We start from the raw sequence: 60,948 nt of genomic DNA, 5'->3' as shown, positions 1-60,948 counted from the left end.
CTTCTAATGCCGTCCCTCCTCCAAGGTCCACCCCTAAATCCCACACAGCCCACCACCAGGTACAGATGCTTGGTAGATACTTGGTTAAGTACTGTACATGTTGATACAATTTAGAAAGGGGAAAGAGAGTTTTCTGGAGTGGTTTTCACATCCTCTGAGCTTGTGGAAGTCTATCCTCATTCGAGTTGCTTACAAAATTCAAGCAATTGGGAACCACTTACAAATTTATTCTCCTGATACCTCTACACATTTTTAAAAATAATCTGGTGCTCTGGAGTATTCTTGCATATTAAAACCAAATGCCTAGTTATACTTGTCACAGTTCTCTAAATTTAAGTTGCCCTGTCTGTTGAATGGGAACATGATGATGTACAGGAAAGCATTTGAAAAGTGTGAAGGGCCATGTAAATACAAAGTACTGCTGTAATCATCAACAAAGCTAATATTATATGATGGTATAAAGATTTCCAGTTATTAAAGTAAAAACTTTGACATCTCAAAGGCACAAATTTCAAACAATGATCACGTTAGCGATGTATGCAGAATAACCAAATAATGGTGATTTTGGTACAAAGGAAGAAAGGTCACAACAGTGATTACTTGTGTTTAACTTTACCCCCTTTACAAGAAACTAGTTCTTTAAAACATAAATTAAAATGTCATATCAAGTAATAAATGCAATATGAAGTTTTTAAAAAATTACCTTTTTACTATCAAGTTGGAAAAATAATTAAGATCTGACTGGTAGGCAGGATAGAAAAGGACCGGAAATACCTCTTCTCAAACTCCTGGTGGAGATGCAATTAAGAGCAACATTCTGGGGGCAGCTAATGAATTTCAAAAGTAAAGCTATGCATGTACATCCACTTCTCTGAACGTATAGTAGGGAAGTAAGGGTGGGAACAGAAATAGAGCTATGAAGATGCTCACTACTACGGTGTATTCAAAATAGCAAAGCAGTGTAAGAGTAAAGCATTAAGAATGTGGTGTCTGGAGTGCAAACCCTGGCTTTGTTACTTGTCACTGTGTATCTGGAAAACTTTAACCTTTCAATTTCCACATTTGTAAAATGGAGGATATAAGAATAAAACCTATTTCATGATATTGATGAATTTGGCAAAATACATCTAAAGCAATCAGAACAGGACATACTGACAGTGGTCATGATGTCAGTATCTGCTCACTACAGTGAAAAACTGGACACAAACATCTAACAAATTGTTTCATCCAAGGAATGTAATATTATTTATAAATTAAAATAATATTGTAGATGAATATTTGACTTGGACCAATATTTATTATATTTATCATATGATTGAATCCTAGCAGATATTTATTAGAAGTAATCCAGTGTACCTGAACTTGTTTCAGATTGAATCCATTTCTCTATCTGAAAACTTATTTGTATTTCAAAAGTCCAAAAATAAAATAGCACTAATTTCAATTCCTTTACTTCCTGCAGTGGGGGCAATTGAGAACTTTTTCTGGGTTAATATACTTTTCATGCTTAGTGTATTGTAATGCAAATGACTTGTTATAAATAGTAAAATACAAGCATTTCTTTTACTAAAAGGTACAGTGTTCCATGTCATAATAAAAGCTCAAGATCCCACCAAGTTTTGTAATGCTACTAGAGTAATTATACACATATTTTACGAAGTCAAGAAATACTACAGCTATCAACTTTCAAATGCCTGCAACGATTTTTAAAAGCATTAACTGCGATCCTATCTAACAATGTTTATTATGGTATATTCAAAGCAGATGTATATATAATATACAGTAAGTAATGTGGAATTTTAAAGAATGACATTTGTAATATGCAAAATTATTGCTACTTTGTCCTACTATCAAGGATTCCTTAAGGAGTACTGACTTAGCATGACATCTGCATGAGAAAAGTTTCAGCATTTGAATAGGATTCTCGATTTGTGTTGCAAAAAAGTTGCCTTTACACTCTCATAGCATATAGTTCTCTTAACACAGAAGAGATGACTGCTTGTTGCCCAGGTTTTTGCTATTCCAACAATAAAAATGTTTCTTCTTCCAATCCTTAAAAATGTTGTTTGATCACCCCCAGTTTCAAATAAGTTTTGTATCTACATGTTCATACTCAATATTACTAGCGTGGAAATGCATCACTTCTTTTTTGAATTATAAATTTAGGACCTCTGATTTCCACCAACAGAAATGAGAACACAGCTCTATGTTGGTATTATATGTAACTTTTTTTTGGTACCTTCATATCTAATTTCACTATTGATTTTAACAATTTTATATACAGGGTGTATAAATCTCACCAACTTTGACAGCTCTGAACCTCTTTGTTATGAAAGTTCTACTTCAACTTTGGGCATTCTTTTTTGGAACTAAAAAGGGTAGTAGTAAATGTGGTTTATAAAAACACTCCATACAGTCACAGGATGTTAAGTGCAGGAAAAAGACAACAGAGAGAGGAGAATAAATCTTATAATCAGGTACCTCCTGAGCTAAAGGACCCGGATTATATACAGCTGGGAAATGCTATAAACTGCTAACAGTGCAGAGCTTTGCTAGACTACAAGAACTTTCCTCAACATCTGGTAAAGGTAAAGCTGACCTCACCACTTCATGCCTGGAACAGGTAGAAAAAAACCCAAGATGATTAGCATCAGTCTCACAAGATCAGATAAAGTGATTGTTGGCAAAGTCTTTTGTTTTTGGTCAAAGGGAACCAAAAAAAATTCCCTCTTTCCTCCCATAGTGAAACTTAGATGTGTTGCTTCTGATTTGAGGCAGGTAGTAAGTTACTTATGTCCACATGATTGCTTTCTGGTTGCATTTATGATTACTAGGACAGAACTACAAATACTCCACTATTACTTCCAGTCTTCAGCCATATGTGAATCTGCTAAGTTAACCAAAAACTTAAGATACTCAATTTTTTTTTCATTCCCTTTTACATACCTGACTGGCATATGAGAGACAAGAACTGAATGCTGATTAAGTTCCTTAAATTCAAAAATTGGTGAGGGTGCTGTTACTTGCTTTTGTAATACCGAGTCAGGAGTCCACTGCTACATAAGTTAAAATCCTGAGGTTTAGGTTTCAGCTCTCAGAAGCACAATTACTAAAGAGAAAAAGTGAAGAGTCCCTGCTCTAGGAGCATCACTCATAAACTCCAATATATTTCTAAGCTCTCCATTTTCACTCCTGAAGAAATATATTCTTATGGCCCGGAGTTCATTTCTGGTTTCGGAAGCCCCACAGGTCATTTTGGAAGGTGTTCTGCCTTTTCCTCAATTTTAATACCTAGGCTAAAGAGGCTATTTGCCAAATCAGACATTTTCACATGTGCTTTTCTAGAGTAAATGCAATCATCTACAAATACAGTTCCTATTAAAATGTAGTACAACACAGTTCAAAAGTGAAATGACTTTTTTTTTTTCTAAGAGTTGTTATTTATATAGAGACTAACTTGCTGCTGAAAACCCCAAAAAGGACAAACTGGTTGAAATTTTCACAAGAATGGAAAATATTTAATAAACTTAGAATGGCAGGTTTATTAAGCTGTAGTGTTATTTACAACCATAACATATCAACCACAAACACAAAAACGTGTTTGCACGGCATGCTACAACAGAAGCTTTATTCAGTTCATTCAGAAAACGTTGACAAAATAAATTTCAGTTGCAAATTCACAGATACAAGCTTCAAAGTATAAAGTTGTATATAACAAAAAATACAGGTAATATTTTATAACAATAACTTACAGATACAAACTAATGATAAACTACAATTTCACAAAGGATTGTAAACATTTTGCACACTTGTCAGTCCTTTCTTTTAGGCAAAGTGCTCTTTTGATGACAAATAAATTAACAGATACACACTAGAGTGAACTATTTCCAGACAATACAAAAAAAAAGTTTTGATTTTTCTTTTTCTTGTAAACATAAATTTTACAAAAAAAAAATGAAGAATCAATAAAAGTGTCTTGCAGGCCAACTACAGATACATACCTGGGCAGCAAAATGATGTTGGAAATACTTTGCGTGTTAAATAAAAAATTAACATTAATAACTTTTCAATGATATTTTATACATAATAAATGACAAGTTTATATCCTTAATCATTTCTATCCCTGAATAAAGGAATAAAGGAATTAGGTATGACTTATTGGCAGTTGTGTCATTGAATGGGGTAACAAGGGCTGGAGTCCAAGAGTTGTTGGTGAGTGAGCTATAAAATAGAAAGAAATTTGTGGATCAGCTTTGGAGAGTGAACAAAACAGAATTTAAAACAAACAAAAACAAACCAAGGCAATGTGCTTTCATTACTCGTTATAGCTGAGGGCACCAAGCTGCACTCATTCCACTGATCTCAGCAAGAGCATTAACTTATTCAGTATAGTGAAAATAGGATTAAACAAGAATCTAGGAATGGTTTTACCCACAAATCTTTATTTGGGGCCACAAGTTTTACCACTTTAATGTCCTCCATCCATACCCCATTCACTGCACTTTACCCTGCAGCGAAAAACACGTGAGCTCTATCTGTAGAGATGTTCTTAGCTTTAACGTGAAGGTGTATGTACAGGATGAGCCCCCAAATTCCCATTCATTAATGCTTAACTGCCTCCTCCCTCAACATACTATTAAAATACACTTGACCCAGACAACACTACTGTCTTTCATGTGAACACACAATTTTAATGCCAGCATAAATAAACAGTGACAATGGTACAGTCTCTGGTTTTTTATGTAACCAAAACTTAAGTATCCACTTTCATTAAAGGCTATGTACTTTAAACCAACGCTCATTCTCAGAAGAACTAAAAAAACTGGACAAAATTTTTAAAAATCTATTTGAAAGCATCAAAAAGTAGTGAGAACTTGCAAAATCAAGTCCCAGAAGAGGGAAAGAAAATGAGTCTTTTCTCCCAATGGTGAGTACCAGTTTCAAAAGAAAAAGGAATGCCTGAGAAACTGAGAAGTTTAGCAGAGTTTTAGGAGTTAGGCCCTGGGTGGGTGATGGGGAGAAAAATCAAAGAACAAACCTCAATGAAAAAGAGAAGCCCCAGTAAAACATCCCAGGCTTTCATTTGGGATTCCAAAGGACTAAATCCAAGTAGTAGCGAATGAGAAATATACCAGTCCTCGTGAGGACTGATGTCTGATTAGATTAAGCTGATCTCCCCCTAGGCCTAAATCCTTGCCACAGAAAAACTAAATCCTCTCTGATGGAAGATATCATCCAAAGCCTCAAATTATTTCTACAGGTTTTCATACACAACATCAGCAATACAAAAAAAAAAAAATTACAAGGCAAAGAAAAGACACGACTTGACTGAAAACAGAGAAGAAAAAACTATCAGGCCCAAAAGAGATCCAAATATTGGAGTCATCAGGCATGAACTTTAGTGAAACTATAATTAATAGAACAACAATTTAGTTAAGGAAAAAAATGACAAGACAGATAATTTCAATATAGGACTGGAAACTACACAAAATAAAATGGAAATTCTAAAATTGAAAAATGCAATAACTAAAATTAAAAACTCAGTGGATGAGTCTAACAGATTATATGTAGCAAGAATTAGTGAACTAGAAGATAGATCAAAAGATAGTAGACAAAGCATGGAAGGTCATAAGGCTGGAAAATGTGGAAAAGAGTTTGATGCCTGGGAAAAGGTAACAAAATCTAACATATGTAATCAGAGTCTGAGAAGACAAGAAGACATAATATTTAAAGAGACAAAGCTGAGACTTTTCCATAATAAAAGATATTAAACTACATATTCAAGAAGCATGTGTAAGTGCATTATAATAAAAGTTCTAAGAACCAAATACAAAGAGAAAAGTTGGGGCAGGGCGGGGGGGCTGGGAGTCATGGTGGTGGAAAGACATTTACTTTCAAAGGAGCAAGAGTAAGACCAGCACTAAATGATGTCAAGTCAGTTAGTGATTCAGACACAAAACAACAAAAACGATGGAAGCCAGGGAAAATGTAATCACATTGAAAACGCTGAAAGAAAATAACTGCCAACGTAGATGTCTACATCCAAAGAAACTACTATATACAATTGCATCAAAACACTTAGAATAAGCCTAACAAAAGATGTGCAAGATCACTACACAAAAAACTCCAAAATATAAGACAGAATTTAAAGATGACCTAAATAAATGGAAAGATATACTCTGTGCATGATATGGAAGGCAATATTAAGATGACCCAAGATGACAGTTCCCTATAAATTGATCTATAGATTGAATGTAACAGATTGCATCAAAATTTCAACAGTTTTTCTTTTTTTCTTCTTTGGTGGAAATTGGCAAGCTGGTAACATTTATGTAAATGCAAATGGCCAAGAATAGGCAATACAATCTGGAATAAAAGGAAAGTAGGTAGACCTGTACTACTGGACATCAAGAATTAAAGATCTAGTGTAATTAAAATGGTTAGGTATTAGTACAAGGATAAATAAACAGACCAATAGAATAGAGGGTACAGAAATTGACACATATAATATATGGACACGATTTATGACAACTGTGGCACTACAGAAAAGCTTGGAAACTGGTATTCCATCAATATATCAAAAAACCTTGCCCCCATCTCATACCACATACAAAATTGAATTCCAGAAGAATTTTAAATCTAAACTTCAAAGGTAAAACAAAGTTTCTAAAAGATAACACATATAACCAGTAAAATGCTTATTTATACACAGAATATATCAAAAACTAAAACAAAGCTACAGGGAAGGAAAAAAAAAAACAGATATGCCAATAGACCAACAAGCTACAGATATGAACAGGCCCTTCACGAGAGGATGTACAAATGCCTAATGAATAAATGCTCAACATCTCATCAGTCATCAGGGAAAAACAAATTAAAATAATTAAGATACCATTACACACCCAAACAAATTGGCTAAAATCAAAAAGTCAGATCATACCAAGTGTGGCGAGTATGTGGAACACCTTGAACTCTCATATTCTGCTGGTCAAGGTATAAACTGATTCAATCACTATGGAAAACTCGTTTACAGTATCTACTAAAGTTGAGCTATGTGCATCATATGACCGATATTCTGTTTCCAGGTACATACGGAACAGAAGTGTAAGTTAATGTGCACTGAGAGGCACGTACAATAATGTTCACAGCAGCACATTCATAAAAGCCAAAAGCAGAAATAATGCAAATGTCTATCAAACATAAGATGAAAAATTGTGGTATACTGCTACAGAATTCTATTTAATGAAAACAAACTACTGATCCTTGCAACAATACAGATGAATCCCAAAAGAAGATAAACTTAAGCTGAAAGAAGTGAAACATACAAGAACATATTCTGTATGGTTCAATTTATATAAAGCTAGAAACAGACTAAAACATAGTTTTAGAAGTGAGAGCAGTGTTACTTTGGAGGAAGAGGTAAATGCTTAAAATAATGAGATACCACTACACACCATCTAATCGGCTAAAATTAAAAAGTCAGACCACACTAAACGTTGGCGAGTATGTGGAACACCTTTTGTTCAGGGCTGGTAGGCAGTTACTTGATGACACAAGGGATAAAGGGCATAAAGGAGGATTCTCAGGTGCTAATGATGTTCTACTTCTTCACTGGGGTAGTATTTACACGGGTATGTTCACTTTATTAATTCATCAAGCTCTCTATATATTTACGTGTGCATTTTTCTGTATGGATGTTTTGCTTCGATAAAGTTAAACAAAACTAGGTAAACCCCAATCTAAAAATCTGAGTGTGAAGTGACTACTGTCTCTGATCATAAGAAAATAAATTATTTAAATATTTATCAGATGAAAAGCAAAAAAAAAAAGTACAAGTGGAAGCACTAAGAGTCACCATTGTAATTTTAGCTGCAAAGTGGGTGTTTAACTTCTTTCTTAAAATGTAGTCACAGAAATAAGAATCTTTAGGTAGTTCCCTATTACACCCTCCCACAATATTTTTCAGCTATTACTGAGGTAATATTCTTGAAATGTAAATCCTATTAATAATCCAATATTAGAAGTTATCAGTTATTGTTTGCTGGGAGACAGCTGTTAAATGTTGGGATACCTACCATCCATGTAACTATGCAGCGCAGTTAGCATCGTCCCGTCTTGGGGCACGTAGGCAGAATAAGCCATTTCTTCTAACATGGGTGGAGACAGCCTGGAGGGTGGGACTGCTGTGACTGGGGCAGAGGAGGAGTGATTAGGACTGACGTGTTTCTTGTGGCGTGCTCTACAATTTTGAAACCATACCTGAGGTGGGAGAAAAGCAATGCAGCTATGTCACATATCAGCTACTGAGCACATACCAACTCAGTTTAAAAAGGACATGCAACCTCATTACTCCACAGCATAAGTGCAGTATAAATCTAACTAAGCTTTTTAAAAGTTTCACAGACAGGAAAAAAAAAAAAAAAAAAACTCAGCCCAAATGACAACGGTCATTTTCTTTGCTCGAATAATAACTCTCTGGTGATTTACTTAAAAGCTGAGTCTATACTAAAAACCGCAGCCCTGGTGGTACAACAATTAAGAGCTGCTAACTTTTTTTTTTTTAACCAAAAGGTGGGCAGTTCAAATCTACCACCCACTCCTTAGAAACCCTGTGGGGCAGTTCTACTCTATCCTATAGGGTTGCTATCATTTGGAGCCGATTCAACAACACATTACAACAACAACATACTAAAAACCAGCTTCTTCAAAAAAAAAAAAAGGCTTGAGAAATCCAGGTTTTACTATCGGAATTTGGGACAAAAAGAAAAACAAAAAAAAACCTTTTAATCAGAACTTAAAAAAAACAACTACTAAATGTATTCTTAGACACCTGCTGGAGTTATTTCAGTTCCTTGTTCAAATGACTAAAACCCCTACTGAGAACCTAAGCTTTCTACAAACCCCTTGATACAGTTATTCCAGTCACATTTTTAACCTGCTGAGCTCAATTTCTCTTAGTGAATACATAGGCTATTCCTTAAGACGCATGTTAAAGTCAGGCCTATAATAAGAAAAAAAAAAAAACAGTAATGCTAAAGTAGAACAAAATCCAAACACAACCACTGATGAAACAGTTCACAAAATGTAAAGAGCTAAACAACCAGCTGTCTACTCTATTGCAAAAATAAAGTAAGCAGATTTAGGGCAAATAAGATTTTACATCCAGGTCAGGGGAAGGCTAGCCTGCCCACAATGCTTCCAATAACTAATCTGCCTGTGTTTGAATTCCCTGCTACTAGGTAAACCTCTGGAGTCCCTGAGTAGTGCAAATGGTTAAGCACTTGACTACTACCCAAAAGGTTGGTGGTTCAAACCCACCCAAAGGTGCCTCGGAAGACAGGCCTGGTGATCTGCTTCCAAAAGATTAAAAAACAGCCTTGAAAACTCTATGGAGCAGCTCTACTCTGCACACACAGAGTCGACTCAACAGCAACTAACAACAACGGATAAACACTGACTGTGGACTGTTTCTCTATTAAAATATTACTATATCATTTATTTGCTATCACTCCAAACAACTTGTCATGAGAAGAAAGAGAGGTGGAGGGATAAAAATTTTGAAGGAATTAGGACAAGAACATTTTGCACTCAGGGGAGAAGGCCAAGCAAAGGTCAGGGGCATAAGTCTCTGTCCAGGGCTTGATGGCACAAGGGAACATGGGCTGATTAAAGTGGAACAGAAGGAAGCAAGAAAGAATTCATAAGAAAAAAACCGACCTTATTTCAAAAGCACACCCTGCCTCTCAGGCTCAAGAACAGAATGCTGGCAAAATATAAACTCACAGGATTAAAATTAAAGGAATAAAAACAGTGACCGCTTATGATTTAAAGGCAGTACGCAATCCTGAGCAGGTAGCTGAAAGATGGCAAGCAAAGAGTGCTACAGGGGCACGACTTAAGCAAATATCAAGAAAAACAAGTGGCAGCCACAGCCGTCTCCCCCCCATCCTCTGGGGAGTTAAGACTCTTACGTATCTATACAGTGACCACTACCCAAAGTCTCCACCATACTTGTGTCCACAGACTCTCTGAACAACGGGCGCCACTGCTGTCATCAGACCCACCCACCCAAGCTCACATACGCACACTTTCTCCAGTTTGTAAGGGGGAACTGCAGCCACCTGCCTTTCCCCTGACGGTGCTCAGAAGACTCATGAACTACAGGGCCACAGAACTACATGTAGCCTAATACACATGGCACTGTGCTTCCCGGAGTTTCTTCAAAGAACCCTTTCGCTTCCGATAAATGACATATTGGATGGAACGTACCCATTGGTTAAAAAAAAAACTCATCTTTTGACTGAAACAAAAAAGAATGCCAGACTTTGGAAACAAATATAAAGAAGGTGTGACATAAACAGCAGAATAACTACCTTAATACTAATTAAATAGCTCTTTGGAAAGATTATTTATAAGTAATCAAGCAGAGAGAGGTTTACAAACACAGCGTCATGTATCCTGACAGCAAAAAATAGCTGAGGATTCCAGGTATCAGTGGAAAAAAAATGTTTGATGTTGAGTGCTACCAGCTTCAGAATTCAAATACATGTCCATTTGACTTTTCTCAATGACTTAAAATCTCCTCCTTCTATACTGAAAATCTCCAACAAGAGTTAAAGTTTCCTCTGAACAACTTCAAAAATTTTGAGTTCTAAATCATAAACTACATATGTTGAAAACAGACCATGTAGATATTCTGCCAAGAGAAAGAATAATTTATAAAACGAATCCCTTAGCAAGCTCAGACAAAGAACCGAACATATGAATTTAGTGTATGAAAAAGATGGCATTTTAAATTGCTGGGAAGTCATGACTTAACACATGATTTAGGGAAAACTGGCTAATCAGCAGGGAGAAAAAACAAAGCCCTACACCTCATGTGTAACCAAATATCAATTGCACATAAAGTTTTGGTGTAAATAATTAGAACCATAAATATTTAAGAAAACATTGGTATAGTTCCTAGATGGAGAAGTACAACAAAGGCCAAACTATTAAAGAAAATACTGAGAAATTTGAATACATAAAAATATACAAGTTTTATACAGAAAAAAGTAAATGAAAAGGAAATCAATAACCATGAAAACTTAACATGATAGGATTAAACACCCATAATAAGAGATGGTGAGAAAGAAATAACCCAACAGAAAAATGGTATAGAGACACACACCTTATGTCTCTGTACAGAGACATACAATTTTAAAAATTACAAAATGCAAACAGACACTTGTACACCAATTTCACTGCAGCATTATTCATAATAGCCAAAAGGTGGAAACAGCTTAAATGTCTGTCAACAGACAAATGGACAAACAAAACTGAAAAGGATGTAAAAGAACAACAATATCTAAGATCTGTGTAGGCTGAGGAAAAAGGAACTCCCATATGCAACTACTGGCAGAGTAAATCCGTATGAACTTTCCGGAGGGCAATTTTTATACTATTACTTAAAAGTTCTAAAAATGTTTTATCTTTTGACTCAACAATTCCACTTTTACAAATTTATCCTAAGGAAACAATTCAACAAGTGTGCAAAATGTATGTGAGAGTATATGTGTGTGTATGTGCGTATATATACACACACACACGTATAGATATTGGTGTTGTGTGCCATCGAGTCAATTCCAACTGATAGTGACCTATGGGACAGAGTAGGTATTTTTTACAGGAGCAGATCACCAGGTTTTTTCTCCTGCGGAGCCACTGGTGGTTTCAAACCTCTGACTTTTTGGTTAGCAGCCAAATGCTTAACCATTGTGCTACCGGGGCTCTATATATGTACACACACACAAAATGTTGCTCACGGCAGTATTGTTTATAATAGCAAAAAATTAGAAACAAACTAAATTGTGCTATGCCAGATGTATGCAACCATAAAAATGATGCATATATATGAAAAGGCATTCCCAGTACAACTGAAAGAAACAGCAATACCTTTATTCTATTTCTGTAAGATACATAATTCATAACTCCCATATCTGAAAGGGTATGTGACCAGTGATCGTATCTGGATATGGGGTGTTAAAGAAAAGTAAAATTGCCCATCTTTTATACTTTGATTTCAGAACACTGACAATCTGCCGGGCTACTCAGGTCTCACTAATAGACATATTAGCTAGTAAAAGTGAGCCTGTCTCCATGTATCAGACCATTGTTTCCCCCTCATCTTTGGGTAATTTAGTTTACATATTAAAATCAATTTCTAGTAATCAAAGCTCTTGTCTTTGACTTTTCTAAAGTGTTGTGCCAAACTCTAAGAAGGAGTTTGTAGCAGAGAGCTTATGATTACTATTTGGAGATCACAGTAGCTAATTCTTCAAAATATTGCAAAAGGCTATATACTTGTATACATATATGTGTATATACGTATGTAGGGGCCAGAGCCCTGGTGGCACAGTGGTTAAAAGCTCATCTACTAACCAAAAGGCTGGCAGTTTGAATCCATCAGTCGCTCCTCGGAAACCCTATGGGGCAGTTCTACTCTGTCCTGTAGGGTCACTGTGAGTCTGAATTGACCCAACCACAACAGGTATATGTATATAAGCAATATGTATATTTGATGCTAACGCTCCTTCCTTTGCCATCTTATCAAAAATATTTAACATTCAATTCTCACATATTAAAAGCCAGCATCCAAAAATACATTCTCCTAGTGTTAAGGCTTGAAATCAATCTGCTGTTGTTAGCTGCCATCCAGTTATGAAGCACAATGGAACTTAACAAAATGCTGCCCAATCCAATACCATTCCCATCATCAGTTGCAAATCAGACCTTTGTGATCCACAGGGCTTTCACTGGCTGATTTTTGGAAGCAGACCACCAGGCCTTTCTTCCTAGTCTGGAAACTACTGAAACCTGCTCAGCATCACAGCAACACACCAGCCTCCACTGACAGACGAGTGGTAGCTTAGCATGAGGTGCACTGGCTGGAAATTGAACCTGGGTCTGCTGACATAGAAGCTGAGAATTCTACCACTGAACTACTACTGCCCCCAGAATCAAGTTAACTTCCTCTAAGTACCCATTAAAACCCACTGCTGTCAAGTTGATTCTGACTCACAGTGATCCTACAGGACGGAGAAGAACTGCCCCATAGGTTTCCAAGGAACAGCTGATGGATTTGAACTACCATCCTTTTGGTTTGCAGCCAAGTTCTTAACCACTGCACCACCAGGCTTCCTCCTCAAAGTTCTGGCGAACTAAATACCTAGAGAGGAGCCCTGGTGACATCGTGGTTAAGCATTTGGTTGCTAACTGAAAGGCTGGCAGTTCAAACTCACCAGCTGATCTTCGGGAGAAAGATGCAGCAATCTGCTTCCATAAAGATTTACAGCCTTGGAAAGCCTATGGGGCAATTCTACCCTGTCATATAGGATTGCTTTGAGTCAGAATTGACTCATTGGCAATGCGTTTTTAAATACCTAGAAATTACATGACAGATGCAGTAGGTTCATACACCTTTCAATAAGAAAAGCCCTCAGTAAGCCCTCTATTCTTCTTGGCTTCTGACCATACAAGAACAATTCAGGAACTTCAAAATAATTTAAAACATAAAAGTCATGAATTTGACTTACCTGCAGCAGTTATTGCCACTGAATGTACAAAATCTGAGAAGAAGGAATTCTCAGCCCATTATATCTAAAGTACCTCAACAAAGGAATATTTACAGCTCCAGGTAGAGGAAGCTTCACTTACAGGCACAAGAAACTCACTACCTCCAATGTAACCCATGCCATTTTTGTAGCCTTTTGTACTCAAAAAACTTTTCAACCTTAGTGAAATCTGCCTTTTCTCTACATTGTTTTCCAGAGTCTTAATGCTGCTCTTGCAAGACAGCCTTTCTCGTATCTTAAAGACACCCACTCTCTATATGTAGAAGCCCAGGGGTGCAAATGGTTAAGTGCACAGGTGCTAACCTACAGATTGGCAGTGTGAGCCCACCCAGCAACTTTGCAGAAGAAAGACCTCCAGATCTGCTTCCTGAAAGATTACAGCCAAAAAAAAAAAAAAAAAAAACCCTATGGGATGGTTCTACTCTGTCACATGGGGTCACTATGAGTCAGAATCGATGCAACAGCACCTAAGAAAGATTCCGTATACCAGCCCTTCCCTTACCATCTCCTAATCTTCTTTTCTCTAGATAATATTTCCTGGTCCCTTTAATACACAATTTCTAGATCTTTCACAATGCTGGTAGTCTTTCTTTAAAGGTTTCTCAGCCTTTTCAGAGTGGTTTCTTGTCAGCCTCTTTTTAAAATCTGACAGTCTGAAATAAACACAAAACCTTACATATATGAGGTGCTGAGTGGTGGGGCTCACCTCCTCAGAGAGCCTCCTCACGCTGCAGTCAACCCAAACCCCTGGTATTCTAGGTTTTTACAGGAGCTAAAGTACCATCGGGTCTTTATCATCTGTTACTTCACACCAATGATTTGTGAACTATGTCAGGCTTACTGAAAATAAACACCTGTTTATCCACTATCAGAGACCCTGGGTGGCAAAAATGGTTAACAGGCTCAGCTGTTAACCAAAAGGTTGGAAGTTTGAGTCCACCCAGAGGTGCCTTGGAAGAAAAGCCTGGTGATCTACGTCCCAAAAAATGAGCTATTGAAAACCCATGAAGCACAGTTCTACTCTGATACACATGGGGTCTCCCTGAGTTGGAATCAACTCTATAGCAATTATCTGGTACCTGCCATCAACTTAAGAACTAAAACATTATATATACAATGCAGGACTTTACCTTTTTCCCTCCACCGGGTTTTATCTTGCTGGTTATGGTTACTCGCTTCTACTCCTTCAACTTTTTTGAATCTTGAGTATCACTTAAAAATTACTTTCCATTTTCCTGATCTCTAACATCTTGACCCAATTGCCACCTTTCTGTAGCTAACCCTGCCCCCCTTTGGATCATGATGCTTCTGTACCGGACTCGTTCTTTGGATCTAGCTGTTACTATGTCCATTCCAACAGTATCTCTTACCCTGCTCTCTTCCTAGAGTTCATTCTTTACGTTTTGCTATGATCTTTCTAAAGGATCTTATCCAATTTCACAGCTTTAGCCTTCTTTGCCTGAGTCCTGTTTATCCTTGCAAATATCTGTTTACATGCCCAGCTGCCATTGTCACTACATGATTAGCATAGCTAAAAGAAAATTCATCTCCCTTCTCAACTTCTGAACCAGCTTTTCCATTTTGACTTTAGTATTCCTGTTAATGGCACTATTCCCAAAGAGTCATCTTTGACTCTCTCTGCTTCCCAATTTTAGTTTCCAAGTTGCCTCCACCACCCCGCCCCATTTCGTTTTTTGTTTTTTGCTTTAGCATCCAGCACCTGTCATCAGGGTGGAGTCAATAAAATGCTTCTTGAATTAATTCCAGGACCACTATCCCACCTAAGGCTCTTTTTAAATATCACTACTTGCCTGGGAGCCTAATTGTTCTGTCTGCCTCTATCTGGCCTCTCCCACTTCTAGACCTTTCTTCTAAAATCATTTATCATGGCTTTCCCTTGCTCAAGACTGAATCTGCATTCATAGGCCTTTCCAAGTTCAGCTGTAACCATTTTACCTCCCATCACTTCCAAACATAAACCCTACATAACAATAAATCTGCTCTAACTCATCCCTCCCCAGCTTACTTCCCACCACTCCCTCTACCTGGATCTTTTATGATCACCATTAACACCTTCTACATTCATGTGCGCGCACACACACACACACACACACACTCACTGACTCAATCATAGAAAAGTAGAAACAGCACTGGCTCAGAACCACACCTGGTTTGGAAATACGGTTGTCTTTTTCAGCCTGAGGATCTTGGGGTTTCTCACTAGAATGAAATAACATGTACAAGAGTCTTTTGGCAGAATCATGACAGCCCAGCCCAAGCAGGCTAGTTACAACGTTTTTACAAATTGATTTAGGCTGTGAGGAAACCTAAAATGGAAAGCTACATTTTTAATATTTCTTCACAAAGAAAAACAATGCATACTCATAAAGACCTAGCATTAGAACTTTTAGTACCCCTGTCGGTTAACCTTTAAAATAATCACCTGTATCACACGTCTGCTCAAGCCTGTCCTTTCTGCCAGTTTCTGGAGGGTCTGTGCATCTGGGTTGTTGTCCTGAGCAAACTGTGCTTGCATAACCTGTTTCAAAAGATGTAGACAGTAAATAGCTAAAAATAAGAAGCTCAGTCTTCTGCATTTTGAAGATACAGAGAGAAGACATGCACAAGAAAATGAGACACTGGTATTTTATTTCTTGAAAATCGTATGGGGAAGTAAGGGTAAATAATAAATAATGTATATTTTGTACATTTATATACAAGTTAGTAATGCTTAGTTCTTTTAAAAATAATACATTTCAACATAAAAGCTTATCAATTATGCTGTTAAAAATATATTCACCTTTTCTTCCATTCTTATAACCCACAAACGAAATGCATAAATAGCTTAAGTCTCACTACTTTTGTAATTTTTGTTAAAAACCACCAGCATTAGAATTCTTAATGAAATACAAAAATCATATCACATTTATTTCTAATCTCTATGGAACTAAAGAGGTTTCAAGGCCTCTAACATAATCTTAAAGAAGTTCTGGTGGTGCAGCGGTTAAGGTGATTGACTGCTAACCAAAAGGTCTGTGATTTGAAACCACCAATGGTTTTCAGGGAGAAAGACGTGGCAGTCTGCTTCCATAGAGATTTACAGTCTTGGAACCCCTATGGGGTTGCTATGAGTCAGAACTGACTCGACGGTAGTGGGTTTTGGGACTACAATCTTTATTGGTCTGCAAATAGTACACAACCCAACAGATGGATTCTACTTTACTGTAATAACTCTGTCATTAACTGTTTTGAGCATTTGCTGTATGCAAAAAATATATCTGGGTTCTTAAAAAGAGACACCCATCAGCCCATTGAATAAGAATTTCCCAGTGCTCAAGCATTTATCCAGTGAAAAAGCTCCCAGGTGATTGTGATCTGGTTCTTTGGATTGAAACACTATGCTAAGTGCTATAAGACAGTGATACATTGGGAGAAAAAAAAAAAAAAAAAAAACTGCCCCAGTCTCAATTTCCTAAATACAAAGATACAAACTTGCCAATAACTACATTTAAAAAAAAAAAAAAAATCCAAACTTGTTGCCATCAGTTGTTTCTGACTCATAGCGACCCTACAGGACAGAGTAGAAATGCCCCATAGGGTTTGCAAGAAGCACCTGGTGGATTTGAACTGCCGCCTGTTTTGGTTAGCAGCCATAGCTCTTAACCATTATACTACCAGGGCTCCAAACCACCTATAACACAAGGCAAAAAGGAAACTGCAGGAATGAGAAAATGGCAGTGGGTGGGAGGGGAGTACCAAAATGAAAGCACATGAGTTTTGGATTCTCTCAGAAAAAGAATCATTATGGTAATCAAGGATACTTGAATTTTACTTCTTGAAAGTTGATCAATCGGGGAATATTATAAAATGTAAAGAATATATTATAAAGAATGAGGGGAGGGGAGTCTGGCATCCAACATGACTGTGCTTGTCTACAGTCATGTGAGGGGGGTAACCAACCTAAAGGCCTTAACACCACTGGCCTCTACACCCTACCCTTTCCACCAGGCAAAATTAATTGTATTCTCCACTACGTTCTCTATAAAAAACTTAATTGTATTCTCCACTACGTTCCCCATATAATACTATCTTCCACCTACCTGCATTTGTCTAGGGTACTGAAATACAGGACTTTGAAAGGCTAGCTCTACATAACAGAATCTGAATTCTTTCCTGTCACATAGTATGTACTTTGTGACACAATAACCTTGAGAATATGAGGACAATCTAAGACAGCGTGGAGAAGACAACCAGTGTTGTCCTAGGAAACCTTATTAGGTTTAGAAATTATACATTTTTTCAAGTAAATTATCTCTAACTAGTGACTCCTCTAGATTGAAGTATTCCTAGCACCCTATCCAGCTGTATCGTGTCTACGCAATTACTGTAAACAGTACTACATGCGTTTTCACTTTTAAAAAAATGAACAGAATCACCTTAAAAGTTTATAATCTTTCTCAGTTCACTTCATTCTTCCTCGCCTACTCCGAATGTGTTACTTTAATAACTTCATGTGTTAACAGAGTTGCATTTATATGTAATTGAACATATAACATTCCAGAAAGCAAAAGAATTAACAAATTAGGTCTTTAATTTTTTTTTTCCCAACGAAAAAAGCTAAACATATATTTGAGGATTTGATTGTATGGTCATTATTGATAATTTAGAAAAACAAAAACAGCATGTTTTTCACAAATGCATTTCAAATTCATAAGTTTAATAATGGAACCAAACACAGTAAAGCAACTTTTCATCAAAGTATAATGCAAGGCTTAAATCAACATGGATGGTTTTGAATTTGGATATAATGAAAGAAAAATAAGATATGCTCACTGATCTTCCTTTTAATAGCGGTAGGCTTTGGTCCCACAGAAAAGTTTAATTTCTACTTAATTTCACTATTCTCCAGTTACAAATGCTGCTGAAATTCACCCCACTCCTTTACTGAGCTCTTCTAATGTGGTCAATGACTAACCTCTGCAGACATTTGTCATTGTAAGGCCAGAAGGTCTACCTGAATTGTCAGGAGTCTGCATGGTAGTAGCTGACCAACTTGCTGGGAAAGAAGATTAAATCAGCTGCTAACTTTGGCATGCTTAACATAATAATCACTGAGCAAGTACCTCCCAACTACAATAAGGAAACCACAATATTCGCAGGAACATCTTAAATACTGCTTCTTGCAACAAAGGACAATATTCGAAATATTTTTCCACCACATCCTGTGTCTTAAGGTATTTTTTCTTCTTGTAAGTTTGTAAAGAAGAATTTTGGGAAATGATTTTATTTATACCTCCCGTTTTAACTCTCCTCTTTCCCATGCAAATTGTTCACGAATAGTCTTGACTCACTGCTCACCTATAGTATTTTATTATTTAGCTGAATTCAAGTACTACTTGAATACATTCAGTTTTCAGGTAAGACAATTTGACAATGAGGGTACAGCACCTGATTTATTAAAGGATCTGGCAAAAAATAAATTATTCAAGTTTTTAAAAACTCTACAACTATTCCAGATTCCTAAATTATAAAGAACACCTTGAAGATTGTGTCTTATTTGTTTCAGTCATCCCTGGCATAAAACGGACACTAATAAACATTGAATAAATGAAAGCATGCTTTGAAAAGGTATCACATCTGTTTTTCTTTTTCTCTTTTTAAATGTATAATTTTGAAAAACACTTTTAAAAACTTGTGACTCAGATCACATTTTCACACAACAATCCATGGCTAAAATATTTTATGCATGTTTGCAGTTTAAAATTATAAGGCTATCTACAAGATTCAGAATCTTATTTGTTGCTTTAGCCACTGCTGCCATTAAGTGGAGTTTTGTTAAGGTTCAGTTCCACACATGGTCTCCTCGGGGGACCATACAAAATGAAAAGAGCATGAAATGCGAAGATTTGGGAAGCAGGGTCCAAATCTCTTCTCAGTCACTCCCTTGGTGTCCTGCCTTGAGAGGGAGAGTTCCCGCACCTCTTGGATGGGGCTATCTACCTCAAAGAATTGTTGCAAGAGTTAAAGGAGATAATGTATATAAAATGCCTGGCGTAGGACTTACCACACAAAGACCTCAACAATTATTCCTTTTTATTTGACTAGCATCTATGATTATATCTCCCTATATAGATTGTATATCTGCCTAAAGTGGTTTCAAAAATTCACAATAATTTTAATAATAAATTTTTTACATTAAAGTTATCAACATTGTAATTATAGCTAAACATTCATGGAAACAACCCATTATAAAAATATATTTATATCAGGGATATTTTAACCCAGATACCTTTTAGCTACTGGATATTTGCCTGGTCTCCCACATGCACTCATATTTCCTAACTTAGACCTTTATGTAACTTTCATTAGAACCCAATGAGGCATCCTCAACAGCCAGGTTCAAACATATATTTCTTTAAAATGCTTATCTTTCACTCATTACTTATTGACCATGTATTTTATGCCTATATGAAGAAATCTAAATCAATCTATTTGGAAATTTTCTCCAATAGATCTAAATTTAATGCTAGATTGCTTTCCAACGCCAATAAATTCCTTTGAAATATTTGTGTCATGTCAACATTTTGCTCCTAATCATTCTCAAAGTAATTCTCTCTTGAAACACCTTTACTGTATTCATCTTAAATACTGGCAAGCCTCTGAATACTACGTGTGGTTTTTCAAAAAATTAACTTTAATTCATTTGTTAACACTGCATAAATGTTCTGAGCTAAAATGGATACTGTGTATAAAGCATCCAGCTGTGCCTGGTACATGGTAGGTGCTCAATAAATGTTATTTTACCTTAACATAAAACAAATACCTCAGACACATTAATCTTTTAGAAAACGTGATTTCGTTATCTGAAAAAATGCCAGAATCATTACATGTGCAGATGTAAAAATAAAGCAAGGAGTAATTACTTCCCTATTTTCTTGACAATTTGTATAAATCAAATTTATGACAACGATGGTTATATTTAGGGTAGATGGTAACGAGTTTAACGGGTCTATACTGAAAATAATCCCTCCTTTTTTTCAGGGGCTATCATCAACCTTTAACATCAAATTATAAGATTACTCCCTCTACCCCTTTAAAAACAAGAAAGGGTCTACTTGATTAGCATCAACCAGTGGTTCCTGTTTATTCTGAGGTATATTCAATTATTTCCTACTCAGAAAACATACCATCTTGTCTATTAAAAGGCTGATTGTGGTTTGTTTAAAACACCAACACATTAGTGTCCCACAGGCCCACATACAGTATGTCTTTTTCTGTTAAGTCTCAAAATATTTTGTCTTTTATCGCAATTATACGTAGTAACACAAATGCTTGGGTTAAACTGATTTTATTGGGGAAGTCAGGACAGCTCAACATTTTCTTTCCACTTTAATGTTGATACTAACAGACCCCAAAGAAACAAAGCTCGAAGGACTAGTTTATATCGTGACTCTGGAAATGCTGATAAACATTTTAGAGTAATAAGTATGTTTTCATATATTCACCAAGTTAATTTTCACTAAAGCACAGTCTAACCTTTTAGAAAACCAACACATTTTTAGGTAGCATGGAGATTGTTGGGGTTTTTGGAGTCAAGAGGGCCTTCCAAATCATAAATTCATTGTCATGTCTACCTGGAGCTGATCTGCCGTAAAGCTGGTCCGAGCTCTTTTTGCTGGCTTTGGGTGATTAACATCTTGCTCTGTGAGGAGGGCACCTTCCACACTAATCCCATTACCTGCGTTTAAAAAACACAAAATACGCGATGATAACTGAAAAGAGTCCACCAAGCATATGATAATAGGATTCTTGCATCTTTCGGCTTAGTGTGAAACTGTATATATATCTTCTGGGTTGCAAAGCCCCTTAAGTTTTAAAACAAATTACAAATATACTGTGGAAACAATATTCCATTTATAGGTTTGTATGTTTTTTTTATGTTTAGTCAAAAAGTGAAAAAAGTTAGAAGTATACATCTAAAACCCATCTTTAGGAAAGCAAATACAGGACAACTGGTTACATGAAGAAAAGCAGGACCCTAATTCAAGGTTGCTGCCTGAGAATATGGCACAAGGCTAAACAGATATGGCACAGCTTCCTATGTACATAAACAGACGGGGACCATCACTAACAGTGAAGTATTTAATGAGTTTTACCACAATTACACACTGCAGAACATAATATATTAAGCTAACCTTAGGAAAAGACTTAAAGGTATTTTAAGTATATATTTACCATTTTCCACTTCTCTTTTTAAATTATCCAGCATGCAGTCATAATGAACTCTGCAGAGAACTTTCTCTTCCACCAAAGCAAACTCCTCTCCAGTGGAAAGCTGCCTTTTGCAGGAAAAGCAGGCGAAGCATGCCAGGTGATAGACATTGCCCTTGGCCCTCCGGACCCAGTCAGTAGAATGGATGTGCCTCCCACATCGAGAGCAGCGAGTTCCATACCTTCTACAGTAAATGGAGGGACAGGAGGCAAAGGCTGTAAACTCTTACTCATCAGTGTAAGGTTAAACTAACACATTAAGTTATTCATCGGATTAACCTAAGTATTTAAATCTGTTGAAAATGAAACAGACCTCAATTCTTCTAAAAGTCCACATGGTAAGCAATTAAGACATGATTGGGTCACAATTCAAAATTGTTTTGTAAAAACAAAACTTTGTTGTTATTCTAGGGAAAGACTGTTTTTTTTTCCTTTTAAAATAAACAGAATATGAGTTTCAGTATCTCTCATGTTTTAACAAATAATGTATTTACAAATTTACACAGAGATTCAAGACGTAAACACACATACACTCCAGGCTGAAAACCTGTAATTGCAATAATATACCAACTGAAGATTCATTTTACAAATAACTTCTTAAAACCAAGCTCAGATTATTAGAAAACACTACATATATGTGTGTGTGTTCCTGTGTGTGTATAAACATTTAAAACTGATATTATCAAACAATGAATTGAACAGAAGTTCTTCACCCTGATGCCTAAGAAAGGAAAACTCAGAAATATTTTCTTTGGTGGAAAAAGCTATTGCATCACCCTCCACAGCAAGAGAGAAATGTTATCTAAAACTTTCAGACATATCTGGACATTAAAATGCAGGTTAATCTTAACAAAATGTCAAAGCTAGTCATAATTATTTTTTTCTCTTCCAGTCTTAGTAACTAGAGCCTGTTCTCTTACTACAATTGAAGACATGGCCTGACATACCCAGATCAACTGAGATTAGTACATCTGTCTGTTCATTAATACACGTTTAGGGTTCATTTTTTTTTTTAAGTTACTCTGAAAAACTGAATCCTAACAATGAATTTCAGAATATAATAAAATATGAAGCAACTATTAAAATGCCTGAAGGACTAGACTTTCAATGACTCTTTTAAAACTAAACCTTTCAAAAGGCTTTAAATGACCGTAAAAAATTAAGAATAGTGTATCTTAAGTGAAAGGGGAGGCAAATTGCTATTATTGTTGAAGAAATGGAAAGTAAACTGATGTGAAATATGTTTTTGGTAATTACAAAATTCTGTGATTTTATAAAATAATAGACTCTGGGTTTAATAAAATACTTAAATTACTTAGCAATTTTATTCAATTCAATAACAAAAGCCTCTGAAATCACTTTTTAAAATGGATATATAACAACTTAATTAGCTTTACAAACTTCATTATATATCATTAATTTACCTATTTCACAATGAATGGTTTCTGTTTATTTGCAAGTACAAATAAAGAAAAAATACAATAATGTTAAAAAGTCATCATTAAGAATGATTTCAATTTCTGGACAGCTCTCCATGAAGAACTAAATTAAATCCTAGATGAAACGTCACATTTAAACAATTATAAAGAGATGGCACAGATGAAACGTCACATTTAAACAATTATAAAGAGACGCCACAGAGAGTATGTTACATTTAAAATCATATCCAAATATAACCTCACAAAACAAAGATCAAGAACAGATAAAAGAAAAGATTTTTAGGAATAATAATTAGGCTTAGTGTATTTATGATTAATATAGTTTATCATAGTCTCCAAATTGCTAGCATTTTATAGGGAACATTCAACACTGTAAGCTGGTAAAAGCTTAGTGAAATCTTGATATTTTCCCCCTCAATGATTTTATTTTGTCTTACCACTTCCCCCAAAACGAGGGATTTTATCACAATTAAGTTATCTTCTATTTCATACTTTGTACCTAGGCATAACAAAAAAGAGGTCCCTTATTTCAACACCTAAAACTTTCATCCCCAAAGCAGAAGTACCATTTTAAATTAGTTTCAGTGTACTGAGTTCCTAAAGGCGGTAACTTTATTTTATTTGTCTTAATAAAAATTATACCTCAAAGAAATACGAACCTATTTTCATTTTCAAATTTGCTATATAGGAAAAACTGGGCTTCCGTAAATAAAATTGAAAAATAAGGCTACTTACAAAATTCTCTCTGCATCTCTTTGGGATGAATTACTTGGAGGGTCTATTTTATGAAAAAGTAGTTTCATAGAGTACCTGAAATAATCAAGTTTGCAGAAAATGTCTTTGTCTTTAATATAACAGCTGGTGTGCCTTCCTAAGGAGGTTCTGCAGACACTGCAGGAGAGACACCGGACATGCCAGCACAGGTCATTCACCTGTGAAGGGAAGAGGGGGTGGATAGAAAAGCCATTCTAATACCACACATAAGAAGAGCATTCAATGGTTTCGTACATTAAGCAATTTAAAAAGCCGATCCCTTAATATTTTAACACATGCTCTGAACATTTTCATTCCAGAGGTGCATTTACATAAATATACATCTAGAGATAGACAAAATCACAAAAGCATATTCCACACTTCAAGTTTAAATTTTTTTTTTTTTTTTTTTTGGTCCTTTGAGGAATTTAGAGTATTCTTATATTCAACCTCTATGAACTTAGGGAAAATGTGTATCCTAAATACAGGTTTGTTTGTTTTTTTTTTTTCTTTCACTGAATTCTTTGCACCATGAAACCTGTTAGCTAAGGAAGGCAAGCCACATACCTTCTCAACCTACTTCTTGGCCAAACAGCTATTAAACTGTGGTTAAAGACAGAAAAGGGGGGGCGGCACTTTATAAAACGAATTCTTACCCTCATAAAAAGGTCATGCAACCATTTCCATCACAAAACAAAAACTGCTAAGGTAGATTTAAATACGGATCTGACAGAAGCCCTAGTCCCCTCCAACATTAAATAGCTGTACAGAAATAGTGAACCTTCAAAGGAGTAAAGTACTGTTTAACTTGACTACTGGAGAAAAAATAACCTTGATTATAAACCATTCTAAAAAGGTATCCAACCATTGTTTTCTGTTTATATGTCAAGCAGTAAGGCACAAAACGGTGTTTGATAAAACACAGTGATTTATACTTTCTAAATAGGAACAATTCAGGGAACAAATCATAATTACCCTCACTTTAAATCGTTGCCTCTGTACTATAAGTACAACTTTAGCCTTCAAGAAGGAAGATGTGTCTTAGATTGAACTTGCCTACAACACAGGCTCCTAGAGTTTGCTTTTGTTGAATGGATAGAGAACTAAATCTTCATGCAATCGAATTGCAAGTGGAATAACAGCAATGATGCAAAAACACCAGTTACACCCTACAAATAGATCAAATGCCTAAAATAGGAAATTAAGTTATTGCAAAATATGGCTTCTGTTGTACTATTTCCTAATAAAAAAATATCTGTTCAACAATTCTGTTTAGAACTACTGCTCACATGTTTTTCCGTGATATGAAATATAAAGGGTACTTTCAGAAGCTGAAAGAAAAAAGTTCCATTGTCTAATTAAAATTATGTAAGCATTCATGAGCATATCACTTATTAGTTAAAGTTTTTAAGTTTTGGTCTTGCTATATCGAAGAGGTACATGCTCAGTACTGAAAACAGAAAATAGCAAAGAAAAAATGTTAAATAACTAGAATAGAAAAATATTGATGGTGTAAAATGTCCTGGAAATAAAAATCTATTTTTGTTCTATTTTTTCCTAAAACAACCCAATTATGATAACAGACTTCTTTAGGTTTCCACTCTTTAGGGCCTTTCTGCATTTTAATATTACCCATATTTGTTTGTTTTCAGCAAGGGTAGATTCATGCTTCAGGGTTGAGACATGGCCTCCCTCTAACTCTCCACTAACCAAACCAAAACCCATTGCTGTCCAGTCAATTCAGACTTACTGTCCAGTCAATTCAGACTTACAGCGACCCTACAGTACAGGGCAGAATTGCCCTATAGGGTTTCCAGGGAGTGCCTGGTGGATCTGAACTGCCGACCTTTGGTTAGCAGCCCTAGCTCTTAACCACTGTGCCACCAGGGTTTCCAACTCTCTGCTAAAGTCAGGACTAAGGTCTGGATTGCCATCTTTCCTCAATGTATACTTTACCAAAAATGTTCCTTTGTCTTCCATTTCTTTGCCAGGGAGGAAAGTAAGGTGAAAAGTGAAGATTCTGGGGAATATAAACCTCCCCTGATAACTGGTATTGACTCAATCTGTATAAGTCTAAACATACGACTAGCACTGAGTCAGAAATAAACACCAAAACAACAGGGCACTGGAGTATTAGATGGGGCAGTAATTACATCTAACTCATCTCATACTTTTCTGCTCTAACTTCGTTTTATCTTGTTAAGATATGGTGTCTATATAAACAGACCCTCAAATACAATATCTATACTAGGTCAAACAATTATTTTTTTACCAGTGACTCAAGCTGAATTCAAACATATCTGGAAGAATAGTCAAAATGCAAAAAAAAAAAGTTATGAAATTTAGAATTCTTATACAATCATATAATGTCAAGCTTCAGTTAGAGCTAGTATAGTAATATGCACAAGAAATGGTAAAATACGATTATGTGTAGAAGGGCCCAATGAGAACATTCCAATCCTATTAGAAAGGAAGGCTTTGTATATCTCACTTACATATTTTATAAAATTCAAATACATAAAGATATATTTAACATAGAAAAGATGAACAGTATAAACAACTGTATCAATTCCAGAGGGTGTGTTAAGAGTCACTTGGCCATAACCTTTATCTTCTCTGCTATAAGGTGCTAAAACCTTTACAGATCCATTCAGAATCATGCTTGAAGATTATGATAATTATCAAGAGTGCTCACTGAAAGCAAGACCCAAAAGATGGTTTTGAAAATTCAAAAGGACCAGGTCTAGAAACATTGAAAATGAAACCATAAGAATGCAGATTTAAAGAGAAAACCATGTTAAATTTCCAGCTTTACAATCAACCACAAGTCAAGATTAACATAACCATTTTTAACGTTTTTATTAAAACTTCTTTCAGTGCTCTATCTGGGTTGTATCTATGGGTATCATTCCCATTTTACAGATAAAGCTTCTGCTTTATACCTTCAGAGCCCTGGTGGCACAGTGGTGAAGAGTTAAGCTGCTAACCAAAAGGCTGGCAGTTGGAATCCACCAGTTCCAGTCTGTCCTATCGGGTCACTATGAGTCAGAATCGACTGGTCAGGAACAGGTTTGGTTTTGGTTTCATAACTTCAGTCAAAAACTTAAACTGATTAACTCCCTGTTTGAAACTCACACTCTCCATAATTAATCCTTTTGAAAAACTGAGGAGAGAGGGGGCATAGAAAGTGAACTGGTTTGCTACTAATTCAGTAGGAAACTATTATTTTAAACAGTGGTTTTAAAAAGCTATTGAAGCTGAAAAACCATGATATTGGGATTTAGACAAATGCAAGCATAATCCTGACTACAATGACAAGAATAACTGTGACCTGAGAATTTCTTCTCCAAAACTCCCCCACAATATTTTAAGCGAAAAGTAAAACAAATTAAGACAGACAGTCAACTCTCAAACCACCACTTGAAGCACTTCATCCTCATTTATTTTTCAAGCACTGGAGATGACATTAAAAAGAGCACTGGGTGGTATTAAACCTTAAGAACTGCAGGAAGGTAGTAAATTTTTTAAAAAATTAAATGCAATTCTATAAATTTTTACTTTGGAAAAGCCTCTAGTAACTATAAATAAACATAAGAGTATGTTTCTTAAAAAAAAAAAAAAAAAAAAAATCTATCCAGAGATCTTCTAAGGCACTTTAGGGTGGTTCTCTAAAGGAGATGCCGCATAGGCAAATTAGTTAACCTAACATGCCAACCTAAAACTTATATAGGCCGGCAGGAGCTTGGGGGCTATTGGGGGCATAGAGACTACAGTCACTTTGGGGAATAAAGTAATAACCCGGGCCCAGGTAGACCCGTTTCAGAATGGATAAAGGTTTTCCCCACTTCCTTTTCCCTACAAGTCGGTGGCTGACCCCAGCACATCCTCCCGGAAAATTTGCACTTCTAGACCACGATGCGTCGGTCACACACAAGCTGCTTGGTAACGACATGGGGGATTCTAAGATTTTTTTCTCACACTCTTTCCCACCGCATGGGTTATCCTAGACTGGGACGATTTGTTCGAGCGAGAACTTGGGTGGGAAGAGGAGAAAAATAAACTTTCCGCTTTTCGCCCGAGCTTCCATGATAGGTAACCCTGCTCCCCTTGGGCCTCGCGCCCGGGGCCCCGCCCTACCTTGAGAAGGTACTTGTCCACGATCTCCAGGCCGCAGCTGTTGCACACACACTTGCCAGAGGCGCAGCCAGAGCCTGAGGCCATGGACCGGGGCGAAGACGACGGGGAGAGAGGGGCCGAGGAAGAGCACGAGTCCTCGTCCCCGGCTCCCTCGGGGCTCACCTGCAGGAGGCCAGGAGGCGCGGTTGCAGGAGGTTCTAGACCCCTCCTCATCCCGCCGCCCCACAGGGGCGCCCCCACCGCCTCTCCTCCCTTCCCACAGGCCACCTCCTTCCGTAAGGCCCCCCTCCCCCAGGCCCAAGCTCTGACCACTCAAATGTCGGTGCTGCAGACCTCTGACCTCAAGGAGCCGAAGCGCTTCCCGGCCCTGCCAAGCTCACCCCGCGGTCAAGCTCAGCGTCCCATCCTGCCCCACCCCAGACCCTCCCTCCACCTTCTCCGGGAGAGAGAGACCAGTCGAGCCGGGGAAGAAGCGCCGGGACGGCGGCCTTTCGTCCAGCGCCTGCTCCCCACGGCCAGTTAGTCAGCTCCCAGGTCCCTCCCCACTCACCAGTACCCCTTCCCCGGCGCCTTTCCGAGTCCTCCCGGCCGCCAGGGCTGCAGTCCGCCCGCACTCCTCCGACATGAGCCCCGTGCACTGCGGGATGGGAGGGGGACAAAATGGAGAGAAACTGAGACGAAAAGTTCAGGGCGGGCACGCAGGGCTCGAGTCTCCAGTCTCGACTTCACGGCACAAGGGGCGGGCTAATGAAGGCCCCCGGCGCGCCGGGCCGCGCGTGCAGCCGTCAGGGCGCCTGGACCCGGGCGCGGCGGACGCGCAGCCTCCCTCAGCGGCGGCCAGCGGACCTTGGTGGCGCAGCCCGAGTGCGCTGCGAGGCGGCCACCAGATCGCAGAAGGCTTCCCCGCACGCTGCGACGCTCCCGCGGCTCCCGATCCCCAACGCTCACCGAACCACACCGGTCCCCTCCCCCCCGCCGCCGGGGGTAACAAGTTAATAACAATCATCCCCGCACAAAGCGTTTTCTTTCTAGACGTCAATCACGGTGGAGCGGGAATCACCGGGCTAGAGAGGGTGCGGGGGGGGGGGGGAGGAGTGGGAGAGAAGAAAAGAGGACTAAGGAGGGGGTGGGGGAAGAAAGTTGATTTCTTTAATAACCTCAATTAAAAGAACAAGACATATATATATTTTTAAAGGGGGGCTTTTAAAAGGTGAAGAGGTTTAATAGGATACTTGAAAGCTAATTACAACGGGATTTAAGGAGCCTGGTGTTTGTTCTTAAGACAATTTGAATGAAAATGCTTCAGATTAAACCGAGCCAGCAGCTCTTTGGTAAACTTAAAGCAATTAGAGCCGCGAGTGATTTACACTCGTTTCTTTAAGGTGTAAATTGCCACTTATTGCTCAGTAAGTCAACATTTGAGCTACTAAAGGATTATTTTTAACCAGCGTAAAAAGCGGGTCGAATAATGGAAAATACCCAGCTGAATTTAATTTGTGCCATTAAAAAAACTCACCCAAGCTTGGTCAAAATGTTTTAAAGCAACACGCGCGTTACTCAAGTGTTTCCAAGCCTTTGCTGGAGTTTTGTTCTTAAACGAAAACGTAGCCTCTCTGGGTTTTTTCTGCCTTCGTTTACGAAAATTCTAGCTTAGGGGGAGAGATTGTGAGACCCTAGAACTCGAGAGCCTACACCTCTACGTTTCTGACACTTCGCCTCCCTCCACCCCTTCCTTCGGTAGCAACACGCAAGATCTCGACCGAACCCGGGGGTCTCCCGGACCCTCTGCTCGGAGCCAGCGCAGTTGCGCGAAGGCCGCGTTCCCGCAGACACAAAGAATTTAACCAGAAAAGCCTGCGCTCGTCGGAGTTCCCCGCTGGCGTCGGAGCAAAGAGAGAGCAGTTCCGGTGCAGATCCCGCTGAGGCTCCCCGGAACAGGCTACAGATGATTTCCAAACTTAAAACGAGAGACACCCAAGGGTCTCGCCTCCAGAATAAAGTGAGAGCTTGTCAGTTTCCCCCATCTACTCTGACGAAAGGTGTGACCAGTTGTGTGCCCTGGTGTTTGCTTCTTTTGGTTTTTTAATTTTAAATACCCTTCCTGGCCCGCCCTGGAAATCCCGAGGCCTTCTTAGAGCCACGTCTCCCTCGGCCTACCGGTGGGCCGCGATCCCGCGGCAGCGCGGGACGTCCTGCCACGGGAAACGCGCCTCTAGGTCCACAAGCGTCCGCAGGCTGCGAGGCACATGGAACCGCGTCTCTGTTTGGTCCCACCCCGCAGCCTCCCTGTCCACCCGACCCGTTATCCTGGGCCGCCAGGATCACCACCGGAAAAAGAACAAAACCATGACTCACATGGACCCAACAGCGCCTTAGGCACGAGGCTTCGTCTCCCAAATTACAGTCTCCATGCCTCAGGTTAAGTGAGCTTGTGGGGAGGGGAAGCAATGATTACTAACTAACGCCACTAACATAATGATAATAATAATAAAATGCCAGGGCTGAAGATGAGGCCACTTACAGGTAATTTCTGAGCCTCTTTTAGGAGCCCAAACAGCTCGCGATTCAAAGAAACCGATTCAGCTAGTCTGGCCAGGCGTCGGCTTGCTCACCTTCTCGGGGGGAACTGCCAGCTCCGGCACGTCCTTTTCTTCTAGTTTACACACAAACATCTGATCGCTCTTCCAATACATGGCACTGCTAGGGCTGCTTATCACATACCAATTCCAGAGGGTCAGAGGCTGTCCGTGTCTGTCGATCTCCCCCTCCCCCGCCCCAATGCACTAATAAAAGCTGACACCAAGACAGATAAAAATGCTACAAGGAAGTCTTCGTCCAAAGAGGCCGCTATAGCTGTACCACTCTGACGGACTGCTTTCCCAACTTCACTGAGGTCTGTCCTTCCAGGAAAGGAAGAAAAAAAAAAAAAAAGTTTTGTTTTCCAGAGGGTGGAACCTTACATAGAGAAAAGGGGTGTGGGGGGGAGAGTCTTTTCCTGGAGGAATAGCCTCACCTCCTTGAGGAAAACCCGCCTTCTCTACATGTTAAGATCTTTATCAGGACAAGCCAACTTACACCAGGTTTAGTATTAAGGGGAAAAAAAAATTGGGTATGGCCTGTTAACTTTTGACTAAAAAAAAAAAACTTGCTGTCTACATTTGCCTTAGCTTTCTAACTCTCACTCCCCAAGCAAAACTAAACACAGATTCAGGTTACATCTCTTTCTGCCGCAAGCAGAAGGGAAAGAGGAGGTCTGGATGACTTGAACGTTTTAGTCATTCTCCTGAAGGGCACAGCTCTTCTGTCTAGCCGAGGCGCGCGACCACTCCCTGGCAGCCTGGGGGCTGGTTTATTTATCTAGCGGTTCGCTCTCCCCTTGCTAAAAGTTTTCTCATTGAGATAAAGAAGGAACATCTGAGCAGCACAAAAGCTTAGTATTTGGGACTGCATTTGAAATTAAGGCAACAAGAAAGAAAAAAGTAGGTTACTAATGAATATCGCTCGTTCATTTCATCCTAGACAAAATTTAAAAGCCCTACGAGCCAACTGCTCTCTGCTGCCTTAAATTTTGGCTAGCAATGAGGGATTAGGGTACGTATTCACTATCCTGTGATTTTGGTTAGGATTGGAACCTGTGTTTGTTTAAAAAGCTTCTTTATGGTATATATTTTATCATTTAGTGTATGAGCGGGAATTTGGAAGGAGGCTATTTACAAAAAGAATTTTTAGCTTTCAATTTTCCCTTTTTAAGAAACAAAAGTAATATAAGAATATGTGGGAGTTTGATTTTTAAAGACCCCTAACAAAATCATATAATGCTGCTTCAATTAAACGGGTGCGTGTGTGTAAATATATATGGTGGGGCCCTGGCGGCGCAGTGGTTAAGCGTTTGGCTGCCAACCAAAAGGTCGGCAGTTCGAATCCACCAGCCTGTCCTCGGAAACCCTATGGAGCAGTTCTACTCTTTCCTATAGGGTCGCCATGAGTCAGAATCAACTCCATGACAACGGGATAAATATATATATATGTATACATACAGATATATACCACTGCCTTATTTGTCGACGTGCTTGTGGAGACAGGTCCGCAGCAGCTCTAGCGGAGGGGCTATGGGCAGGGTTGGGTAGACTTCCCAGGGATGAAGTGAGCCTGTGGAGCAGTCTGGGGCCGAGCAACGACTGCAAGCTTAGCTTTTCCTCAAATGTATTTTTCTCCCCAAAGTACGAAGGTCCTTAAAGCTTTTCCCGTGGCCATTGTTTTCCTTTCCACGCAGCTGCGCACACGTTAATATTAGCCATCCCCCTGCAGGTCCTCTCTCGGGGATCGAGCTTCAGTTTACGGAGTTTGCGAGGGAGACTCAAGGATTAATACCTGACTTCTTGTTTTAAGGAATTGACGGCTTGAAATGGGCAGATTTCTCGAAAAGCTAACTGTGCTTAGGGAACAGAGAGGCTTGTATTTTTAATCAAGTATAAAAATCAGTATTGGGGGGAAAAATCCACATAATGCATTTTCCATGAAGCAGTATCTGTCTCAACATGACTTGCGAACGCAGTCGTGCAGAACTTTGGCTCCATCAGGCCGTGTATAAAGTACGATCGAAAATGGAATAAAAATAAAGCTGCAATTCGGAGATTTAGTTACAGTTTCTTTTTGTGAGGGCTTGCAAAGTGAATCTGGGGTACTGTTTGGGTACAATCCGGGAGAATTAATCGCTCCGGTCGTTTGAAGATCCCGAGAGCACTGAAGCTGTTTTGGGAAGTAGGGCGGGGGCGCAGGAGTTTACGCGGTCTTTCCACCCACTCTCGCCTAATCAGGCGGCTCTCAATCAGGTTTTCAAAATACTAATCTTGATCTAAGAGCTCCTATCTCTGCATAAGTGGAGGAAATGATTCATTTTTAGAGGCTTCTGATCTTAGGGAAAAGGAATGGGCGTCAGACATAAGCAGAAGACCTAAAGGATTGGTCTGGCGTCTGCTCTACTCCAGGCGCCTAGCCGGACAAGCATTTTCCCCGCTGTGTAATTGCGCGCTCCCAGCCCTGCCCCGCAGGCCTCCCGGCGGTGAGTCTTTTTCCGCTTCCTGGGTGGTGTGAGCCTTTGACTGGGGGGTCTTATGTGGAGACGGGAAAAAGGGGGTGCACAGGTATTTGCTATGAATGCCCGGCGCTGAGCCCTCGTCCCATTGTGGGCCCAAAGACCTTCTGATCCTTCGTAAGGGGCGACTGCACGCAGGGGTCACCCCTGCGCAGTGGCCCGGCTCTTAGGAGCTGCTGGCACAACTCGTACCCACGCTCCTCCTCTGCTCCTGCAAAGGAAGAGTTCGCCTCCCAAGTTAGGTGTTTAGGCTAAAAATTGGAACTCTCTCTCTCTCTTTTTTTTGTCTTCGCGATGAGGGTTTTTAAGCTCAGAATCCAATTGAGACCAATTTTGGACTAACGATGACAGACCAAAAAACATGGTCTTGTGTGTCTGCAGGTGGAGGAGGAACCGTTCGCGTAGTGGCGGCTCCAACTTACTAATTTTTTTAATTTATAGATGGCGACTTCTTTCAGTGAACATCAAAAAGTCGGCACGGACACCAGGGGAACGACTGACACCTCTGGACCACAAGGTGCTTTACAAGTCCAGGAGAAAGAGAGCCAGAGGGACTTCGGAGTTCGTCCTATCGCGGCTGTGAGGCGGCAGGCGGAGTTTGGAGGTGCGGGATGGGTCTCCCTAAAGCTGGAGGGGGGCAGGGAAGGGGTCTGGGTCCCAACGAGCCAGGCCTTGATTGGAGGTCCGGGGCTCGAAAGAGGGAACACCAACCCGCCCTGACTCCCACAGCTTCCACTCACCGCGAAGAGCTGCCTAATTGGGCTGTGAGCAGCTGCGAAATTTGTAATCGCTAATAAGCCTTCCACCTCTGTAGTTCTTATCAAAAGGTACAAAACTGATATTTTCACACTCGGCTCGCACCGCAGGCGCCGTTTATAAACATCCTTCATCAGTGGGATGAAATTAAGCCTGCATTGACAGAGGTTTCTGGAACTCGATATTCAAAAGCAATAGATCCGAATTAGCAAATTATTAGTTTAAGCAGGGAAAGTCCCCACCAACTTGACTGTTGAACCCTTTGCCTCTGAGCTCCTTGCGGCGAGTAACCACAGGTCTGAGGAAACTTAACCTGGAGGTTACGCATTGTTCAGGCAGTCTCCGAAGTCTGAGCTCCCTGAAACCGCTTTAGCTCCAGCTTCCAGCCCTCCAGCCCACCCTCCCTCAAGACTGCGCTCGGGGCAGACCTGTAGAGACCTGGGCCAGGCACAGCTGGGGCCTGGGAGAAAATACGGTCCAACAAGACACATGGAGGTGGGGGGGGGGGGCGTCAGCAGGCTCTGGGTCTGCCGCTGCCCTCCAGGCCCCGCGTTTCCGCATCCCTCGGCCTTAGCTGTCTGCCCCCAGCTACCTGTGCCAGCGGCCCAGCTCGATGGAGGACTCAGTCGCGTTGGAGACCTCCGCACCCACAAGAAGGCGCGGCCTCTGGTTGATTTTGGTGGTGACCCCTTCCAGCCGTAAAAATGAAAAGTCTGCCAAGAGAACTGAGACTGTCTCCAGAGGCCACACTTGGCGCTCAGGCTTAGGAGAGCGTGCCCTTTGATTTTTTTGTCCACCAGTCTGGAATGGGACTGAAGGTCCTAGCTTCCAGAAGTTCTTTCTTTCAACTTGCGCAGCTCAGAACCCGCGTCACCCCTCAGAGATCGCGGAGCTGGAAGCGCACTCCCTTTGGGACTTGTCGGTCCCAGGTTCCTCAGAGCTTGTTACCCACCATTTCCGAGGGAAAGGGAGGGACACGGTTATTCACGCCAGTGGAGGTCTCTGAAAGGTGGCGAGGGCCTCTGTCTGGGGACCCCGTGGTTCCTCCCCCACCGCAGGCCAATGCCGAGGCTTGATGGGCTTTCCCGCAAGGCGAGAGTGCTCGGTTCTGGACACCCGGGAACGCACCCTCCCGCAGACTCGGTACTGCTACCTGGCCCGGTGGGCACCTGTTTCACTAACTACAGCGGGATGCGTCCGCTGGGGGCACTGGTCTCCAGCGACTCAGGAAACCAAACAACCAAACCCAAGCTCTGCGCAGGAGACTGTGTACATACGGACTCCGTGTTCTTTTTCAGCGGGTGCGCTCGCTCCTCAGCAGGCGGGTAAAACTCTACCCGCCTGCCGTGAAAAGAGCGAGGGGAAGTTTTTCTCGCCTGGACCGAACTCCAGCTATCAGAAAGATAATAGTATTAGGCACCACAGAGAGCCTGGAATTAGGCAGGGAGCAGTCTGGGACGCTCTAGGGCTAAATGCTGCTGCGGGAAGCACAGAAGTTCATTCACTTATTTTGACATCTCCAAGCCGATAGCCTCGCAACAAGCACGCCTGTGGTTTGGAGTTGCAGGTTTTAGATGTATTTAGCTTTCGGAATGAGCAATACTGCAGAACCAGAGGAAAGCCGAAGATCTTTGCCCGCGCAACTCTGAAATCAAACTACAAGAGGTGGAGAGAAAAAGCAAAAAAAAACAAAAAACCCTCACCCTAAACCTCTGACTGTTCCCCTAAACCTTCGCGTTTGTTTCCCTACACATTCTAGGCGCGCGGGCAGGTCTAGCTTGGACCTCGTGAGTTTATAAAGAAGACGGAAACTTAAGCCCTGTGAACTTTACTCTGTTCACCAGAGATCCCTAAGAGCCAAACCAAAACCCGGCAAGGGTGGCAGGAAAGCCAAACTTGATCTGAACGCAAAAACAAGGGCGACAAACGGTGTTTCCCTAGTAGGTGGCGTGGGGGAGGGGGGTCGGGCTGGGAATGGCCAGGACCTGTGTAAGCCTCCTATTCCCAAACTTCGACGTAGTTGTGATATGGGAACCCGCAGCTCCCCGTGAGCTCCAGTGTGAGTGCGCCCCATGCCAAGCCCAAGCCATCTCGTCCAAAACTTCAGTGTCAACGTTTCTCCACGGCAACAATTCCACTTTCCGTCGTTACTTATCTGATGTATCTTGTAAAATGATGCTTAAAAAAAAGTCTGCGGAATAATCTTGAGCCACAATTTTTTTTTAAGTTAAATAACTTTTTATATGTATTTCTGCTAGTGGAGACTAGTTCTTATAACTGTGGCGGTATTTTGTTTCCCTCTTTTCCTCCTCCTCTCTTTCCTTCCATCTCTCCTTCCATCCCTCCCAACCTTCCTTGTAATGGAATTTCAAGCGATTTATTTAACTTCTTAACCCCTCGGTTTTCTCATCTGTAAAATGGAGATTACACCACTCATCGCATAGAAATCGCAAGATGTTGAAGTGTTCACCAACATGTATTGACTGCATCAATGAATGCAATCCTCTTGTGCTCCCCGAAGTCCAACTTCGCTGCCCTCGAGGTCTGGATGCTGAAGCATCCCCAAAGGCTTCATTTCCCAGGTAAAAAGTCGACTCTTTTCAGTGACAAACTCGAGTGTGGTTGGCTGTTTTTAAGGGTTCATCAGACCAGGTTGCCGACGCCAGACCCTCCCACTTGGGCATCAGAGGCTCCGGACAAGTACGCGCAGCCACAGCAGCCTCTGCGTGGCAACTCGGCCCAAGGACGCACAATGAACAACTTCTCCTCCTCTATCGCTGATTTATTTTGGGGTTAATTTACTGTTTGGCACGCTGACTTCGGTCAGTTTCTGCAACCTTCTGAATATTGTGACAGTGAAAGTATTACGGCTGTCGCTTATTATTGGCAAACGCCTCACTGACGCTATGGCGCATAACTACTTCAGTAAATTGTCCAAGGCCATATCTTTGGTACATTACAAGGCTGGGTCAGAATTCGAACCCAGATGCTAGAGGACAACTCCCCATTTTCTGTCTTCTTTTTAAAGGCCCTACTGTGCTGTTTTGACTTCCTTGAGGTGATTCAGAAAGGGACGCTTTAAATTAATGAATTCATTAAACCCAATTTGAATGGTTCTTCACAGCACCCAGTCGACCTGGGTTTCAGCTCCAGGACAGGTGGTCCAACTTCCAGCCTCCTGGCCCCGCTGGCTCCTCACCTAGGAGAAAGCTGCCAGCAGCTACTGAGGGCCTAGTATAAGTGGGAAAGAGCACCCCTTCTCACCTCTTCTCTGGGTAGAGAGTAAATAGCATAGAATGGATTGAGGGTGTTAAATCAACCAACCACTAATGGGAAAAAGGGTCTCTTTATTCTTTGTGAATTACAGAACCTGATGAGAAATACAAGTTGATCAAAACCCACATTAACTAACGAGCAACCGGCTTTCCTGACAGGCTGGGGTTCACAGGCCGGCGCTGAGTTCTGGAACTTTCCTTTCATCCTTGACCAAAGCTCTGGTCACTGCTGCAGAGTCTGCAGAGGCCACAGTGAGAGACTCCAGCTGTGGACAGACCACCACATGGCTCTTTCTACAATGGCTCAGGAGTAGCCTTTAGGAATGTTTGTAGCCCAAAACGTGGATAAAGTGGACCCCAACATGTCTTCCCACAATTCCCAGGCTGCAATCACCATGGATTCAGGAAGCATGTGCTGTTCCAAGTCTTTGGAACCTAATTCTGTGTCTGGCACCGGGCAGTAAAGGCTTGCTGTTTGAATGAATGAAAGTATGGGCCCTTGTGGAACCAGGGTAGGAGTGGGTAGAGGTTTTCATGCTTTTCTCTGCCTTCTTAGTTCTAGCCCTTACCACCTCTTTGCATTGGCACCTTCTTGCCCAGGACCCTTATCTTTTAATCCCTTGAAGTAGTTGAAATAAGGAAGGGCTCAGAGATTCTGACAATTTAAATTGAGGGAATTCTGAGGGCTCCACTTTTCATTCAGGGCAAGGAACATCATGCTTCCTTTCAGTCCCACCACAGGAGTCCTTCAAACCTCAGTGCTTGAAATTAAATTGGAAACCTACTGTCCGGTGCCTACATGGGTCTGAGCCTTAGTTTACAGAGTTAAGAGGCTGTCAGGGATTGGAGCACGAAGGACTGTCAGACTCTTAGAGGCCTGAGTAGGCCTCCACAGACCTACTTTGACTGCACACATGAAAATGCTGTGCGTGTTGGCCAGACGTTGACATGGGTTTTGGCTTGTCCCAGGTTAGGAAGGGGACTCAGCGTGGGCACTGAGGTCACTCAAAGGCAGGTGATACTACAGGCACACCTCCCTGGCCTGGAAGGGGGAGTGCACCTTGGTTCACACTCTGTAAGGTATAAGAAGAATGTGGAGGACATGCTAGGTGGAAGATAAAGGTTTAGTTCTTAAGTCCAACAGTCCCTATGCCAAGCCACAGTTGCATGTCCCGGATGCCTTGGCGGCTCTGCCTGGTCTCCACTGTACCCTGACCTAGCCCATCTGGAGCTGGGACAAGTACCCGCAGCAGCTGGGGTGAGAGTCCTGAAAAGGGCAGAAGAGGCCTTGTGACCTGGAATGGTTGCAACAGCCCCAGCAGTGCAAATTTACCCCAATATTAAGGGGGAAAGCACTAGGTCTTTATCCTGAAGACTCTTGGCAGATGCACCAAGGAAGTTTGCAAACTCAATCACAGCTGCTGCAGACTTAAAAGAAGGCAAAAATCGCCCTGCAAACGTGTTTAATCTTACTTATTTCCTTCGAGTAACTGTCCATTCTTCTGGAGGAAAAAAGACAAGGTTTTTAAAAGGGGCGTCTTCATGTTGCATTGCTGTTGAGGAATAATGCCTTGCCCTGGCACAGCGCTTTACAGTTTGTGTTCATCATTGCTTCTGAGTCTCAAAATCACCAAAAACCACAGGCAGTTTTTTTTTTTTGAAGTTTTTAATATATACAATGTCTTTTCAAAGTTTCTTCCTCCTCTCCACCTTCAAAATACTTGTGCCCTGTTTCAATAATTTTTGTAATATTGTGGGGGAAAAAATCCTCTCACATAAAAAATAAAAACATGCATCAGTACCTGTAAATCTGTTTGTAAAAGCCCAGGGTGGAAAAAACAGGCAGTTAGTAAACTATGCCATAGTTCTTGCTTCTTTACACCGCCTTTCCTTCCCTCTAGGGTGAGATTTGTTTTACTAAAATGGTTTGTATTTTTAGAGATGAGCATATACATGTTATGTAGCTAACCTTTTACAATAAAAGGTACTAGTGGCGTAGCTTTCACCTATGTTGTCATGCGTGTTGTTACCGATAATCGTCTATGAGGTAGATATGGTTTGTATTTTTAGAGATGAGCATATACATGTTATGTAGCTAACCTTTTACAATAAAAGGTACTAGTGGCGTAGCTTTCACCTATGTTGTCATGCGTGTTACTGATAATCGTCTATGAGGTAGATATTATGCCTGATTCACAGATGGGGAACCAGAAGCTCAGAGAGGCAGCTCAAATTCTCTCACTGCTAACTAGCGGTATAGGCTGGATGCACACCAATTCCAAAGTCTTAACCCCTCTATTATATGCAAATAATACTTTGAGAGCCTTGCGAGATTCCCCCTCGTGGCAGGTTGGACAGGTGTCTCCATTCTTCTTCCTGGAGTAGCAGAAGCAAGAATTTTCTTAGGAGCCTGTCGGGGTGGCGGAGGTGGAGGCACGGTTGTCGGTTGGTGCTTGAGGGACCTGTGCGAAGCGCGTAGTCATTTATCTAGGAGCTCAGACACCCCTGTGGAGCCCGCGCCTGGGCGCAAGGGAAAGGGAGGCCACCGGGAGCAGGGAGGAATAGGATCGCGTGCTGTGAAGACACTTTCTCAGCGCCTGCTGGTCATAAATATTGTTGCATTTCCTTGGTAACCCCACACCCAAGGCGGAGGCCAGCAGTCCGCCTCCTGTGGGGGTTGAGGCCCTTCCTTGCCCTCTGCGGCCTGGGATGCCTCGGTCGGCGCACGCCCTCAGAGACTGGCTCTGAAGCCACACACGGTCTCCAGCCCCTTGGTCTTTCCGCTGCAGCCTGGCTGGAGCCCTAAGGCAGGCCGGGAGCGTTCCCGCGCGGTGCACGCCGGGAGGCGTCGAGGTGTGTGGGCTCAGGGTCCGGCTACAGAGGGGAGCGCTCCACGCGAGCGCCCCCCGGAAATGTGAGCTGGTCCGGAAGCAGGACCCGGTGCCCAGCCCCCTGCACGAACCTCCACTGCCTCACGAATCCGAACTCGGGAGAAGGCGGGCAGGAGGGTGGCCGCAGCTCCGAAAGCCCGAATGCCTACCCCAGGCCAGGCTGAGTCAGGCCCGTCGCCCTAGTGGGTTTGACCACCGCCCCCCTCGAGCCCTTTTCCGTGGGCGACCCAAGGGCGGAGGCTTGGGTTTCAAATGCAAAACATTCGCTTACTGGAATCAGATCTGGCTTCCAGAGGATGGAATGACTTTTCTTTCCTGAGAAAGTCAGCCCTTGGAGGAGACCCACGACTTAAGCCCTTCTTCCCCTCATCAGTACCTGCCGTAAATAGGTAGGTAATTCTTGCTCAACCCTTAAAAAGCCCCAGAGTGCACATCCTAGCACCCTACAGAAAGAAGAACACCCCAAGCCCCAGTCAACAACAAACAATAGAGCGATGGGGGCAAGGCCTGACTAGGCCCAAAACAAACGTGTGCCTTAGCACTCCAGTAAAGTGGACAGGTCTGGTTACACGAGTCAGGAATGAAGCCAGGAGGGAGAGAGATACGGACCCTGAGACCCGCAGCGGATTCAGAGTTGCCCCGTGAACCTGTCTTCCTCCGCCCGAAGGCTGCGACCCTGGAGAGCAAGGTGCGAAGCGGCTTCGGGCTTGACCTGCGCACTGGAGGGGCGAGGTGGCAGCTTCAGCTAGGGCCCCCCCAGGGATTCGAGTTACTTCTACTTGGCGTTAGTCCCTGTGCCAGCCATAGACGCTTGGCCTGTGTGTGCTTTGAACAAACACTTTTGTGCAACGCTGGGGCAAATATTTGTTAACTAATCAGGCATTGCATACACAGCTCTTCTAAAAAAGGGGTGTTCATGATTCTCCTGGGCTGCTGAGATAATGTTTAGTTTCACATGATGCCCTTAAAAAAAAAAAAAAAAATTTTTTTTTTTTTTTTTTTTAGTTTCACATGATGCCCTTAGATCCCCCAAAATTCAAAGGTTAAATCAAGGATTTATTTTTCCTTTGTATGATTAGCTGCTTTTTTTTTTTTTTTGGATTAAAAAAAAAATCATGTTCTTAATTTTGACCGCCCTGATAGAAGTATAATACCAATGCGTAAGAGGAAGCCACAGGGAAAATATCTGTATGCCAACTTTGGTCTGGAAAAATATCAGTAGCATTTCTTATTTGACAAGGAAATGCATTTGTTCAGTCTTTTTTTTTTTTTTTTTTTCTCAATTGGCAAGAGCATTGTTTTTAATGTATATCCCATGTTTATTGTTTCTATTGGTGCTTTGGTCATTTGGAGGACATCTGTTTCTGATATTGTTCCTGTGTGTAAGCACACACTATCATGTTAGCAAGATTTTACACCATCTGTTTAAGAAAATTCTTGCCAGTGCTATTTGATGCCCAGTTGAACTTTAGCCAAACTTCTTCATTTTACACTGTTCTCTCAGTCCTGATCATATATAATACACTTTAATGAAATTATGCTTTTTTAGTTGCTGGCAGACATCAGAAACACATTTGCCCAGGTCAACAGCAGTTTAGCTAAGTGTCAGATGGGGGAACAATATTGAAATAGTAAAGATATTGAAAAAAGAAAAGTATTTGAAAACTATTAAAATAGAATAATCACCCAAATAAACAACTGCTCCACAGAATAAAGAATTTGGACATGGCTTTTGGGAGTTAATGTATAGTTCCAATGAATTGTGTTTCTCTATTAAATATATATTGATCTTGGAAATTTGTATTTTTGATATCCTTCCCAAGGATGTAATAACTGCTTTAAAATACAATGAGGTAGAGTCAGAAAACAATATGTGTACTGTTTAATGAGAAACTAGTTCTGTAAACCTTCATCTAAAGTACAATAATAAAGAATTAAATACTCATAATGTATAATAACATGGTAATGTGACTGTATCAAATACATGTTAAATATAACACCTACAGATAAACAATCATTGAACCTAATTAAAGTGGCTACTGAAATGTTTTCCACTGTATTATCAAAAGCTAACAAAGGAAATGTTGCCCACTTCAGATCTCTTTAGAAGTAGAAATATTTATGACCAAAAAAAAAAAATTCAAGTGTCTCTATTTGATGGCTGAGCATACATATCTAATAATGGAATAACTGCAAAGCTGGAATTGGCTTAAAAAGGTAATACTGACTTTCAAATATCTCCTCCAGAATGGAATACTCCTTTTGGTACATTGACATATATATATATTTTTTACATCCAATATGTGTACCCTAGTGTAAACCTTTAAAAATGATAGCTTCTCATGATATTTTAGTTATAAGTCCAGAAATATCAACCCTGGCCCTGGGTTAATAACCCTCTGACATTCATTCCTGGAAATCATTATTTTTCAATTGACAATGAAGTTTCCTTTGATTGAGATCTGCCAAAAACAGATTGACACATTCTTTAGGGTGTTCCCCGGACAGACTACTTTTATTGCTTTTTTATATTCTGCCATTAAAGATTTGTCCATTATGCAACTGCTTAGAGGTATATAGTCCTTCTATTGCTTTCCTTAAGAAAACAAATCTTTGTTTTGGTGTATTAATAAATAAATAAAACCTATCCATGGTAATGTGGATAATTGATATTATTTATGCAAAGCAGTTGGAATTTAGTACCTTGTTACTTTCTGTAATCTGGTTATAGATAGGAATCCAGTCTCATAACATTTCTGTCTATATACACTTAAAAAATTATTTATCAAGATCTAATCTACATATTCATTAAATTGTTAATTTGGATGTACTGAAATGTAACCTATAAATTTATTTTTTAATAACTGATGTTACTAAATAGCAAAACCCTGTAAATCTTTACATGCCCAGTTCCAGTCAATCAGATTATATTATTTAATGGATAAAATAACAAACCTGCTTTAGTTAATCTGGGGCTGTGCACCAATTTTCTCTGTGCCTCTTTTAGGTCTAATGCCTTTTACTACACATATTTAGTTCATGATTATATTCTTACAAAACCTGAGGCTATAACAATAATAACTAGGTTAATTTTCTTAAAAATATTTTACAGTTACATTAGTATAAAAAGGAAGACAGTCACAAAATGAGGTTGAATGATAAAGAAAACTATATATGCATGTATTTGAGTTTAATCCATTAAACATGATTGAGCGTCTGCAATGTACTAGATCTTGGGGATATAAAGAAGAGTAAGGCATGGATGGGTAGGAGTCCTTGGGTTGTACAAATGGTTAAGCACTCAACTACTATCTGAAAGGTTGGCAATGAAAACCCACCTAGAGACACCTTGGAAGACAGACCTGGCGATCTGCTTCTAAAAGGTCATAGCTTTGAAACCCCTGTGGAGCAGTTCTGCTCTGCACACATGGAGTTGCCATGAATCAGAATCAACTCTACAGCAACTAATAACAACGAGACATGGGTGGTCCTTGCTCTCAGAAATTCTTAATCCGTTAAGAAGACTGACAAGAATACAACTAGCTCATCCCTGCAATTCTAAAATAATTTTTGTCTACTCCCTGGGTTTTGGATTGTTAAAGTATCAGATGATCTCATAATACTTTGTGTATATTTTTAAAAAATTTAATACCTGTCTTTTTTTAAAATAATTTTTATTTTGCTTTAAGTGAAAGTTTACAAATCAAGTCAGCCTCTCACATATAAACTTATATATACCTTACTACATACTCCCACTTACTTTCCCCCTAATTGAGTCAGCCCGCTCCCTCCTTCTAGTCTCTCCTTTCGTGACCATTTTGCCAGTTTCTGACCCTCTCTACCCTCCCATCTCCCCTCCAGACGGGAGATGCCAACATAGTATCAAGTGTCCACCTAATGCAAGTAGCTCACTCCTCATCAGCATCTCTCTCCAACCCATTGTCCAGTCCAATCCGTGTCTGCTGAGTTGGCTTCGGAAATGGTTCCTGTCCTGGGCCAACAGAAGGTTTGGAGACCATGACCGCTGGGATTCTTCTAGTCTTAGGCCATTAAGTCTGGTCTTTTTATGAGAATTTCGGGTCTGCATCCCACTGTTCTCCTGCTCCCTCAGGGGTCCTCTGTTGTGCTCCCTGTCAGGGCAGTCATCGGTTGTAGCCAGGCACCATCTAGTTCTTCTGGTCTCAGGATGATGTAGTCTCTAGTTCATGTGGCCCTTTCTGTCTCTTGGGCTCATAATTACCTTGTGACCTTGGTGTTCTTCATTCTTTTTTGATCTAGGTGGATCGAGACCAATTGATGCATCTTAGATGGCTGCTTGTTAGCGCTTAAGACCCCGGACGCCACACTTCGAAGTGGGATGCAGAATGTTTTCTTAATAGAATTTATTTTGCTAATTGACCTAGATGTCCCCTGAAGCCACAGTCCCCAAACCCCCGCCCTTGCTCTGCTGAATACCTGTCATTTTTATAAAACAAAAGTTATGCTAATGAACATTAGGCTTGAACTACCCCAGAGGGTTTTGGGCATTAATTTATGGCTTCCGAGAAAACCTACACTGGCTGTACATTTTCAGGTGTGGGAAGGGTACAGCATTATCTTGCCATTCCTGAAACAGCAGTTTAATTGTTGTGAGTCTTGCATCACAATTATTCAATCTGTTGTGAAATCCGTTAAATTCTTGATTCTGAAACAGCTCATTTCCTTCCCCTTCATCTTCATTTTCCTACAAAATACTGTGATTTTATATTTTTATCACTGAAAATTCTTTTAAATGGGTGAAGAGCCTGGAGCGTTCTACAGGTACTGTCATTCAAAGCATTGAAGTCAATATTTGCTATTTTTTCCCCCATATATTTTGCTAGCTTTGGAAATTTGGGTATCCAAAAACGACAAAGCTGAGTTTACTTTTGACGTGAGCAAATGGAGCTTAGCAGACATTTTTTAAAAGTTGAAAGTTTTTGTTTATAGAAAGTTTTGGGAACTTAGAGTAAAAATTTCAGATACAAAATTTCTTTAGCACTTTTGCAAAGGTAAATTTAATTACTGTGTTTAATACTTTTAGAGTTTAAAATTTAATTTTCTTCTGTTGTATATGTATTGATGAAAAATATCAGGAGAGAAGGGACGAAATATTCGATTAAGTTAGTTGAATGTCTTTTACCCTTGAGGAAACACTGCATTTTAGCTGTCTCCTGTTTAATCATAGTTTTTGCAGTGTCTATGTTGTGCTTTCGTCCTAGAAGTAATTGCATCTCATTTTACCTCACCATAATCACGGATCTGTTTACACGATCAATTGATTCCTACAGGCTGTTGTCACACCTTTCATCTCTGATTCTCTCCGTTTTCTTCAATCCCTTGCTTCTCAGAAAAGCAGAATGCTGAAGTGAAAGCTTTTAGAGTTTGTTGATCCGCATTTCAGTTTCAGCTCCAACTTTCTCAGCCCCAGTTTCCTCATCTTTTTGGGAGATGAAGGTCGTCCGGATAAGTTATGATTGCCCTTTGAAAATCTTTCTAGCTTTTAGCAGTAAACTACTTTTCAGACTTTTAGCAACTTTTCTCACACTGCTTCTGAATTTTTAGAATTCTTAATTTTAACAGTCCTGTGGAGGGAAATTTTTCTTCAGATTGTATCCCTGTTGTTAGAGTAGTATCACTTCATAGTTTATTTACTGACATCAACTTGAGGGTGAACTCTGGTCGCTAGACTAGCAACAGCTCCTTTTCCAAACCTAGGTGAAATTATCCTTAGAAGTTAACTGACTTCAGCCCAGAATATGGATTCAAGTCTAACAAAATGAAAAATAATGTTACAGTTGGAAGCTTGGTAAAGAAGAATGAAAGAATGGCATTCAGCCCTTAAAGCAAAATCACTCTGCAAAATTATCAAAATTGCAAAGATTGTTTTTATTTTTTTCAGTCTTGCAATACTGAATTCTTCAAACATTTGTTACTAATTTGCTAATTGCTACCATTGCTAATCTACCTGTTATATCAATTGAAACATTTGCAGTTTTCCAAACAGGCCACCTTCATTCTCCCACTTTTCCTCCCTCAACCTTTAAGGCCTAGCTTAAGTGTTGCCTTCTCCATAGTGTTTCCACTCAAGCTGGAGGTGAGTTTTCCTCTTTGAGCACCCGTATTTACTGAGCTGGACAGTTGCTTAGTTTTATTAACTTCTCTTCTACTGCAGGCACAGCTCCTAATGCTGTAGCTATGGGATTTTATTTTTGGTGATTTAGCTTAGGGTTTGGTGTTAAATAAGCTCCACTAATGATGCTGATGAGGCAGAGCTAGAAACTGGTAACTTGGTCTGACAGGTCATTTGTTAGTAAGATAAACATTCCATTTTGTGTCCTTTATTTCAAGGAGACTCCTCACCCATCATGAGTGTCACATGCATCTTTTTGTTTGTTTTCCTAATAGAGTTGGACTGAAATGGCCATCCTTTACTCAGGTGTACTTAGTGGATAATTGCAAGGTGGTGTATTATTAGTGGAGCCCTGGTGGTACAGTGGTTCAGAGTTCGGCTGCTAACCAAAAGATCAGCAGTTCAGACCCACCAGCCACTCCTTGGAAACGCTATGGGGCCTTTCTACTCTGTCCTACAGGGTTGCTATGAATCAGAATTGACTTGATGGCAATAGGTTAGTTAATAATATCCTTAGTGGATCTTTGCAAGGCAGTATACTAAAGTCAAAGGGGCTCTGGTGGCACAGTAGTTAAAAAGCTCACCTGCTAATGGAAAGATCAATGGATGAAACCTACCAGGTGCTTACAGGAGAAAGATTTGCGGTGTGCATCCATAAAGATTACAGCCTTGGAAATCCTTTGGGGCAGTTCTACTTTGTCCTATAGCATTGCTATGAGTAGGAATCTACTTGACAGATATGTTGTTGTTAGATGCTGTTAACATGGTTCCAATTAATAGTGACTCTATGTACAACAGAACTAAACACTGCTCTGTCCTGTACCATCCTTAAAATTGTTGCTATGTTTAAGTCCGTCATTGCAGCTACTGTGTTAATTCATCTCCTTCACGATCTTCCTCTTTTTCGCAGACCCTCTACTTTACCAAGCATGATGTCCTTCTCTAGGGACTGGTCCTTCCTGATAACATATCCAAAGTATGTGATTTGAAGTCTCACCATCCTCGCTTCCAAGGAGCATTCTGGCTGTATTTCTCCCAACACAGATTTGTTTGTTCTTTGTTCACCGGCAGTGGGTTTGGCTTTTTTGGTTTCGTGCTAAAGTCAGTGATAAAAATGTGGCCATGGAAGGGACTAAATGGAACTGGGACATCCTGTAGACTTGTTCTGGAGCATGATGATCTTTTCTTTTCCCAAAATACATGATTAAAATTTTTTTCCAACATATTTCCTGATATTAATTATAATAAAAATATTGACAGTGCTTTTTTTTTTTTTTTTTTTAAAGGTGATGGGCATCTCATTAGCAACTGGGTAGAATAGAAGTCTCATCACCCTGTCTCTGGCTGGGATCTCTGGCCCATTTCATGACTACGGGGAATTACTTCCATTTTCCCCAAGGTATAATTCATTGCCATGTAAAATAATTTTGTATATGTATCTTTGTTTCTACTTATATAGAATTATGTATAAATTAATCAGATTATCATTACCCATCACCAAAATAGTAATAAGTGAGAGTGATAAATATTGCAGTTAGTTGCCTCACCAACATCCATTTTCTTTGTTGTATCATACTATACTAGCCATGCAGTTCAGTTGGAATTGACCCTAACCCCAGGTCTAGGGGTGGTAAACTAATGGAGATAAACCAATCTTCCTTCTCATTATGATTGATTCAGGGGTGTTTACAGGAACTTAAGCTCCATAAAGGTTGGGACTTTGTTTCATTGGTGGTTGTATTCCCAATGTCAGGAGTTTGGTAATCAATGAATATATGTTGGAAGAGTGAATGATGCAAAATGGCTGATCAAAATGATCCTGGAGGGTTTTATTGGGTCGTCAGGATGTTGGAGAATACCAGTTTTCCCTGGATATGCATTAGAAATCATGTAGCAAATGTAGCCTTCTTGTGGCCATGGAAGAAATACCCAAGCATGAAACTGACGCACGGAGGAGGGGAGAGGGCAAAGCTTATAAAATGAATGAGAGACAGAGCCACTGTGTTAACTGGTACCTCTACATTATCTCTTTGGTTTACTTGAATTAGACTTTTTTTTTTTTTCTGTTCAACTGAGAGCCTCCTAAAAGATATCCATACTGAAAGTGGCTCAAGGTTTATAACGAAGAACAGTTAGCACATTCATTAGCTCTTTTTGTGTACGTAGTGATTCTTGAGGTTAAGACTTTAAAGACTTGAATACAAAAGCTACCACATGATAATCTTTGAATTAGGATTTTTGGTAAAAAAAAGACATTCGAAATCCAAACAGTTTTCATATGTTGCAGTTGAGCCAGAGCCCCTTTTGTAAACTAACAGTTTTAAAATTATAATTTAGTTTATATCTAGAGGCTTAGTCATTAGGTAATACATAGAAAACTTGAGATGTTCCTTTTAGGTAAATTTTGATTGAGTAGTTTTTCGCCTTCCTTGAATTTGGTGTAGGAGCATGTGTATTCAGAACACAGTGGTACGCATGGTGCTTAATAAAACACTTGCAGTGGCTTTAATCTAGCTGTAAAATATTCTTTTCTTTGTTGATCAGAAATAAGGCATCTGTCTTATCTTTTCATTACATATTGAAGATCCGTTTTAAAAATTCTTTAAACTTTTAGAATTGTAGCCTTAGACTGTCCTCCAAAACCTAGTCACCGGTTTCCAATCTAAACCTGTAATGAATTGCAGTCTAGAATGCCGTTGAAAACTGAAGTGAAAGAGGTAATGGAGGCTTATAATGTCCATACAATGATTGCCTTCCATTCCCTGATGCCCATATTTTGATTTAAATGCCTGACCTTTGTGCTTGCCTGGCACTTTGTGCATGCTGCTGTCTGCTACCCTGTTGTCTGTATGGCTTTACATGAGTCCCTTACTATCTTAAAATTTTTTTGAGGGTACTGACCATGTTTTATGGGATTTGAGATTCCTAGTATCTCAAATAATGACTGCACTATGTTTCATGAACAAATGGATGGATGGATGGATGCATGACTGTTCCATTTGAGGAGATCTCAATGCAGATCACTTCAGTGACCAAGTAGTAATATAATATAATAGGAAGTGGTGGGCCTGTGGTATACCTTGCTTATGGACATTCAAATGAATTTTTGTTTAAAAAAAAAAAAAAAAACTGAGTGTCAAGACATGAAGATTACTAGTTTGCCATACCTGTATTAAAGCAAAAACTAGTTGTCATCAAGTCGATTCCAACTCTTGGTGATCCCACGTGTGTATCAGAGTAGAACCAACAATGGCTGATTTTTTGGAATTGGACTGCCAGGCTTTTCTTTGCGGTACCTCTGGGTGGACGTGAACTACCACCTTTTGGTTTTAACATCCGAGTGCATTAGCTATTTGCACCACCCAGGTACTCTCAGGTATTACAATCCCTGCATTAGGTCTTCTTTTTTAAATCTGGACTTAGAATTGTACTTTTCTATGCCTGTTTTTTGTTTGGAAGATGGGATACTAATGGCTTCTTTAATTTATAGGGTCATTGTGATAATCAAATGAGATAATATATTAAGATGATTCGAGATTTTAAAGCAATGTGCAAATGTTGGGTAATGTTATGAATTTCTAGAGCATGAATTGTGAGGGACATTTTTTAAAAGAAAGACGTAAACAACAACAATAACAAAAAGCAGTGTGATGGGCTTATTAGCACTTATGGACCATAATGAGGATGTCTGATAGTGGTTTCTATTGTAATTCCTATCTAAATTCAGGTGGCTTGGTTTTGGTGTGTTTAGTGAGCAATCCAGGAATTTAAAACTGCTTGGGACTTTTTAAAGACTTTGTAAGATGAGGTTCAAAAAGACTTCTTAGCAGAGAAAACACATTAGGAAGTCCTGGTGGAATACAAATGGGACAGACACTTACCGAACTAGATAGGTACCTATAGAGGTAAACTATGGGGACAGTGGTGGTTCAGTAGTAGAATTCTTGCCTTCTGTGCTGGAGACTAGGGTTGGGTTCCGGCCAATGTACCTCATGTGCAGCCACCACCTGTCTGTCAGTGGAGGCTTGCATGTTGCTGTGATGCTGAACAGGTTTCAGTGGAGCTTTCAGACTAAGATGGAGTAGGAAGAAAGGCTAGCATTCTGTTTCTAAAAGTTAGCCAGTTAAAACCCTGTGGATCACAATGGCTCAATCCACAACTGATCACAGAGATGGTACAGGATTGGGCAGCATTTGGTTCTGTTGTGCACGGGATCACCATGAGTCAGCAGCCAATTAAACAAACAGCTAACAACAACAACACACAATAACAACACAACAGAGGTTAACTATGTTCCTCCCAGTACATTTCTACTGATTGTTGGTCTGCCCTTCACAGCCAGGTTTTTAGGAAAGGGAAGTCTAAAAACCTTCCGTGAGGAAGGAAAATGTGGCACCAAGGTTCTCCTAATTGTTTTTTAAAAATGTATAGGGTAAAAAAAAAAGAAAAAACCTGTTACCATCAAGTCAGTTCCAACTCATAACCACCAGGGCTCCATATAGGGTATAAAAGCAAAAAAACCAAACCAGTGATGTCGAGTCGATTCTGACTTAATAGGACAGTGTAGAACTGCCCCATAGAGTTTCCAAGGAGCGCCTGGCAGATTCAAACTGCTGACCCTTTGGTTAGCAGCTGTAGCACTTAACCACTATGCCACCAGGGTTTCCTAGATAACATAAAGGATAAGCAGAGCAGCAGTAGACTTTTCTGACAATAAGAGAGTGGAAAACATGGGCTCTGGAATATGTTTATTCATTCAACAAATATTTATTAAGTATCTGTTATGTGCGAGGCCTTGAGAACCCATTCTGATGAACAGTACAAACACAGACCTTTTTGATCCCTTGGCCCTTACAAGCCAGTGGCTGAGATATTAAATAATTTACTCTTCAGGTTTTTCCCGTGTAGATGATACTGCAAAAATATTTGTGAGCCAGTTCTTTAATGTAGAATAATACAATTATTTCATCTTTTCTTTGTAAACTCATTTTTTTCTTTCTTCAAAATAAATTTTAAAATGCTTCTTAGTTTCTGTTCTTTAAGATTACTACTAAGTCTGATTGTATAAGGATGTAAAATTTAATTCAACCCTGAAAGTAGACATAGGCCGGTTGTCTAAAATCTCAAAGTAAATAAGGAAATAATTAAAAAGAAAGAAAGAAAGAAAAAAAAAACCAAATCATGATAAATATTTTAATTACAAACTCCTTTCCAAACTTTAAATAAATCTTAATTTGTTTTAGGCAAAAAGCTCAGTAAACATAAAACCAAACCAAACCCAGTGCCGTTGAGTTGATTCCCACTCATAGTGACACTGTAAAACATAGTTTCTTATTTATTTCTTTCATAGTTGGTGCTTAATAAATATTTATTGCGTGAATGAATAAATTTATGATAAGATCCTGAAAGATGTGGAATTATGCTAGGGCAAAAATGAGATTTTATTTCCTTTATAAAGGCTATGACCCCATGGAGCTGATGACTGTAGCGTTAACTTAGGAAAGAAAGAAAACAATAGCAAAAATCTGATAGTGAATAGAGCAGGAATAAAACAAACAAACATCCCTCAAAGGCAAATACTTTTATTTAGAAAGTTGCTGGCTTCAGAGTCAGTTGTAAATCTCAGAAAGCTTAATGATAAATCGTTACTACCTATCTCACATTCAGTACAAGCATGCTTCTTAAACTATTTTGCAAAGAGATTTTCACATCTGTCAATTATATCTAGCCAGTATGAGTCAGAATCGACTCCACGGCAGTGGGTTTGGTTTTTTTTTAGTAGTTTTTTTAATCTGGTAGTTTAGATCAGAGAAATATAAATAATCAGACTGGTTTGTTTGTCATGATGTAGCTGAAGCTTCCATTTTAAGAAATATATTTTGTACAGTAAGTCCGAGGATTATGAATGGCCAATTTATAGACAACTTGTACTCACTGTTTAATGTTATGTAAATTTGCCCTCATGTTGAAACAATCGAATCAACCCGTGCTCTCAACAAGTTCTTCATCACAGTCACCTTCACCTGCTGCACGTGTAGCTTTTAAATCATTGAAAAGGCTTTGAGCCTTTTCTTGCACTAAAGGACTGTATGGCTAAATTAGAACCAAATGTACCTGTTCCAATTTACCTACAAATTGTACTTAAAGACCATGTTGGAATGGATCTCGTTCATAACCTGGGGACTCCTTGTACTTCTAAGTAACCGTCATATCACCAATTCCACCATTTTGTACTTTTCAAAATATTTTTGGGCTGTTGTATATGTAATTTAGTCATTAATCAGAGTGTCTGGTAAAGGATTTAGACTTTTTTTGCCATTAAACTTTTAACTGCGTCCTAAATACTTTGGAGAATTTGCTTTGGGGTATTGCCTTTTCGTCTGAATTAAATTACTGTTGAGTTGTTTTGCTTATGATATTTTCCAATTTGTGAATTTACTTGTGACATTGCTCATATATTACATTTTTCCTGGTTCTTACAGAAATAAAGAATGTTTTAAAACAAATTTTAATGTGTTAATTTTGATGTGGTAAAGTGAGAAAAATTATGGAAATTTGTGCTTTAAAGTAAAGCATAGTAATCTCTTATTTTTGTGAATGTCTGTTAAAATGTACTTTTGCTGTAAGTAGAACCAAAGGGGAATTTAAAACTCCAACTTGAGAACTATTAAAAATGATTAAATCCAGGGCGTAAATATATATTACTGATATTTGACAGTCTGAAATTTAGAACTAGTCATGCTTTATTTAGCTCTGCTAGTTTGTAACTTTCCAACTATTAAATATTCCACTCATCCAGACCTACCTTACTATTTTAATGGTGGGAAGGGTGGGGGAAGATCACTTTTAAAACTGTATAATAAATCCCATTTTTTTTTTTTTTTTATATAGTCTATCTCCAGGGTTTGTCTCTCTTTGGCTTAGATTCTTTAATCTTTAATGGGGAGGTTAAGTGTGAAAGTCTATAGTTCTTTTCTAGCATGGGGATAAGTTCTAGGGCACAAATTGGCATGGGAAACTTTCCTGAACTTAGATGTCACTTTTTTTTTCCCCCAGTTCTTTTCACAGTTTATTCAAATGAGGCTTACCAACTGGCAGCCTCTTCTGATTAGGCTCTCTGGTGGTCAGCAGTTGGTGTGGCAACAGATAATTGACCAAAGGCATATATACTAGTAATTGTAGAGAACTCCAGAATATTGGTGGTTTTTAAATAATGATATTAATATACAGCACAGGCATTTTAAAACATGTCCCCTGTGATTCTTTTAGGATAGAACTCTAGTATCTTTTTCTCCTAGTGAAACTTTAAGTATAGAGAAATGCTTTATTTCAAATCTAGCATTTATAGTGAAATACTATATTTGAGGTTTTTAAAATGTTCATAGGTAATGAATTAGCTCATATCTTTAAAGTCCAATGAAAATGTAATGGGTTAAGTGCCATTACTATTTGTCTTTCAGCCAGTGCTACTGTTAGAATGACCCTAGAATATTACCGTTTAATCAGCATTTTGCCTTTGGCAAGGATTTCTAGAAATCTGAGGGAAAAGAGGAAATAGAGTAAAAACACTCTTAATATTAAAATATAACTTACATTGGCTGCCTTGCTATTGTATCTGTTGTTAAAGAGGGCTCTGTGTGTGTTTTCTAAAGAGAACACCAAGCCAAAAGGCTCAGCATGATTTAAATTACACATAAAACATCTCTAATTTGGGGGCATTTCTTTCCTATTCTTCTTGGAAAATAAAACAATATTTAAAATAATACTGTTAATAAAGTATCTTGAACATTCAAAGAGAAATGCTAAATAGATACTCACAAATGACTAAAATTACAATGGGAATAACCAAAATTTCATTTAAATTACAGAAATGAAGGATTGATATTTATTTTGTTCAGAAAAAATTTTCAAATCAACTTCATTGTGGAAAATATTACAGTGGTTTTAGAAGATTCATCAGGAATGTATCTTGAACTTAGTTTCTATGAGTATATGAAAATAATTTATCAGATGTAGAGCTCAAAACAAGGTGGATTTTAATAGACTTGTCATTCCAAGTACTTTTTTTTTTTTTAATAACGGTTTTGGAAAGTGAGCCTTTATTTGAGGTAAAATAGCAAGGGTTTTCAGTGTCTTGTTTTACTAACATCTTGACTCTTCCTTTTTTATATTGAGCTGCTATTATGGGAACGGAAATATACTGTTAAGGTAGTAGAGAATAACTCTTGTTACTAAAAAAAAAGACTAGAAAAATTAAATGTTTTCTGGGAAAAACTATTAAAACAACCACTTAAAAATTGTGGTAAATGTCTTTGAATATTTTCTGTGTAGTCTATTGAAATCATAGCTAAAATGAACGGGTAAGAAATACAAAGAAAAAAAGACTTTATGGGAATTAAAAAATTTTACTTCCCTTTTGATAAGCTGCATATTAAAAGTTTTTGTATGAAGGAAATAATATTCCTAAGTTTAAGCTTTTTTTGACATCACAAAAAAATTAAAATATTGATCATAATAAAATTTAAAATAAACCAGTATTTTAATTGAGAATTTTATTTAATCATGATAAACACCTATATTTGACCTACTATCTTAAATTTGTAATTAGAATATGCAGTTTTATTCCTCGTAACCAAATATACTTAATTATCATGAAATTTTATAATATTAGATAATATTTAACGTGAAGGGATTATCAATATAGATTAGATAACATTTATATTCTTTTGTTAATTGTACCTATATCTGATGAACAGAATATTATAATACATATTCACTAAGATTATAGGCATCTTGGTGTTAAAATTCAAGATTTCAATTTAGGCATTAATTTTATATGAATTCTTCTCTGTGATCACAAATAAGGAAATGCATCTGTTTCAAAATGTTCAAAGCCAATGTCAAGGCAAAAAAAACTTGAGAAAGAAAGGCATTTTGAAATAATTGATGTGTTCAATCAAACAACAAAGACTGCGATGAAGAATTTAGGTTATTTTGTTTTCTTTTGCATCTTATGAGGTGTGCTAGCACTAGATATATTTTCACATTTTATAATTTGAAATGATGAGTTATGTTTAGACAAAGTAAAAGTGCATTCAGAGTTTGAAGCTTCAGTTCTATTTTCTTAGCTGCATTCCATCTGTTTTGTCAAAGGCATGCTGCCAGCAGTTTCATGATGTCCAAATCATTAGACAGAAAGCTCTTCAATTCGAATCAGGGGAGGTTTGTTTTATGTTTGACTTACTTTGAGTGGAAGAAGGCTCAGGAATCATTGTGAGGTTCTTAGATGGTTCAGAGAAACTTAAAAGAGAAAGCTATTCATGGATCTCTAGTTATAGTAATTGCTAAAAAAAAAAAAAAAGTGTAATTTTGAGCTGGAAACATTTTGTTACATATGAGCTATTTCGTTTGATTAATTATAATAGTAGATATGATGATTTCATGTCTTCATCTTTTGGAACTACTAGAACTTTTTCCCCAATAATTTAAACATGTAGCTGTGGTAAACTTTTTTTTTTTTTCATGAAAGCAAGTCAGGAAAAAATTTTGGGGGGCCAATTAAAATTACTGTTTTACTTTATAATATTTGTAATATATATACTCATTGTAAAGTTAAAATATTAAACACACACTAAACCACCCAAAATTTAACATGCAGAATGGGTTGCGTTTTAAATGATAAAAAATTGTTTCTTCACTTTGTTGGATTCCATGAAAAAGTATAGGTTCTTAAAATGTTTATTGTTCATTTCATTGTTAATGAGAAGGATGTTCTGCTTTCAGTCAATAAACATTAATATATGGGCATATTTGTTAAGGAAAAACATAGAAATTTTCTAATCTTGTATCAAGAAATTAGGGAGAGCCTAATCTTGAATTTAGGTTACATGTGGGCTAACCTTTTACCCTCCGCCGTTTGTTACTGATTGAGAATATCTGAATTAGATTTACTTTGCATCATGTTTTTTCAACCAGAAGAAACATAACGAATAATTTGGAATTGCTTTATTTCTGAAAAACATCAGAATTGTTTTGGAAAGTTCTACTTGCATTCCAACATGTATGTTTGTGAAAACTTTATTGGTGATTGCACTGCTTACATAGATTTATGTAGAAATTCTTATTCTTTGGCCAGCTTGGTTGTTAATAAATTGAAATTAATATAGTTCACTTATAAAATGAATGATTCAAACTCCCTCCCTAAATAATGTATTTTTTAACTGAAAATATGGTAATCCACAAAATCATCAATATAAAAGGGCATGAATAATAATTTGATTAGCTTTTTATAGTTTATAAAATATTTTGAATATATAATCTAATTGGTTAAAGTAAATAATCAAAGAGACTTTGTAGAGCTTGAAAGACAGTCTGTCAATTGAGAGTTTTGTTTAATCATAGTAAATACTTACATTTGATCTAATCTCCAAATTTGTAACTAAAATAATAAGTTTATAATACTTTTATAATACTAAGTGAGTCAACATGAAATAGTGTTTTTGTGAAATCTATTCCCTACCATTAATGTAATAAAAGAAACAGTTTTGCCAATTTTAATTTTTTTTTTACTTAGAAAATATATTCCTTATATGAGAACTTGTTTGTTTGCTTATTTTACCCTTTCATACTTAAGGATATTTTATAGGACCAAAAGTTGATGTTACACCTTGTTCCTTATTCTCTGTCAATACTTTTATGCTCAGTAGGTTGTGAAAACTACAGAACTTCCTACAGGAGTGTCAGTAGTGTCAGTATCTGTTAGTATCATGAAAAACATGTACAATGTGTGAAAAACATGTAATTTACTATTAATCATTTTATAATCAGCCCTATTCTTTAAGGTGACAAAAGATGGTGTACCTAATCTACTTTCAGAAAAACTTAATTGGTTTAAACTCTGCTAATTTAGAGTTGGTGATAATTTAAATAAGAGTGAGCTTTAGAGAGAATATTCATAATCTGTGCAAGATTGATATTTAAAATATTTTAGATAATGTTTTTGACATACTATTTATATGTAAACTATGATAGGTTAAATAATTTTAGTCTGTGTATTACTTAATAAATATTCTAATGTGGTAAAATAAATTTGCAATAAATATGACAAAGAATTGATAACTTTGTTCTATAAAGAGCTCAATAAGAAAAATACTAAGACCCAAAAATGAATGGGCAAAAAATATGACCAAATATTTTATAAAAGAGGAACTAAAAATTGCTGACAAGCGTAAGACAAATTTTTCAACCTCAATAGTTTCTGAAAAAATACAGATAGTAATGAGATTCTCTTTCTCACCATCAAGATTAACAAAGCCTGAAAGATACGTAGTCGTGCTGGTGAAGGTGAAGGGTACTCATTCTCTTGCTGGGAGACAAAACTTGTACATCTTTTAACAATGTATCAAAAAAGCTTTAAGATGTTTATAATACAGCATTTCCTTTTTAGTAGTTTATACAAAGGAAATAATATAAAATTCTCATTAAGATTTAAATACAGAAATGTTTGGCACAGCCTTAGTTATTACGAGGAAAAATTGTAAATGACCGAAATGCTAAGGGATGTGCTTAGATAAATTATACTTCACTCGAATGATGAAACGTAATGTAGTCATTAATAACAAGTTTAATGCCTTATGAAAATGCTTCTGATAACTAAATAAAAAAAGCTGGATACAAAATTATATATACAAAGTAATTCTAAATATATTAAAATGAAAGAAAAAAGACTGGAAGGAAATGTGACAGAATGTGGTTGCACGAGAGGAAAGTTAGGGCATTTTTTTTTTCCCCATTGCTTTTTTGTTTATAAACAGCATATCTTAATTTTAAATCAGGGAGAATTCAACTTTAAGAAAAAGTTCATACCCTCGATTGCTAGAAATCTGTCCTAAGGAAATAATCCTAAATGTTTACTTAAATTTGTGCAAAAATAGTGCAACTTTTTGTTGTTAATTGCAAACTATTTCCAGCAACCAAGGTATCCAAAATAGCTGAATCATTAAGATACAATATCATTAAGATATAGTATATTTATAGGGCCGAATATTATGCAGTTATTAAAATTATTTTTCTACAGAGATTTTAAATGAGAAAATTATGATATAATTAAGTAAAAACATGTCACATATAGAGCATGAAATAAACTATATATAAAATAATACATGAGAGGTAAGAATGAAATGTGCCACAGTGGTGATAATTGATTTTCATTTTCTTCACGTTTTTGCATTTTCCAAATTTTTCACAATATGTCCCTGATTACTTTTCTAATCAGAAAAACATAGGGTTTAGAATTTTTATTAAGCAAGCTTCTAAAGATTTCTCTTGGGCAAAATTTTGTTAGCCGTGGATGTTATTATAGGCTCTTAAATGTAATAACTGCTTTTAAGTTTCAAACCAGACTTTTACCAATGGCAATTGCTCTTTTCTTTTAACCTATATTAATGAAGTTTTCTTGTAGAAGCGTATTTCATTAATAATAAATAACTGAAGGTCTATTCAAATTTTGTTACCTGAGTCACACTAATATTTAATAACAAACTCAAAGGAAAGCACAAAACCAAACAAGAAGGCTTGCAAATGTGGCTGGCAGCATGGTTTCATTCTTCCCACTAAATCAAAGTTCCAGAGTGTCACGGACAGCTTCTTAAAATAGTCACGACTATCATATATGTGTCATATTTTTTAGAAAAGTACACAGAAATAGGTTGCAGTTGCATGGGTGACTATTTCACATGAGGGTATTGATGATAGTGTTGTACTCAGGTGCGCCAAACTGAGTGAGAAAAAGGAAACGGCAAAGCCTGTTTTCAAAGAATTTGGGATAGGGTGGCCTGGCAAACAGATAGGAAGATAGAATCACCTGACTAGCTATCAGAAGTGGAGTTATGTGAGGAAAAATGCAGGGCTTGAAAACTTTAGATGCTCTTAACAAAGGACATTTATCATCACCAATATATCATGCTAGAGATGGCAGACAAGATCAGCCTTTCCACCCTGTTCGCATTCATATGACTACAGAATCATCAGAAGTATTACCTTGGAATGTCATGCCCATGCCATTAATACACATGTGTACTTCAGAATAAATCAGCCCACTAATAGGTGGTCATTTTAAAGACCTAAAATACTCTTGCCTTTTTTTTTTTTTGAAGTTGATTTTAAAAGGAAATTTGGATAAATGGTGAAAACAAAACTTAATGCATAAAGTTTTTGTCTTCTTAAAATTCATTTCAAATAAAAATATAGTACCAAATTAAGCATAAGACATCTACTCGCACATCTCACTTGAAAGTACTAGAATGAAACGTTCCTACTTATTTCTTTTTTCATCACCCTGTTTACAGATGAATAAACCCATGTGTTCACAGTAAATATATATTCCCATAAAATCAGTTCAGATAATCACAAGCCATATCTTTATATCTCATCTCAGAAGCATACAGTAAAATGTAAACTAGTCAAGTTAACAAAATGAACTTTTTTTTTCTTTTTAAAGAAATAGTTGTGTTCTTTTTGAAAAGGCATGTGGCTTCTGATTTTTGGGGAACCCAGGATTTTAAGAGTTCGTAAATATCTAATGAAGAAACTTGTAAAAGACATAGCTGTTGTTACATATCACAAGGTTTTTTTTTTCCCCCTCAAATTCCATTTTCTTTCTCTTTTTTAAAAAGAGCCTGAATCAATTAAAAAATCCCCATCCACAATCCCTTTTCTCTTCCCCAAAAGCAAAAAACAAAAAAAAACAATTTTGTTCATATGATATTTCCCTTGAGGTCTTAATCGGTTTAGTCTGTAGGATTTCCTTTTTGGGTGACATTATCAGAAGAAATTACCCTGTACCATTACCTATGGTCAATGAGGTTTGACAGGCTTTCCTTCTCGCTCCTCTGCATCTGAGTGGAGGTTGCAAGCAACTCCCTGAGACAGGAAGGTGTCGTCTAGACGTGCCCCTTTGAAGTTTCTTTTACTTCCATCTTCAGCTGACTGCGATTTGATATTTGGGGGGGCCATCAACCTTAAACATTCAGAGCCTGTGGATGCTGCTGCTTTAGTTATTACAACCATTTACTGTACTATTCTGTACTGGAGGAGAAGTCAGACTGGCTATGGAATTTGCCTGGATTTCATTCAATGTCATCCTTGGGTGGCCCTTACCCAGGCTGTGGCTTCAGGCCAGGGAGGAAAGCAGGAAGAAACTGTGAAGAGGACTTTGCAGATAGGGGAAGGTCCACGTTTAAGGGAGTTTATCTCAGCCATTTGATGGTAATTTGTTTTGTTTTGCTGAGGAATAGAGCATTCATTGTAAATTTGCAAGTTTAAAATGGGTAATAATAGTGATAGAAAAGAATGATGTCCCAGATAATTTCTTAACTAATTTTAAAAGCTTGTGTTATTTTGGTTTTATCTTCTTCTTCTTCTTTTTTTTTTACATTAACTCATAACACACTGTGGTTAAATTCTTTTGATACTGGTGCATTGGGCAAAATTTCAACAGAGAAGCATTGTCACTTCAGAAAAAATGTTCACCCCCTCCTCCAGAATGCACCCTCCTCCCCAGTAGATAA

General features: G+C 38.6%; 1 protein-coding gene across 1 annotated transcript; it reads right to left on the bottom strand.

Annotated features, from left to right (window-relative positions):
* Window positions 1-4,028: 4,028 nt before the first annotated feature.
* LHX8 (LIM homeobox 8) lies at window positions 4,029-28,838 on the bottom strand. Its single transcript, XM_003411228.4, has 8 exons — window positions 28,764-28,838; window positions 28,214-28,375; window positions 24,134-24,255; window positions 21,849-22,069; window positions 21,248-21,351; window positions 16,057-16,152; window positions 8,076-8,259; window positions 4,029-4,221 (listed from the first exon to the last, which is right to left on the bottom strand). The coding sequence occupies exons 1-8, from the start codon at window positions 28,836-28,838 to the stop codon at window positions 4,145-4,147; spliced, it is 1,041 nt and encodes a 346-aa protein (XP_003411276.1). The 3' UTR covers window positions 4,029-4,144.
* Window positions 28,839-60,948: the final 32,110 nt, after the last annotated feature.

The sequence above is a fragment of the Loxodonta africana genome, chromosome 3, assembly GCF_030014295.1.
Source record: "Loxodonta africana isolate mLoxAfr1 chromosome 3, mLoxAfr1.hap2, whole genome shotgun sequence".
Classification (NCBI taxonomy): Eukaryota; Metazoa; Chordata; class Mammalia; order Proboscidea; family Elephantidae; genus Loxodonta; species Loxodonta africana.
The sequence above is the reverse complement of the archived record's forward strand: the minus strand, read 5'-3'. Positions and strand labels throughout refer to the sequence as shown.

Coding starts and splice junctions, on each gene's coding strand:
- LHX8 (XM_003411228.4), bottom strand. CDS start 28,838: ATGTCGGAGGAGTGCGGGCGGACTGCAGCCCTGGCGGCCGGGAGGACT. Junction 24,256..28,213: donor TGGACAAGTACCTTCTCAAG/GTAGGGCGGGGC, acceptor TTCCCTTCACAG/GTGAATGACCTGTGCTGGCA. Junction 21,352..21,848: donor AAAAAGAGAAGTGGAAAATG/GTAAATATATAC, acceptor TTTTAAACGCAG/GTAATGGGATTAGTGTGGAA.